Here is a 72,089-nt window from a genome sequence, read left to right as displayed (position 1 = left end):
GAACCGAATTAGTTCGGCACGGTCCGATTTTTCGGTTTACCGATTTTTATGCCCACCCCTAGTGGAGAGAAAAAGAAGAATGGCAGAGTAGAAAGCAAGAACTGGCGAAAAGCTTTACCAATTAGTAATGACCCACGATTTTTAGGAGTAAAATCATGGTCGAATCTTGCCGAGAAACTTGCTCCTAAAATCTTGGTGAGAGGGAGAGAAAAGGAAGAGAGAGAGAGAAAGATATTTCATGCCTCAATGGCAGAGAATAAAATAAATACCTATTTTGCTATAAAATATAATAGGTAGCTAATAATATTTTAAATTATTTTAGTTTATAATAAATAAGGTGTAATAGTTTGCCATAGGAGGTAAAATTTTCTTAGCTTTATTGTCTATCTCACTTGTGATGTCTTAGGTGCATTGTGAAAAAAAAAAACTAAATTCCCGTTTGGCCATAAAATTCGGGAATTTTTTTTCAAATTTTATTTTTAAATATCTGTTTATTTATAGATTTTAACTGTTTTTGGACAGATTTTGTAAACAAAATCTTCAAATCCCAAAAACACCTCTAGAGTAGTTTTTGAAGTTTTCTACTCACAAAATTTCAAATTCTTTTTAAGTAAATTGTATGTGTAGACAATAAATTTGCGTCAAGAAAATAATCGAGACCGAAAATATTGCAACAATCGTAGTATTTGATTTCGAGTAATTTGAGTGCTACAATCTCTATGATTCATATGATTCTACTTCTTCAATATAAATTAAAGGGGCTTTGGGCTTGATCTTGAATTTGAATTTGATTTATCCGTCGCGGACACTTTGATTGTTGCCACGAATTGTTTCACGAACAAGTAGCCTTGACCTTGAACGCCTTGTATTTAATTTTACTTCGTTCTTGATCTTGAATACTTGAAATTTATGTTGAAGTGCTTGAATGCTTGAACACTTGCAGTTTGTAGAGAATTATAGCCTTTGATCCACGAGCTCTCTTGTGTCTTCTTGTTATAACTTCTGGTCTCTTTTTCTGGGTTATGAAGACCCCTATTTATAGTTGTGGGGGGAAGAGTTGTGATGAGAACAAACTTTTTCCGACCAATCAGATTGAAGAGTAACAAGGCCCAATTTGATTGGTCAGAACATGCCACTTGCACACGTGGCGTGATTTTATTGGCATTTTAATTTGACTTGGCATACCTTGTCATTTTGACATGTGGCACGATCCTATTAGCTCTTCTGTTTGACATGGCGTGCCACGTCATTTGACACGTGATACCAAACGGGGCCTCTAGGAAGATGTCATCTTGGCCTTAATGAAGTGGGCTCATCACTTTAGCCCAATAAACTTGGACTAATTTATTAAGTCTATTTATATCGAACTTATATAATTATATTAGCTCAACAAAATTTATTTGGACTAATATATCTTGAATTTAAAATATAGTTTAAATTATTTTATTAAATTTAAATTTAATAAAATTTAAATGCTTACAAATGTCCCATACTTTAAGACTAGTTTGAGTATAGAGTTATTGGATTCCTGAGAGACTAGTTTTGAAGTACTGGCGGACATAATTTTGTTATTTAGTCCTTGTATACTTTGGTAGTATAGTCTAGAAGACATCATGTCTGAAACTTTAATATGATGTCTTTGCAAGCTTTTCTGCAAACTAAGATAGCAAGTAACTTCCAAATATGTTTAACTTTCCATTTTGGTGTTACTTCTTGTACTTTAAATTCAAAAGAGTTAAACCCGTAGGACTAGTAAATTCGTGGGATTTGCTCTTCTCTTTTGAGTTCAAGTAAGCTTCTGAAGTATTGCCAGGTAAGCTTTTTAACTAAGAATATACTTCCACTTTAGGAAAAATTCTTGCTTTTAGCAAAAGTTTCACCGCCACTACAAATTGAATCCTTCTCGGAGTCTGATTAGAGTATCATCCCACATCGGCAACTCACGTTTCAGCAGCCCCTTGGAGATCTATATAAACCGCCGCTCATATGTTTATTAAGCATCAATTGTAATTTTCAAACTTGCTCCAATTCGTATCTGACAGGTAAATTTTTTTCTTCTTCTTTTTTCTTTTTTGGCGTTTTTGTCTTTTTTTTTTTGGGTCAAACAAGAAGGATAATTTTACAACAACATATAGGAAGATAGATCCCTCGCAACATATAGACGGACAAATTCATATTGCCATATAAACAGATAAATTCATACCAACATATAGACGGATAAATCCCCATCACCATATAGACGGACAAATCCACATCATTATATAGACGGATAAATCTTCATCACCATATAGACGGACAAATTCACATTACCATATAGATGGGCAAATCCACATCACTATATAGACGGACAAATCCACATCGCTATATAGACGGATAAATCCATATCAATATATAGACAGATAAATCTATACCAACATATAGACGGATAAATCGCATCACTATATATACGGACAAATCTGTATCACCATATTGACGGACAAATTCACATCACCGTATAGATGGACAAATCCACATTACTATATAGACGGACAAATCTATATCACCATATAGACAGATAAATTCTCAAGGATCAACCCGCAACAGCTTATAGTGGGACAAACCCATGGCAACTTATAGAAAGGAAAAATTCTCAATAGCATATAAAAGGATCAAATCCGTGATGAGACCAGCTTAAGGTGCAAAGGGGCTTAAATGTCTACCTTAAGACTGAAAAATTATAGTTTCTTTTAAGGACAAACACGTGAAGAGACCAACTTAAGGTGCAAAGGAACTAACATGTCCACCTTAAGATTGAAAAATTATATAACATCAACTTAAAGACTTGGTAGATTTGTAGACTTTAACTTGAAGAACTGTCAAACTTGATGATTTGACGGACTTAAAGATTTGACGTACTTTGAAGAGAGGTGGACTTTAAACTTCAACTTGAAGAATTATCAAACTTGAAGACTTTAACTTAAAGACTTCAATTTAAAGACTTGGAAGGCTTAAACAACTCAACTTGAAGACCGATGGACTTGAAGACTTGAAGGGCTTGAATACATCAACTTGAAGAACGAATGACTTGCAAACTTCAACTTGAAGAATCGGGGAGCTTGAAAAGCTTCGTAACTTGAAGATTTAGCTCAAAGTTGAAGCACTTTGCAACTTGAAGCATAGCTCGAATTTGAAGAGTTTTGCAACTTGAAGTCTTCGCTCGACTTTGAATAGATTTGCAACTTGAACACTTTACTCGAATTTGAAGAGCTTTGCGATTTAAAAACTTTGCTCGAATTTGAAGAGCTTTGTGATTTAAAGACTTTGCTCGAATTTGAAGAGTTTTGCGACTCGAACACTTTCCTCGAATTTGAAGAGCTTTGTCATTTAATGTCTTTGCTCGAATTTGAAGAGCTTTATGTCTTGAAGATTTAGTTCAAATTTGTGGAGTTTCGTGATATACAGTATGGGTTCATGTACCAAGAAGTATTATAACTTGCATTTTAGACTCGTGCGTTGAGGAGCATTACAACTTACATAGACTATTCAGTTTCATCTTCAGATGAATACTTGCCCCCATTCTCAACATCCTCTGCTTCTATTTCATCATGAGGCTCAAAGCCAGAAAACCTTTGATCTCCACTTGTAGTCATACTCAATTCCATGTCATGTGCACGAGTTGCTAGTTTTTAAATTTTTTAGGCTTTATGTCTTGTAAGATATAGCGAAGACCCCAATATATGACTTGAATACACATTTCGATGCCAGAAGTATCGCTAAGGCGATCTTTGCATTTGAGGCGTAAGCTCCTCCAGCGGTTGATGAAGTCAATAACTGGCACAACCTTTCGTTAACGAGCATTTGTAAATCCGATCATGCTTATGATGCGTATGCATTTTGTGCTATAGAAATGATTGAGAAACTCATTCTCTATCTGCTCCCAACTATCGATGGAACCATATTCAAGATCTCTGTACCAATCGAATGCATTACCTTTAGGAGATCGAACAAACTGTTTGACAAGAAAATCACCCTATGTTCCAGCGTTGTTGCATGTCTAGGCGAAATGCGCCACATGTTGCTTAGGATTTCCTTTCCATCAAATTGTTAAAGCTTTGGAGGTTGATATCCAGTAAGCATCTTCAAGTTACCAATCCATTGTGTGTATGACTTTGCATATGCGAGGGAAGATTTAATCGGAGGATCAATTTTATCTTCAATTGTCCCCATGATGAAGTCCTTCAATTGATCAACATGAATTAGACCTTCTGAAGAAACTAGGATCTCTTTGACCACGATCGTTTGCCTCGTTGCGGATTCTCCCTCTTCTTTATCTTCGAAAAGCTCCACATATGCTTGAATTGATTTCGCTTCTGCTAAGCTCTCGATCTCACTTGCTAACTTTTTGAGGCGAGTATCTCGATCCTCCATATACTTGGTCAATTTCTCAAGTGTTTTGGTCAAATTTATAAGTTATTTTTCCATGGTCGAATTGTTAGATCTTATTCTTAAACTTGGAAAAGAATAGATGAGAGGTAGAGATCTTCCCACTGGGCGTGCCAGAATTTGTAGACAATAAATTTGCGTCAAGAAAATAATCGAGACCGAAAATATTGCAACAATCGTAGTATTTGATTTCGAGTAATTTGAGTGTTACAATCTCTATGATTCCTCTGATTCTACTTTTTCAATATAAATTCAAGGGCCTTTGACCTTGATCTTGAATTTGAATTTGATTTATCCGTCGTGAACACTTTGAGTGTTGCCATGAATTGTTTCACGAACAAGTAGCCTTGACCTTGAACGCCTTGTATTTAATTTGACTTCGTTCTTAATCTTGAATACTTGAAATTTGTGTTGAAGTACTTGAATGCTTGAACACTTGTAGTTTGTAGAGAATTGTGGCCTTTGATCCACGAGCTCCCTTGTGTCTTCTTGTTATAACTTATGGTCCCTTTTTCTAGGTTATGAAGACCCTTATTTATAGTTGTGGGAGAGAAGAGTTGTGATGAGAACAAACTCTTTCCGACCAATCAGATTGAAGAGTAATAAGGCCCCATTTGATTGGTCAGAACATGTCACTTGCACACGTGGCGTAATTTCATTCGCCTTTTAATTTGACTTGGTATGCCTTGTCATTTTGACATGTGGCACGATCCTATTAGCTATTATGTTTGACCTGGCGTGCAACGTCATTTGACACGTGGAACCAAACTGGGCCTCTAGGAAGATGTCATGCTGGGCTTAATGAAGTGGGCTCATCACTTTAGCCCAATGAACTTGGACTAATTTATTAAGTCCATCTATATCGGACTTATATAATTATATTAGCCCAACAAAATTTATTTGGACTAATATATCTTGAATTTTAAATATAGTCCAAATTATTTTATTGAATTTAAATGCTTACAGTATTGTATACGGTTAAAATCGGACCCACCCGATTTTACTATTTGACCGAGATTGGGAGATTCCATCGAAGTACGGCCTCGTAACGAAACAGACTAATCACAAGGACTAGGTACCAAGTTCATAACTGAGGTACCTATCGAGATCGAGGCTAGTAGCGATCAAAGCCAAACAATATAGACATCGAGTAAGATCGAAGATAGCACAATAACAGAAAGACGAGATATCCGTGACTGGTCGAGGATCACGGCGTAAACCTCGGTGACTGGTCGAGGATCATGGCGTAAATCTCGGACGGATCAAATCAGAAATGGTTAATTAGCTAATCATGGGATTTTCTTATGTAATTAGAGTTATACCATAAGTAAAACTCCTCTACTATATAAAGGGGAGTATTAACCATTTTTAAGACACATTGTTCTCAAGTAAAAAAGCCAATATAACGCTCTCTCTTTAGCGTATACTCTCTTGTTCATCAACTTGCTTTATTTTTAACTATTTTGATATCAATCAGTTCGAGGGAACCCTAGCTCGAGGGTTGAATTCCGTTTCAATACTGGTTCGCTTTATTTTATAGTTCATTTATGTTATTAATCTTCATATTTGTCTATCGGTATTAAGTGAAATCGCGTATCCTTAGAACCTCATTATAAGTTTAATTGTTATTCAAATTTAAGGGTAAACAGTTTGGCGTCCACTGTCGGGCTAAGGATAATAGTGATTGCTTAATACTAATTTTGATAATACACACTACTTTATACTTGTTCTCGTAAGAATCTTTGTTTTCAAGAAAAACATGTCAAACTCACAAGTAGCACCTACACATGGTGACAATAGTCTCGGATTTCACGAGGAAAACGACAACATAGCCGTCCCAGGAATCGAGGTGCCTCAGGCCGACCTCGAGGGAGCACCAATTGTAAATCCCATCGATGTCAGTTCACATGTCGCCCTAAATGCAAATTTGGGCGTTGAGCCCGAAGATAGTATATGCAGGGAAGTTCGATCAGGTGGTCGAGGTACGTAGGGTGGAGAAGATGGTGGAGTTAGCCTCCAATTGATATTCGAAATGTTACAGGCTCAACAAGCCGCTATAGCACAACTACAAAATCAACATCGAACACCGAGTAAGATCGAACCAGAAGTCGTTCAAAGGACCGAACCTGTGCCGGAAAGGTCGAATGACAACGAATCGGGGACTGACCCTGCCATTATGAAAATGTTCGAGAAGCTCACTAAACGGATTGAATCAGGAGAAAAGAAAATCGAGGCAAATGACAAGAAAGTAGAGACATACAACTCTCGGGTTGACCAAATACCGGGGGCACCGCCGATTCTAAAGGGTATGGATTCAAAGAAATTTGTACATAAGCCTTTCCCTCCAAGTGTGACACCGAAACCCATTCCGAAGAAATTCTGAATGCCAGAAATTCCTAAGTACAATGGGACCACTAACCCTAATGAGCATGTCACTTCTTATACATGCGCAATAAAAGGGAATGACTTGGAAGACGATGAGATTGAATCTGTTTTACTGAAAATATTTGAAGAAACCTTGTCGAAAGGAACAATGATATGGTACCACAATTTGCCGCCTAATTCCATCGATTCCTTCGCCATACTTGCAGGCTCCTTTGTAAAAGCACATGTAGGAGCGATAAAGGTTGCAACTAGGAAGTAGGACCTTTTCAAGGTGAAACAAAAAGACAACGAAATGTTGAGGGAATTCGTATCTCGGTTCCAGATGGAACGCATGGAACTACCACCGGTCACAGATGATTGAGTTGTTCAACCCTTTACTCAGGGTTTGAACGAACACAGTTCGGTGGCATCACGACATCTAAAATAGAATTTAATTGAATATACAGTGGTAACCTGGGCCGATGTACAAAATCGGTACCAGTCAAAGATCAGGATCGAGGATGATCAGTTGGGGACCCCTTCCGGTTCCGTTTATCCAAACAGGCCCATCGGCAGAACTCAAAAGGATATCGATAGAGAACCCTAGTCGAACAGAGATCGGTATCAACCATATAACGCAGATCATAGAAACATTGGCCCAGGACGCAATCCCATCCGAAATGATCGAAGGAACGATCGAGGACAGAGCTCTCGAGGGCTCATGAGCAAAAGTGGCTTCGATAAACATGCCGATCCCACAGAAGAACCACGATTATCAGATTACAACTTCACATCGATGTATCAGGTATTGTGTCACCAATTGGGAGAATCAAAGATACTAGATGGCCTAGACCTCTAAAAACTGATCCATCACAAAGAAATCCCAATCACATATGCAAATACCATGGTACACATAGTCATAGAACCGAAGACTACAGACAACTAAGGGAGGAGATGGCCCGTCTATTCAACGAGGGTCACCTTCGAGAATTCTTGAGTGATCGAGCTAAGAACCACAACACGTGATTCACATAATCACGTGATTCACATAATCGTTGGCGGGGGTCAATATTCCACAAGGGCCCGTGTTCAAATGCACTAAAGTATCAATCACCAGGGAAAAACGAACTCGAGACTATGTGCCAGAAGGCACTTTATCATTCAATGATGAGGAAGCAGAAAGGATCTCACAACCCCACAATGATGCTTTGGTAATCTCTATCCTTATGAATAAAATTCAGGTTAAACATGTTTTAATTGATCTAGGAAGCTCGGCCAATATTATTCGATCGAGGGTCGTGGAGCAGCTCGGCCTACAAGATCAGATCGTACCCGCAGCTCGGATTCTCAATGGATTCAACATAGCGAGTGAAACAACTAAAGGTTAAATCACCCTACCAGTAAATGTAGCCGAGACTATTCAAGGAATAAAGTTCCATGTGATCGAGGGCGATATGAGATACAACGCACTGCTCGGAAGACCCTGGATTCATAACATGAGGGCGGTCCCTTCAACCCTTCACCAAATACTGAAGTTCCCAACACCGTATGGAGTAAAAATGGTGTGTGGGGAACAACAAACTGCAAAAGAGATGTTCGCGATCGACGAAGTAATACCGGTATCAGCGCTTTCGTTAATAAAGGGATCGGAGTCCAAAGGAAAACATGAAGCTAAATAGCAACCACAACCACCAGCCTTGACTTAGTCGGAGAAGCAGGGAACGGGAGAGGACGATAACTACTGGATCCCTCGATCCTTCATAATCCCCGAGGATTCTAACGCCACCAAATCAACTGTCGAGGAACTGGAGCAAGTCATATTGATCGAGCATCTACCCGATCGAAAGGTATACCTGGGTACAGGGTTAACCCCCAAGCTCAGGGAAAAATTCATTAGATTTCTTATCGATAATATGGATTGTTTTGCTTGGTCCCACCTAGATATGACAGGGATCCATCCGAAGATCACTACACATCGACTGAGCTTGGACCCGAAGTTCCGCCCGGTAAAACAAAAGAGAAGGCCTCAGTCCGAGGTAAAACATGCATTCATCAAGGACGGGGTAACCAAACTTCTCAAAATAGGATCCATTCAGGAGGTAAAATATCCCGAATGGTTAGCAAACGTAGTCGTAGTCCCTAAAAAGGGAAATAAACTTAGAATGTGCGTAGACTATAAAGATTTAAACAAAGCATGTCCTAAAGACTCTTTTCCTCTACCGAATATCGATCGCATGATCAATGCCACGACCGGCCACAAGATCCTTAGTTTTCTCGATGCCTACTCTGGGTACAATCAAATACAAATGAACCCGGAGGATCAGGAAAAGACTTCGTTCATCACTAAGTACGGTACCTATTGTTATAATGTAATGCCGTTTGGACTAAAAAATACTGGTGCCACTTATCAACGCTTAGTAAATCGAATGTTCGAAGAATAAATAGGTAAATCAATGGAGGTTTATATTGACGATATGCTAGTTAAGTCCCTGCGAGCAGAGGACTATTTGACACATTTGCAGGAGACCTTCGATATACTAAGGAAATACAATATGAAGCTCAACCGGGAGAAATGTGCATTCAGGGTCAGCTCGGGCAAGTTCCTCGGCTTTATGGCATCAAATCGGGGAATCAAAATCAACCCCGATAAGATCAAGGCAATTGAAGACATCACGGTCGCGGACAATGTTAAGCCCGTACAAAGATTAACATGGTGCATAGCCGCCCTAGGACGATCCATCTCGAGATCTTCAGATATAAGTCACCGGTTCTTCTCACTGCTAAAAAAGAAGAATAGTTTTGCATGGACCCCGGAATGCCAACAAGTATTGGAAGAATTAAAGCGGTACCTCTCGAACCCGCCACTCCTTCATACCCCGAATGCAGACGAGTGACTCTACTTGTACTTAGCAGTCTCGAAAATCATGGTAAGTGGGGTCCTAGTTCGAGAAGAGCAAGGTACGTAATTTCCTGTTTACTATGTTAGTCGAACTTTAGGTGAGGCCGACACTCGGTACCCACACTTAGAAAATTTAGCGCTTGCCCTAATAAGCGCCTCTAGGAAATTAAAACCATATTTTCAGTATCACCCGACCTGCATGGTGACTACTTATCCTCTTCGCAATATTTTGCATAAGCCCGAACTTTTGGGCCGATTGGCCAAATGGGTCATCGAGATCAGTGGGTACGATATCGAGTATCGACCCCGAACGTCCATCAAGTCTCAAATTTTAGGGGACTTCGTGGCCGACTTTACGCCAACCCTCGTACCCGAGATCGAAAAGGAACTATTAATAAAGTCAGGTATATCATCAGGGGTGTGGACCCTCTTTACAGACGGTGCTTCAAATATGAAGGGGTTCGGGTTAGGCCTCGTTTTGAAGCTACCCACGGGTAATACAATTAGACAAGCTATCAAAACTGCCAAGTTAACTAACAATGAGACCGAGTATGAGGCCATGATTGCAGGTCTCGATCTAGATAAAGGTTTGGGAACATAAGTCATCGAGGCCAAATGTGTCTCTTTGCTTGTGGTAAACCAAGTCAACAGAACCTTCGAGGTTCGAGAAGATCGAATACAGAGATACTTGGACAAACTACAAGTGACTCTACATCGGTTTAAAGAATGGACTCTACAGCATGTGCCTCGAGAACAACAAAGCGAGGCTGATGCCCTCAAAAATTTGGGGTCATCAGTCGAAGACGACGAGATTAGCTCGGGGACTGTCGTACAACTTTCAAGGTCAGTAATCGAAGAAGGCCATGCCGAAATCAACTCCATAAGTCTGACCTGGGATTGGAGGAACAAATATATCGAATACCTAAAGAACGGGAAGCTTCCATCGGACCCTAGGAAATCGAGGACTCTACGTACGAAGGTCGCACGATTCACATTGGCCGAAGACGGAACATTGTATTGAAAGATGTTCGATGGACCATTGGCAATATGTTTGGGACCAGGAGATACCGACTACGTCTTACGAGAAATCCATGAGGGCACATGTGGAAATCATTCTAGTGCCGAATCATTGGTTCACAAAGTCATCAGAGCAGGATACTATTGGGCCGATATGGAAAAAGATTCAAAAGAGTTTGTTCGAAAGTGCGACAAATGTCAAAGTTATGCACCGATGATTCACCAACCCGGAGAGCAACTCCACTCAGTCTTATCCACATGGCCATTCATGAAATGGGGAATGGATATCGTCGGCCCTCTACCATCGGCCCCAGGTAAAGCTAAATTTATTTTGTGTATGACTGACTATTTCTCTAAGTGGGTTGAAGCGCAGGCTCTCGAGAATATTAGAGAGAAAGAAGTCATAGATTTCATCTGGGACCACATTATATGTTGATTCGGGATGCCTACCGAGATCGTATGCGACAATGGAAAGCAATTTGTCAGCAACAAAGTGACAGTTTCTCGAAAATCACAAAATAAAGAGGATCCTGTCAATGCCATATCATCCTAGTGGGAACGGACATGCCGAATCGACAAACAAAATCATCATTCAAAATCTAAAAAAAAGATTGAACGACGCTAAAGGAAAATGGAGAGAAATATTGCCCGAAGTCCTTTGGGCGTATTGAACAACGTTAAAATTTAGTACAGGGGCAACACCGTTCTCTTTAGTATATGGCGCCGAAGCTCTGATCCCGGTTGAAGTCGGGGAACCTAGCATCAGGTTTCGATATGCAACAGAAAAGTCAAATCATGAGGCTATGAATACAAGCCTCGAATTGCTAGATGAAAAATGGGAAGCCGCCTTCGTTCGGATGGTCTCAAAGAAATAACGGATCGAAAGGTACTACAATCGAAGAGCCAATCTTCGACACTTTAAAATCAGGGACTTAGTTCTGAGGAAGGTCACCCTTAGTACTCGAGACCCAAACGAAGGAAAACTTGGCCCGAACTGGGAGGGACCGTATCAGGTCCTCGATATCATCGAAAAAGGATCCTACAAACTTGGCATGATGAACGACGAACAGTTACCAAACAATTGGAATATATCACTCCTTAAACGATATTACTGCTAAGGTACGACCTTCTCCATTTTTATTTATATTTCATACTAACCATTTGCAGGTGTTTAATCGAAGACATCGAAGGATTCTTCAAACACAGTCCTTAGGTCTGAAAGCACGCGTTGCACTCTTTTTCCCTTAGACCGATTTTTGTCCCAAATGGGTTTTTCCGGTGAGGTTTTTAACGAGGCAACCATTGTTCGTGCTAACTTAGAGCAATTCAACAGTATCCTAGGCTTCTTTACAATCAACCTCAAATACTGGGGGGGCATAACCCTCGGATAGGAAAATACTTCGTGCCGACAGGGTCTCGATAGGCAAATTTTGTAAGGGTCGAATGGTTGAACGAACCATGCCCATGTAGATTAATCGAGCCCTAATGGCAAACATATACGCATGTTAATCTATTGATAAAAGTATTTTTCCTTGCCAGATATTTCATGCCTTAAAGAAATTTTTACTTTACAATGTCATGCTTGTGATATGTTGTGGAAACTGACTTAAGGGCCGGTCACTCGGGGACTGCCATCCAAAAAATTGACATGATCAAATTACTAAAATATCGAGATCGTAAGACCTTAAAAAAGGCAACCCTCGTTCTTATAGGCCACAGCCACCCCACTCGGGGACTGATACTTCGAACAAGTTCGAAGTATAATAGGGGAACAAGCCCTAAAGGCAAACCCCAAGATTAAGGCTATGACCAAATTAACACGCTTCAGATACGTCCGATTTTCATTATAAAACAGGCCTTCAAATATTTTCATAAACCGGTTAAAAAGGCTACCCTCGGCTGAATTACTAAGGGTCTTGATAATATCAACCCTTGAAAACCCTAATGGGTACAAAGTCGTTCGAACCCGAACAAATTCTTTATTTCATGCTAAGATACAATATATTTTATATGATTAAACAATAAACTTTTCAAGGCGAAAAGGAGGAGAAAGTCATTCTTTTTACTTTGGTCGTATCGGCTTAATTCAAGAGCCTAAAGGGCTATTTTATTTTTGAGTTCGAGAAATCATCCTCACTCAATTAAAACCTAAGGGTCACTCAATTAAAACCTAACGCTCCAGCATCGGCTTCATGCTCTCTAGCCTTTATTATCTCGTCAGTAAGATCGAAACCTCGAGCGTGGATCTCCTAGAGGGTTTCCCTCCGAGATTGACATTTGGCGAGTTTAACAATCCAATATGCTCGAGTTTGAGCGGTCTCGACTGCCTCTTTCGCTTGGACTTGAGCGGCTTCAGCATCAGCCCGGTAGACGGCCACGATTGCACCTGCCTCGGCATTAGCCTTTTTAGCTTCAGATTTGGCCTTTACAAGTTCGGAAGCCAACCGAGCTTCGAGATCCCCTATTTTCTTTTCCTGAGCTGAGATTTTCTCCTTCATGCCTCGAAGCTGACTTTCGGCCGATGACAATTGGGATAAAGTAGTCTCTTTTTCTGCAGCGAAGCGGTCCATGCCTTCTTTCCACCCCAAGGTCTCCGCCTTCATCATATTGACCTCCTCGCGGAGCTGCTCGATCCTTTCGACTTTCTGCTGCAGCTGTGAGATTGAAATATTAGCCACCGTTCCCGAATTGAGCCCATGAGCTTTTAAGATTTTTATTACATGCTCGATCAGGTCGGTCTGATCTTGGTGAGCCTTGGCCTCCTCTTATTTTTGCCCACAGAGAAGTCTAAGGGCATTTCTCTCCTCTGTGAGCCCTCGGAAGTCGGCCTTATACCGACTCAGCTCAGCTCGAGACTGAGAAAATACTTCCCGATGAAGCATTGAAGCCTACGCAGAAAGAAGAAAAGAAGTTAGACAGGAAGAGAAAAATGAACACAAGTATAATACCAACAAGGGAAGTTAAGGCTTACCCGATTCAAAGCTTGCTGCGCTTCATTGAAAAGGCTCGATGCCTCACCCAAGTCCTTCCTCGAGACACCCAAGTCGCTCAGGCCGGTAGCATTTTCGACCCCAGTAAAGTAATCTCGGAAGGGATCTTCCCTTCCGTGGGCTCCTTCGATGGAGAGGGTCTTCAAGGCCCGAGCCTCTTGAATCATCTCCTCGGAAAATGAGGGGAGCAGCGGGGAGCCTCTAATTTCTATTGCCCAAGTGGATCACTTGGGGCGTTCTCTCCATCTCAAGGGTCCTCGAGACTAGCCCCTACAGCCGTACCCACTGTTGGCTCATTATGATGGGAGGCATCTTCAATCCTCGATGACTCGGGGACTTCGCCCAAGTCTCTTCTCGAGACCCCCTCATCTCGAGACGGAGTCTCTGAAGTCTTCACCTATTCAGTGGCTTTTGGGGCCTCGATGCTAATTCCTAATCGGGCCACTAGCCGGGAGTCATCTTCTTCCTCTTCTTCATCTTCATCCCTTAGACGCCGAACAAAGTCTTCAGTCAGGAGGATGATGTTCTTCCTCGGCTTACGGGCTTTCTTCTTCTTAGGTTCTGGATCCTTGGAGGTTGAGATCTTTTTCCTCTTTTTGTCCTTCGCCAGTTTCGGTGCCGGGATCAAAGTCTCCTTCTCACCAGATAAGGGTCTCATGACATCATCTTTGCCAAGGCCTGTATGAAAAGAAATTAAGAGACGTTTTAACAAAATCATCGAAGACGTGGAAAAGGAGCTTACCATGAGTTTTGGCCTCCTATCGGCCCTTTGATAAATCGCGCCATGAGCGCTCGGCATACGTAGAGGTCGAAGCCAGGTCCCGAACCCAGCTCTTGAGGTTAGGAATTGCACCGGGCATCCAAGCGACCGCTACATCACGAAAAATGATATCAATGAGAAGAAGCAAAGGAGCAAAACAATAAATAGAAGCTAACAATGGGATTGTACTTACGCTTCATATTCCATTTCTCGGGAAATGGCATCTTCTCGGCCGGGATTAGGTCGGAAGTCCTCACTCGAACGAACCGACCCATCCAGCCTCAGTCCTTTTCCTCGTCTATGCTCGAGGAGAACAGCACTTTGGTAGCCCAGCGTTGGAGTTTTTTAACCCGCCTCGATAGAGGTGGGGGCTGTATAACCTGATGAGGTGGTCGAGGGTGAAAGGCATCCCCTCAACTTTGCTCACGAAGAATCGAAGCAGAATAACAATTCACCAAAAGGAAGGATGGATTTGGCCTAGGGTTATTTGGTATTGACGGCAAAAATCAATGACGACGGGGTCGAGGGGGCCCAACGTGAAAGGGTAAGTGTAAACACTTAGAAACCCTTCCACATGAGTGGTGATATCCTCTTCGGGGGTCAGGATCACCACCTCTTTGCCCTCCCAGTTGCAGTCTTTCTTTATCTTCTTAAGGCATCCTTCGGTTATCGAGCATATATACCTCGACACTGGCTCGCATCGACCATGAATCGACGAGGCTTTACCAGTTTAAAAGTCGGAAGTGAGAACGCACCCCTCGGGAACACACTCCTCAGGGCGCGACTCCACCGGTGTTTTGTCGCTAGCCGGCCGCGATGAAGAAGTGTTTTCCTTTTGAGGAACAGTTTTTGACGTTTTCGCCATTTGAATTTGAAGTTAAAAATAGATGAAGACTATAAGATTTGATTTTCTAAGAAGAGGTTAGCAGTGAGAATCGTAGATTTACAGATGAAGAACTTAGAAGATGTAAAAAGCTTTGGAGATTGGAAATTTGAAAGTAAAAGTTTGAAATGGTGAAGGAAGGAGCTATTTATAGATTTCACAATGACAGTTTAAAATAGGCAGTAGCTGACCATCGACTGACGAGCATTTAATGCCTTGGTAACTGAACAGACGGGACGTTTCGGTCACTTCCGTCGCTTACGTCACGAGGATGACGTCATGACAGGTCGAGGTAGAAAAATTGAAGGCTCAATTCGTTTCTTGTCATTACATTCCAAAAAAATGAGGGGACTATCTGTATACGGTTAAAATCGGTCCCACTCGATTTTACTATTTGACCGAGACCGGGAGATTGTAACGAAGGACGGCCTCGTAACAGAACAAACTAAATCACGAGGACTAGGTACCAAGTTCAAAATCGAAGTACCTGTCAAGATCGAGGATAGTAGCGATCGAAGCCAAACAAGACAGACATCGAGCAAAATCGAAGATAGCACAATAACAGAAAGACGCGATATCTGTGACTGGTCGAGGATCACGGCATAAACCTCGGTGACTGGTCGAGGATCATGGCATAAATCTCGGAACGGATCAAATCAGAAACGGTTAATTAGCTAATCATGGGATTTCCTTATGTAATTAGAGTTATACCATAAGTAGAACTCCTCTACTTTATAAATGGGAGTATTAACCATTTGTAAGACACATTGTTCTCACGTAAAAAAGCCAATATAACGCTCTCTCTTTAGCGTATACTCTCTTGTTCATCAGCTTGCTTTATTTTTAACTATTTTGGTATCAATCAGTTCGAGGGCACCCTAGCTCGAGGGTTGAATTTCGTTTCAATACTGTTTTGCTTTATTTTATAGTTCATTTCTGTTATTAATCTTCATATTTGGACAAGGTGGGTTGCTCTGATGGTAAGCACCCTCCACTTCCAACCAAGAGGTTGTGAGTTCGAGTCACCCCAAGAGCAAAGGTGGGGAGTTCTTGGAGGGAAGGATGCCGAGGGTCATTTGGAAACAGCCTCTCTACCCCAGGGAGGGGTAAGCTCTGCGTACACACCACCCTCCCTAGTTCACTTTATTTTATAGTTCATTTCTGTTATTAATCTTCATATTTGTCTATCGGTATTAAGTGAAATCGCGTATCCTTAGAACCTCATTATAAGTTTAATTGTTATCCAATTTCAAGGGTAAACAAGTATGTCCAAATACAATTTCAACTTCAAAAATCATTTTACATCTTATCTTGAGAAACTAATTTTTTCAAGTTTCAACAAAATATATGTCCAAAAGCTAGCTAAGATGTCATTACATGCCATTCCAGATGGCAGTTTTACAGAATTTGATATTTTACGGAAGCTAAAAGTGCTAAAATTTAACGCCTTTAAATGTTTAATATACGCAGATTATATTGCAGGAAGGAAAATAGACATGTCCCAAACTAAGGTGCCATTTGGGTTAAATTTTCTGCGATGATTGAATAATTTCTACACTTAAATAACTTGTATAAGTCATCCTCAATCGAGAAGTCCTCAAGTCGGGAGTTCTCAATATACATATAAAGCTTTACCGTCCTGTAGAAAAAGAGGTCTTATGTTTAAAACTTATACGTATCTCTTTAGTCCACTAAAATCTTACAACTCATTTTTAAATTGTTACTTGTTTTTTCAGCCGGGAATTCGTTAGGATAGTTACACACTTACACACATCTTGCATTCAAAATAAAGGCTGGGTAAAAAGTAAGTCACAAGGCAAAAACTCACTGAGAATTCACATTGCCAATCCCCACTTATCTGGGATTAGCATAGACACAAAACTGAAACTTTACATATAGTTAAACAATATTTTAAAGAACCTATCAGATTGTTACTTAGCGAATAATGATGCATTATACAAAAATATTCATCGCAAAGCGAGGAGGATCAAAATTTTACAGTAAGATGGACACGGGACAGAAGTGCCGATTCGGTACCCACAGACCACGTCTTCAGAGCTCTCCCGACAGTATTAGAAAGAATGGCTTTTCAATTTGGAAAAGAAAAACAGTTGAGCAACTTATAACTCATCCGTCAAGCAGGAAGTAATGAAGAAAAATTTTAAACCGCCTATACAAGTGAATCACATTATTCTCTCTCCAACAGTTTGAATGTTTGTGTACGGGTGCGGTATAGATATACGCATCCGAAACCAGTCGAGATGAAGACAGAGTAGACCAGCTGGCCCTCACCATTGAGCTTGCCTCTGATAATAATCAGCAGCGTTAGCTCCTTTTTCTATCTTGTGCTCTCAAGGGGGTCAAATTTATCAACTTAACGTTGCCTCCTTTTCACTCTGCCCATAACAAGAGAGAGGGGCATGTCATCCGCTACTTCAGCCCCCGATATCTGATTGGAACTGGTGCATTCTTGGGTCATTGTCTTTTCCACTCCATCATGACCACCAGATATACAAGATCTGCTAGAGTGATCTTCTGCCACACCCGTACTTTGAGCTATGTCTGGACGCAACTTGGCAACCTTAGCAGAAGACAATGAACGTCTCTTCGCACGCGATTTAAGGATAAAGGAAGCAAGGGTCATGCAGTCATCTGCTGTTTCACGCAGATTATTTACGGAAAACCTACCATCGCTCTTCAACTGATTGCATTTATTTAGCTTGTGACAGCCAGAAGCTTTTAACTGTCTTGCATTTTCATCAGTGCACACAACAGCATTCTTTTGAAAATATAATGAGGCTTCCTGGGGCCCTATTGTAGAAGCATTTTCCCAAACACGGTTCTCACCAACATCGAGATCAGCTGTCCCTTTATCCAAGTGCGGACAGGACAATGGAGGACCCTCAGAGTTAACACAGGAATCATCATATCCACTTGTGGAATGACATTTATCCATAACATTCATGGTCTTCCCGCTGTCTTGAACATGTGAATCAACCTCTTCAACAACTGTCATTGATGAAGACAGATTTGGCAAAGATGATGAACTTTCTTGTGAGGCAATAGTTTTCTTTTTCTTCACTAGCGAACTGGTTCTCCTCCTATTCTTGCAGATATTGTTAACTGCAGTAGTAGACTCAACCTTACTCGAAGCAGAAGCCTCGGGAACCATATCATTTGGTGCTAATTTTTTAGTCCTTCTAGGATGCAGCTTAGAAGGTCTTTTATTCTTTGTTGAATCATGATAACCCTGTTCAAACGCCTCTTCACCATCTGAAATCCTCTCAATCTCCTGGTCTCTAGAAGATAATGAACTGTTGTTTAGAAGATCAGAAGACTCTGGACCTTCACTCTCCTCCAAATGTCGCCTCTCCAATTCACATAATGCATCACACCTAGGAGCCGAATCATCCCTAGCCGCTCTGGGTCTACAAACAGAAACTAAATCAATCAGTAAATGCAACAAGCAGCTAAAAACACATTCCTTCCATCCAAAGCTGTGTGTCGAAGACCAGACAAAACTATCTCTGTGCTGTGATATAGCAGTTCATTTAAGAATTAGTATGTAATTTGATTGGTGATCACAAAATATTGCTTGTACCAGCGTTTCAGTAGATCCAAGAAGGTCAAATGGTAGACCAAATAAGTTGCAATAACATCTAAGATAAAAAAAAATCATTATCCATCATCCCTCCCCCACCCCACCCCACCCCCACCCAAAAAAAAAAAAAAAAAACACCTCATTTTAGCAGACAAGGAGCAACATCTATAGCCCACACAAACTAATTTGGGATTGAGATGTAGTTGCTTGATTGACCGATAGGGGAGCTATGAGTAAAGCACCAAATGAGGCATCAGCCACTTCCAGAAATGTTTCCTATATTAATACGGATTAACACTGAATTAAATAATCACAATTTTCACAACACATGTAGCAAAAAATTGTTGAATGCATACCTTAGTTTCCTTTTTTTATTCGCAGAAGCAGTTTCACATCCAGCTCTATAACTAAGTTTGTGAGTTGGAACTATGTCATTGGGTCTAAGGGCAGGTCTCTCCTCCTCCCTGTCAACGAAGTTGGAAATAAAAGCTTCTCTTCGTATCTTTTTAGCTTCTTGCAGCATGGGAACTTCATCTGGAAATAGAACCTTCCATCTCCTGTACATAGAACAATTGAATAAGAAACAAATCTGGATAGCACCTAGCATATCTTCTAATATCATGCAAAACTAATGAGAAATAATATTGACCTCACATCCCCTACAGGACAAAGCCACAAATAAGACAACATCCTCGCACCAACGAAAAGATTACACAAGCAACACCCATTCAACCATAACTATAAACGTCCATACCTCCGGCATTGGTTATCAGTGCGTGGAGGAACGCAAGCAGCAACCTTGGACCAGGAATATCCATGTTCATCTATGGCTGATTTTAACTTCAAATCCTCCTCTTCTGTCCACTTATCCAAATTCAAAGAAGGATCTAAGCTATTGACCCATCTGAAACAATAGCAGAAATAAAACTCAAACGATAAGAATGATAACAGCTTTTTCCACCTTAATTGTCCCGAATCAGACAGATAGTAAATACCTTTCTCTACATTGTACATGAGTCCTCCCTGGTACATATTGAGTTATCTTCTTCCAAATTGGAGCTCGACAAGGCACAGATTGACCTATATTCCTCCAAGATTTAGGGTGAAAGAGCATCACAGCAACTTTCAATCGTTTGTCTTCATCAGCACTCCATTTACCACACCTTTTCCTTGTTGGATGAAGTGATTTAATCCACCTGGGAGTTTCAAATAAATTCACCAGCTTAACTCAGAGATACATCAGGGAGAACCATATCGCAAATTGCTTCTAAAACATTGAATAGAAGAAATATGTAAAAAGCAAACTGAAACATGAATAACATTTGGGATTCAGAAGCCTCAGATTTAACTATGCCTTCCCTTCTAATTCTCCTACTCTGAAGATCCTTTGGATGAGATACAGTACAACATAAGTATTAGTAATATACAAAACATTGAAGTGTTCGCTTTACTCCAACCAATAAAACCTTACCTAAAGGTACCTACATAGTCACAGAAGGAATTGTTGTCAATCATTGATGAAACAGCAGAAGACAAATTCAGTTACATATTCTCAGAAGGAAATGTTGTCGCTCATTGATGAAATAACATAAGGCAAATAGTGCATGTTTAATTTGTCATGACGCACTTTTAAAGCCAAAGAGAAGCAGTAAATTTATAGATCCTACTCTAGAATCTAGATACTGGACCTACGTAAAAGAAGGTGGCCAATCACAAAACACCAACTTCAAAGTTTTACAAAAGTAGTACCGAATACAGAATTATGAAGAAATTATCACTTCTACAGAAGTAGTGTGTATGATGATATAATACATTATGAGAACCATTGAAGTAGCTAGGAAAAGAAGGAATGATACGAAACCACTACGAGGAGAAGACTGACCTATTGGAGCACTGTGGACCTGTCCGGCCCTCAATTACAGAAGCAACAAGCTGCCAGTTACTCTCACCAAAAGTCTCCACAGCAGCACAGAGTTTAATATCCTCCTCCTCTGTCCATTCCCGCCTAAGGATTGAAGCATTCAGACTCCTCTGATAATGTGATAAGCACTGAAACGGAGTCCTACATACTCCTAATGATGCAGAAATATCAACCCAGTTACTCATTTCATTCCGCTGGACAGCATGCAAAAGGGCCTTTTCCTCTAATATAGCCCACTCTTCATGTTTAATTAAGGGGTCTTCCCAGTTCAACCACCTGAAGGGATGTAAGAAAGAGGATAAGTGACCATTCAACTAATGATAGCAGAAAAATCAAATTCAAAGCACCTTAAACACTTAACTAATGATAACAGAAGCACCACTAAGAAGGCGATTTGGTATCCCCATTAATGCATCAATCATAGGACTTGCAGCAGCTAAAACTTTGTTACTGGAAGGAGGAGACCACGCAGGATCTTCTTAGGTACTTAAGATCGGATTTTAGAATCAGTAAAAGTGCAATAACGTTTAAGTGTATGTGGTTATTTCTGTTCATTATATGCTCATGAGATTCATGGCATATACGTTATATACAATACTTAGACTTCCCAAAGGTAATAAATAAACCAAACTTCTCAATGTTTCTGGATCGCAAGACTACATATTAGGGTAGTAAACATCTGACTGTAGTATTGAATATTTAAGATCATTCCGAGACAGTAACGATGTTAAATTAATAGTATATGTATGTTCATGTTTATTGGTCTATTCGTACGGCTTGTCACATATCCCTTAAATGTTTAACAAAGCTTATATTCTCATTAAATTAGCAAACCTAACTTGCGATCCTATTCGATCCTTGATCCCATCATTTTTAGGCTCTACTAATCCTGAACTTGGATGATAGACAATTAGGCATGCAGTTCCGACAGCTTGGCTAGTCATAATTCAGCAAATGTTCTCCATAACTTATCATAGGTCAAAAGGACATGATTCCCGATACTCATATTACAATTAATAGGAACAGCAAAAATCAAATTTTTAATATAATTTTCCATATACAAGAATGCATAGAACTGGACAAATACCCAGCAGCAATATTCTGATTCAAGTATGAAACGCTTTCTATGCGAAGAAGGTATATAACTATTTTATAAAGGGAAAAAAGGTACTTTAAATCTACCTCGATTGACATTCAGCACCAGAACGACCAGGAATATACATGGAAGCTACTTGATCCCAATTGACCTTGGGTAGAAATAACCTCATGGTCTCAGGGGTAATCACAACGTCCCTGATTGAGGCAATAAGGCCATCAAGATCACCAGATTCTCCAGAACGTCCATCCTCATTACTGCAAAAAAGTTTGATAAGACTAAATGGTCCCATAAGAGCAAATTGGTAGCAAACATGGCGCATTTTCCAGAAACAAGTTAAATAAGAACAATCAGTCAAGTTCCAAATCTCAAACTTTTCAAAAGAAATTCCACTTGTTAGGGTATGTTCATTTCTCCGGACACTTTCTAGTTTCCAGTTATTCTGTTATTGATGAGAGTATTTCAATATTTTGAATAGATCTTATTGATAAAACCAGTCATAACCAAATGCCCTCATGTTCCAACGCCCAAACTTCAACTTCAAATCTAATGGTATATAATGAAGGGTGGGGAAAAAGTAGAAGAGATAACTGAGTAAGAATTAGGTCCAACATCAATGAATATTCTTCAAACCAAACCAAACTGCATACCATTTTCAATTAACTAAGAATGATAATCCCCAATCACCATAGCATTTTTTATCTCCATACAGGAAGCCCAGTTGGTAGTGAAATAAGAGAACAACACAAAGAGAAAGGATGGAGATGAAGGGCTCGGAGTGGCAGAACAACACTCTCTGACTGGGGAGAAGAGAGTGAAAGTCAAACATTTGACAACATTAAGCTCTACTGGTTGAGTTGAAGAAACCTCAGACAATACTCTAGAACGGTACAAAAGAAAATTAAGTTTCAAAAGTATTAACTTCACTTCTTGGACACATGATTTTCTAATCCTGCAACATAGACACTTTCAGTATAACATCACCTTCAAAACACTACTTTATTTGAAAAGCATTTGCACATGTAAATTTCTTTATAAAAATCTGATAATCTCATGCTGTCAAACAGCCAATCCTACTATTCAGATTTTAATCTAAAGGTGTAAAATTAAAGAACTGACATTATCTCTTCTCACGCAAAAAATCAAAATATATAGCTAGAAAAGGACCACAAATTATTGCATTGGTGCTGGCACCAACAATTAGATATATCCACTTCAAACTTAAAAGACAGAGATATAAGGCATCCAGTCTCTTTATAGTTACCGCCCAATAAGGACCACCAAGATAAACATCAACAATAATACTAAAGATATCAACTTTTATAAGAGTGCTATCACCCCCTACACTCGCTCAAAGTTGTTGAAAGTTAATAAGAAATCTCCTTTTTTTTTACAACCAATTCAACAAGAGTTTTCTCTCTTCTATTTTCAGTTTTCACAAAATTGCAAGTAAAAAAGGAAATTGAAATTGGAAATTTAGGTGAAAGAAAGGATTAGAATTACATATTATTGGGGTAACATATGATACTCGTATAAAGGCTGGAAAAGAATAATTGTGAATAAGTTGGAATCACATATTCCAATCCATACAAATAAGGAAAGTCATATATTTGCATACTATGATTAGTCAATCATCTTTAATCTTATCGGCTTGATGAATAAAAAGTTTGCTAATACATATAAGCATCGTCCAAAAGCATGGAGAAAACAGGAAATCTCGGAGAGACAAGGTCTATATGAAGTTGACAGCAGTGTTTGGAACTCGCCCCGGGGCGGGGCACTATCAAAACGCCTTGAGGCTCATGTGTGTGGCTTAGTTCTGTGAGGCTTATGCCCCTAAGCGCCCGACTGTGCGCCCTAAATACGCCTAACGCTCAACGCTCAAGACTCGCCCAATATGAAAAATCATGTGTTAAATTCACTAATTAGCATCGTTGACTCTCAAACTTCTTTAATAAATGAATGATTAAAGTTCCATTTTATCTATAGGAATATGAAAATTGTGAATAACTCAAATAATGAACCATAGTATTGCATATTTACTAATTGAGAACATCGTGAAGGTAAATATCATTTGAATATTTCTTCTGAAAAAGATAACCAACATTTATATCTTTACTTGATAGATCTTCATGTCTTAATTCTATGTCTCTCAAAATTATCATACATTTATTATTTTACTATTTAACTAATTTATATTACTCATGAAGAAATAATATTTTAAATTACAGTGTTGATAAAATTTATTGAGTATTTACTTTTAAGGAAGTAAAATATACAATTTGATAATATTTTATAAGAAATTATGATTTTTAACTGTTTGAAAGTTAAAACGTTATAGTTAATTTATATTTCATAGTAATTTTAACAGTATTGAATATTTATACTAATGCTAGATATTTTATTTTATATGAGTTTCTTTAGTTTTTTTTTTTTTTAATTTCTTGAACTTTTAATGTATCTTTTATATTTTTTTGTGTTATAATGCTATATTATTAATTCATAAATTTAAAAAATTAAAGATATGTGGGGCTTACGCCCCATGTCTCGAGGCTTTCGCCTCGCCCCGTATTAAGTAAAACGCCTCATGCCCTCGCCTTTTAAAACACTGGTTGACAGTATTAGAACTCAGGGTTGTTGCTCATTTTTGTCCCTGTGAAAGATCATGGATATGTGCATACAAGTGCTGTATGAGCAAGAATCTAATTAGAAAGAAGTGTTTCCTCATTAACATATCAACTGCAACTGCAGGGAGAAATGTACCTTAGTAGATCCACTGAGCGTTGAAGCAGCATCTCTTGAAATTGTTGTTTCACTCCTTTTGCAAGATTCTCTCTCTCTTCTTTGGACCACTCCTTACGACTCAATGAGACAGCAAAATGTGTCAATGCCTCCCTAACGCTAGCAACATGAGAATTCTCGGGAGGTCCATAATGCATTGCAGATAACTTCTTTCCCTGGAGCTGTAAGAACAAATTTAGGAACAGAATGCATCCCATACAATTATTTTTTAGAAGTACAACTTGTATCACATATAATAACACCATCGCTTGTGATTGAGGCGTTATTATTATTGCTGTTTTAATGGAAAATTTCAAGCTTTCAGAAGATGCAATCCATTTTTGTACATATTACACAAGATACAATACTGATATACCAATAAAAAAACAGATAAAATATTCATATAAAAGAACTTTAAAATAAGTTATACAAGATACGATCAATCAGCTAGAATGAGAAAACAAAGGAAGGTAAGGCTGTCAGTGTTCAACAAGCGATTAATTACCACAGAGAAGTTGAAGAAACAGGAAAGCCACATATGTCAATTGATGACATATTTGGTACCATGTCACCAGAAAAACAAAATTTGACAATGAAAATGCTGCTCAACTGTGTCAATAGTCATCAATTAGAGCCATGGAAACAGACTCTATGCAACATAGACAAGGTTGCAAACGTCCAATCCCCAAGTGGGTAGACAACAGACATATTAAATCACAGTACAGTTAATTTTCATATTTTTTTCTTGAAGGCATTGCACAAAAATCAGTAGCACTTTCTCTCTCCTTGAGAAGATACGACTAAAATAACCTAATACTTAAACAAATAAGATTAACAAACACTGAAATCTCCAGAACATATCAACATCCATTTTTACATGCCATAGTCTTAAAATACACTAGACATAAAGTAACAGGTTTCAACAATACAAATTACATCGCGCCTTTCTCGTATATATCATAAATAATTTATATTAAGCTGTTCAGATTAGACCATTAAGTAAAATTTCGCCCATCAATCCAAATCTATTCGAGATAAAAGCAATTAATTGATGTTTTCACTTTTTACAGCACTTAACACGTCAAATTACTCTTCCATTCTTGTATATTCATGTTGTCCCATGTAAAGTAATCTTTTGACAACAACTTAAGAACCTCGTACAGTTTTGTTTTTATATTCTCTGGCCTAAAAGAATGAGAAAATAAGAAAAAAACAAACTGACACGATAAGACACGTAAATGAACCCGGCATCTCATGTGCTCATGTGTTCCTTATCCTAAATTAGTCCATTCAGGTAGCAACATGAGGTGGAACTAAACGAAGTAATAATTAATCAAGCTTGCAATTAATTGGCAGATTGTAATGCTGACCTTTGAACTGCACTTTTGTTTTGGCAAAGAAATTAACTGGACACGTGCATCTCTTTTCTGTGACAAGGCCCGCCCCATTCTCTTTCTGCTAGCGATCTGAAAGCCTTTAAGGATCTTGACCCGTTCCTTCAATTTTTTCAACTCTTCTATTCTTGCTTCAATCTGCATCATTTTATCCCGGATAATTTTCTGACAAGACCTATTCTTCTTGATGGCCTCAACAAATGCCTGTGCTGATTTTGGGAAGCAAAAAGAATTAACTGACACTGCTGTGTTTTCAGCACCGGAATCATGCCACTCAATGAGATTCTGAGAACTAGCAATTTCATTACTGCATCCATCAGAAATCTGTGTGGTTCCATCTACACAAGCGGGAAACCCTTCCCCAGCATTAGTTCTCTCTACAAAGAAATTATTGGAAGATTCCTTTTCCGAGGTAATGTTAGTGACACCAACCTGCTCAAAGTTATCCAAAGGACTCTCCTTTCTTCCCTTTCCAGAATCTGTATAAATTATACGATAGTAACCAAAAAAAAAGATAATACTTAGTAGCAAATAAGAAATACATAAGTTGTATGCACCATTTTAACCACATTACCAATTAATGCTTATCAATAGATTTACCTATACTTACCTAATAAGTGACCTAATTGTGCAAAATACTTTTCTTTTTACACAGTCAGTGCAAACATTCTTGATACCCAACAGACGAATAAAAAAATCATCTTTTGCAATGTAGACACTACTCATGACAAAATACTTTAACACTAGTTCGGTTCATATTAAATAGGAGTACTAGCAACGAGTATAGACTTATAGTTATAATTCTACGCAAACGAATGAGGGCAGAAAATCTAAATCAACAAACAGAAATAATCTACCGTCATCGTAGGCCGCAAAGCGACGCTGAATAGCACGTAGGGTTTCGAAATCATCGTCACCATCATCACCCTCCGAGCCAGGTGGAGGAAGCGAGCACAACGGTTTTAGAGTTAGAGGCTCACGAAGCTCTGTCGATAGGGCGAATCGCTCTTGTATGCTACGAACTAACTCGATGTCATCGTCTACGTCATCAGCGTCTGTACCGGAGGGGGTTACGTCGTCCGAACCGGTGACGTGGCCACCGCCGATATCGCCGGTGGAACATGAAGGTTGGAGGTCGTCAGTTTCCTTGCCGGCGAGAAGGCAAGCTTTCTTAAGGGCTTCCATGTCCTCTTTAAAGCCGTCATCGGAATCGCTGCCGGAGAAATCTTCATCGTCGTCGAAAGCCATTAGGAATTAGGGATTCAGGCAATCCGAGGGATTGGGAATGTAGTGTTAGGGCTTTAAATTCAAGAATTGTTCAGTTGAATGCAGATGGCGGTAACAACTACTGTTCGGAATGTTGGAGACTAAATGGACCCCAAATGAGTGTCAAAATTTGGGCTCAATATCAGAGAGCCCACAATCTTCCTTAAATAGAATCTAGAGAAAATGGCACCAGGTGACAAAATTGGCAATTGTTTAGCCTTATATTAGGTTTGGCAAAGATAGCCCCAAATAATTATCATTATATAGCCAAATCCTAAAAAAACTACTCTCTTATATATTCTTCTCTCAAACAATTAGCCCCAAACCGTCTGCTCCTCCCCCCCTCCCCCTTCGCCGCTCACTTATCTTCTTGTTCACTGCTTCCCTCCCCCTTTCTCTCATTGTATTTCTTCTTCTATCTTTTCTCTTTAGTATCTCATAGTTTAGCAAAAATTCTTACAAATTATACAAAAAAATCAGTGGGATGAAAAGGTAAGGTTGATCTCACATCAGAGAAAATCAGAAGTAAAAATTAAGAGAGAAAAAATACATTTCAACTTTGTTTTTCTTCTCTCTTCTTTTTTTGATTGGATTGAACGAGTGAGTGTGATTGAAATTGGTTGAAAAAAAACTTAAACGAGGCTATATACAAAATTTGAGCTAGATTAGAAGTGATTTAGACTGGTTTCAGGTAAAAGATCAGACCTAAAAATCCAACTGCGACATGTGTATATCACATTGTATATCGTGTACATTAGTGTATATCACACACAGGTTTTTAAGGACGTCTGTGTATATCACTTTGTATATCGTGTATACAATATAATTTTTGTATGGACGCCCGTGTATATCACATTGTATATTAGATATATAGCACAAATTTTCATGGATATACACAGATACACATGATATACATGAGATATCACTGATGTACATAGAGATATACATGGGATACAATAGAGGATACACATGTGGAGTCATCTTGAACTTGAGTTTTCAATCTGAAATATGTTATACAAAGAAGGAAAATAAAATTTTAATATACTTTTTTGATATATACGTTGTGATATACAAATAATATAATTATTATTGTGTTATATATTTGAATATACAGATAAAAAATTAGAATAATAATTAAAAATATTTGGGAGTTTTTTCGGATACTACTGAAAGAAATGTAACCTAATTTCTAGGATGATGGTTATTATGAGAGATGAGAGAGAGGGTTTTAAATATGTTTTACTATTTTTAAGAAAAATAATTTTGATGGGGCTTATTTTTAGGATGGTGGCTGAACCATTAGAGGAGAGAGTAACTTTAGGCTACCATATGTCAAATCCTAAAATATTAGCATTTTTATGCCAATTGTTGGACCTAGTCGTCATGCCATGCCAAATCCCCTAGAATCTATCCGAGAAGTGAGCCTACAATCTTGAAACCTCAGCCATGTAATCGATATATGAAGTGGGTTTAGAGTAACTTCGGCAATCTCTTTATTTATTGGGTCATAGGATTCGTAGTCAAAAAATTTGTAATGTAATGAGTATATAAATCCCTACATATTTTTTCTTTTTTCCTTTGGATGATAGAAATTCTAATTGTCAAATTGCGCGCTAAGAGATTTCGTCATGGTTCTTGAATATCACGGTTCTTGAATATCACTCAATCTCAAAATCTAATTCACAAAGTGAGAATTGTCCAAAATAAAAAGACATTGATTTATTCCTTCAACTAGCGTAAAAAAGTATGACTCTAATATCATTTTAAGAAAAATAAATTATAATACCAACTCAATCTAAGAAACTAACCCATGAGATAAAAGTTGTCTAATATTATCAGGAGAGAACGACACATTCTCTCAATTAATGTTGATCACTCCAACAAAGCCAAGGTCGTCACCATATCAAATGCCTAACACCTTCTAATTGATGGATAAATCGTATAATTTACATTCCATGGCGAAGAACCACAAATTAATTTGAGTAATGTCTTTACATTAAGATAAATGTTCCCGTAAATTTATACAAATAGTATTGAAAAATTTATTAAATTTATAAGAATATTTAGCTTGAAACCCAGTCCGTTCATCCAATTAGTATTGTATATTAACTCGAGATTTTTCTAGGAACCCATAAACCTAAAAATCCTGGATCCGTGATAATATGCTAGAATTACATGTAATTGGATATGTTTTACCTCTACTTTGATGTGTTTTTAGATGTTTTGAATATTGAAAGATGACCAATATAGCTTAATTATTGAGGTTTGTTATGTAGGAAGTCAAGAGTGAAAAATAAAGGTGATTTGAGCAAAAATAAAGCTAAAAGGCAATTTTTGAAGAAAAGAAAAATTGGACCAAGCAGTGAAGTAACTTTGAAAAGCACAGGGAAAGTACAGAAAAATCTGAAAAACACAACCAGGCCCTGTGCGAAGCACAGCTATAGCACAAGGGCAAATTTGCCTGCGTTTTATCTTGAGGGGCAACTTAGTCAATTGACTTAGGGACGTGATATAAAAGTTTTTAACCCTAATTGCAGCCACACACTTGACCTGAGAAGGCAAGAAACACCATTGTTGAAGCAAAGTTGAGCCCGAAAGATCCTCAAGTTCATTCAAGAAGATGAATCAAAGAGTTTCTCTCTACTTTTCTATCTTTATTTCTATCAATATTGGTTTGATAATGGTTTATGTATTTTTGAGTAGTGTTATGAGTAGCTAAAATCTTTAATCTAAGGTTTGATGGAACCTATTGGAGGATGATTTTCTACTGTATTTAAAATAGATTTGCCTTTGATTTTCTCTACTTGTTCAACTATATTTTCATTGTTGTTAATTGAAGAGCTCTCAATTAACTGTGCCTATTTAGTGTGTATATTGCTTGAGAGAGAGTACATATTTAGGCAGTTGTTGAACAACACCACTCCTAATATAGTTGAGAGATCGATACGGAGGGTTTAAAGGCGGAATTAGAGATAACGAAGCCTTAGTACGATCGTTATGAGCGGTAAATTAGTACCAACTAGCGTAGTTCGAGAGAATACATCTAGTAAATTATAGTAGTTGCTCGAGAGAGAGCTACGACACTTAAAGTACTCACGATCGATAGAGAATATTTAGGCGAATTTATATGAAATATAGCAGGGAAGATTCCGACAATAGGGAAAATCATAACCTTAGATTTTTTCAAATCTTGTCTGCAATATTTGTTTTATTAGTTATAAATTACTGTATTTTTACTTACTTTGATCTTAGTTAGTAAACTCTCAAATTGTTATATAATATTTCTTAAGGTTGATTACTTGAATTCGTGCAAAACTATTAATTGTAATTAGCATGTTATTTTCCTGTGGGATTCGACTCCGGACCTGTAAATCGAATTATATTTGCAACGACCGCTAGACCTCTTAGGAGGTATAGTTGGGCGTGATCAAATTTTGGCATCGTACCGGGGAAAGCAATAGTGTTACTAATTACAACTATAAGAATTGTTAGGATTCTTAGTTTAGTCAATTTTCTACATTTTTATTCATTAAATTGAAATTCTAACGTTTGTGGTCTTGTGTGTTATAGGTGTATGCCTAGAAACTCTTCAAGAACTGGTGAATTGTTTGAAGCATTACCGAATCCTGAAAAAACTTTCAAGGCATTAAATTGTGCAAACAAGAAGGACAAACAACAATATCACCCAAGAGAACAAATTGAACCGGACATGGGTGACGCTTTGGATAATCAAAACAATCGAAACAATATGAATGACCCGAACAATCAGGGTATGGCACCTTTTGTGCCAGAAGCAGCTTTGTATGATTGGGCACAACCCATCGCTGAAAATTTAGCAACTGCAAAAGTGGGCACAACCCACCCCCCTCAGATACAAGCGGAGTCATTTCAAATCACAAACAACATGCTATATCTGCTGCAGAACAAGGGACTGTTCTCCGGGTCTTACATTGAAGATCCACAACAGCATCTGAAAAATTTTCTGTCAATTTGTGTCACACAAAGGCAACCAAGTGTGACACCGGAAGCAATAAGACTGTTGTTGTTTCCCTTCTCAATGACAGGAGAAGCCCAGATTTGACTTAATTCGCTTCCCATAAATTCCATCACTACTTGGGAGGAATTAGTCAAGCAATTTTTAAATAAGTTCTACCCACCCAATAAGACTGTGAGCAACTAATTTTTGACCACATCTAAATTCTATACTATTTTAGTGTAAATATTTTCTTTAGGTATATATATATATATATATATATATACGATCTTTTTTAATTAGAATTTTAATAAATAAGCTATGTATTTTTCTTAGTATTATTTAAATTATATATAAATAGTTAGATTTCTTATATTTTTTTTAGTAAACTTTTTTTGTGTTAATATTTTAATTGAAATTTACTTCTAAAAGAAAACATACAAAAAAATATATATAGTTAAATTTCCGTAACTTTCAAAAAATTTAGTAAACTTTATCATTAAAACAATGTCACATATCCCATGACTCTTAAAAAAAGAAGAAGAAAAAAAGAGAGATAAAAATAGTAACAATCCCTAACTTCCCCATTCTCTCACGTCTCCTCTCCCCACAAATCCTAACTCCCTCACGTCCCTTTCCCCACTTCCCCCACTCCCTCGCATCAAAATCCTAACGACCACATCCTGGAGAATCCTTTATAGATTCTTTGGCACATGAGGAGAGGGGGAGGGGGATTTTCGCAGTAAAAAAAATAGTTTTATTTTGAAAGAGCTATTCTTTAATTTTCTTTTTTAGAATTCCTTTATCTTTTCCATAATCTTTTCTCTCTTGAATTGTTAAAACAAGTTGAAGAAGTTTTGACGTCGAGGTTTTCGTTCGAGGTTGCTAAAGAGTTAGCATATTTTAACTCTGAAATCAGTTGATTGTAGCTGTTATCTTGTTGATCTTCACAAAAGGTTCCTTCCCGTTTCTTTAATATTTGGCTTATATATATATATTGCTAGATATGATACTGTTATCTTTTGAAACATTTTTATGGTATAAGAATTTGAGAAGTTCTAGTCGTGTTAACGTTTAGTTTCGGTGTTCTTTATATTGTTTATTATAAGTAAAGGTTTGAAAGAAGAGTCATTAAAAGAGATAGAGTATTCTGATAAATATGGTTGATGTCCTTGTCTTCCTTTATTTTTCTTTAGCAAAATTTTTGGAGTATAAACGACTTTATTTGGATCTCCATTTCTTTATCACAGTTGGTATTTAGTAATTGTCTTATGCCACACCTCTTGTACTTCACCTTTGATTCAAACATAAACTGAGATCTAACATAAAGTTGGTGTGATATAAAAAGAAATATATTTCTTTTTATTTTTCAGTAAATTATGCTTATGGGTTCAAATAAAAAAAATATATTTCAACTCAAAGAGTGAATGCCAATCTTAAGTCTCTGTCGAAAAATCCTTCATCCTTGTTATAAGCTTAAATTGCTTCTGTAACTTACTAGTTTGGCTAGTTGTTTGGTCTTGAAAAATAAAGAAGTATGGCTGGAGTTATTTTAAATCTTTAGGTAAGATTGTTAATTATATTTGATATTTAGGCAAGTAAGTTGACTTAAGGTATTGTCATAGGTGACTAGAAGTAGATGGAAATTTTTTTTCCCTGAAAGTTTAACGTCCTCCCCTCCATATCTAGAAAATTATTCTAGTGCTTTAAATGAGTTCCTAATATAACTTGAAATAATTTTAGGTGAATGTTTTTATTTGAAATAGCTTCGAGAGCTAGATTGATTTGCTGCATCCTACTTTAAAGTTAAGAAATGGTGTCATAAATGTAATTAGTTAAATGTCTCTCTTTTAAAACTTTGACTCATTTTTTTGCAATTAATTGCTTACAGTTGTCACAACTGATTTTTGGCCGAGTTGTTACTCGCATCTATGCGTCCATTTTAACGAAGGGGGTTATGAGGATTTAGAACTGATTTGGGTCGTTAGGACTATATTGAGTTTATAAGGATTTACGCTAAAATAAATAGAGTCCATAAGTTTAAAACGTTCCTCTCCTATTTCTATAATGAATATTTCCGAATAATATCATACCACTTCTTCCCTAATTCTATATCAATAAATCATGGCCTTCACAGTAATCTCAAACTTAGGAAAGAAATAAATCATGAATGCGCTAGAATGCTTTAGGCGCACTTTTAATTAATTGAATCATCATAATTATGTATATGTTCGCGTGACATAATTATGATTTTCGAAATTAAAGGCAAAGTATACGTTCGCGCAACTTTGACAGAACAATCTTAAAAATAATAAAGTGTTATTAATTGTGTACATGTACGCGTGACATGATTCATGACACACCAAACAAAACGAATACACGTACGCGAGATTCGTTTCAAGATAATTCTATAATTACAAATAATCAAGCAATTAAAAGCGGTTTAAGATAAAAGTGCACAAAGTTCCCTAGAACCTAAAATATCCAGATTTGGTTAAGCCAGGTATAATTATTAAAAGCGACCGTGCTAAAACCACGGAATCCAAGAGTGCCTCACACCTTCTTCTGGATTAACAGAATTCCTTACCCAGTCTTCTGTGTTCGCAGACCATAATTCAGAGTCAAAACTTCCTCGATTTGGGATTTCAAATAAACCGGTGACTTGGGACACCATAATAATTATCCCAAGTGGCGACTCTGATTAAATAAATAATCTCATTTCGAATAATGTCACTTAAATTGAAAAAACTCATTTCTTTCCTTTCCCGTATCCCCTCGGAGAAAAAGGAGGTGTGACAGCTCTGGCGACTCTGCTGGGGACTCGAACCCAGAATCTCTGGTTCAGGGTTCAGAATTCGAGCTTCTAATGTGATATATACTTGGCTTTATTGATTTGATGTTATTACTGTGTTTTTGGGCCTAATGTGCTAATTACCGCTTTGATATTATTTGAACTGTATTAAATTATCTTCTTACGCCTCCCTTCTGAGTCTTCTGAATTTATGGTGCACACGTGCACGTGACCCACTTTTCTGTTAGAAGTCATACCAATTAGAACGAGGTTGGGTTAGTAACTAGGCCGGATAGACTTTCGTGCTTCCGGTACATTGCTCCCACCTCGGCTCGAGTTGTGCGCTTGGGTAAGCCATGTCTAGAATACACCCCCAGGTTTAAACCTAGAATAACATAGCCTTATGCCGGATCCCTAGTAGGAACGTTTATTTGTATCATGTGCATTTGACTTTGGGGACTCAACACAGGGGTTGGGTCCGTCTAGGACAGGTGTACCTGAGAATTACATGACCATCTTGATGCATCTTATGTGCTACTTGTGCATTATGTTTGATTTGGTTTGTGCATGTTGACCGGTTTCTAAAATAAAAATAAAAATATAAAAATATTGAGGGAAAACCAGAAAGAAGAAAATATGAGGGAGAAAATTTACCCGGTTTTCAAAAATCTCAGTATTTACCCCAAAAAATATAAGCCTGAATTTTTCAAAAACAAGTGTCATCCTATTCCTGAAATATTTACGAACTACGCGGGTCTGATTCTCACCGGATGTGAGATACGTAGGCAACCTTCATAGGGTTCGGCCCCATTTTTATAAAAGATTACAACTCTCCAGAAGGGGTGGAAGCCTGGATATCCCACCTAAGATCTTTAAATGCAAGTCAAATTGAGTGGACTTTGGGATGACTTCCGGTAAGAGAGGTGATACACATGTCGGCCCTAAAAAGTTATTTGTTGTTGTTAGGTTTGAGAAGTGTCCGGCTGTATGCGCCACACAGAGTTCTAAGACAGCTAGGAAGGTACCAAGTAGTACCTAAGGATGAAGATTTGAGTGTGCAAGTGATTGAGCTACACCCCGAAGCCCCACTCCCCGAAGCTTTAATCCAGCAAATTTGGAATGGTTGTCGCTACTTGAAAGATGATACTCAGGTGCCAGATCCTGCGAGAGGTGAGGTAGATCCGGGTTATGCTATATGGTTTGGGAAGAGGTCTCGCGTGGATGATGTGCCAGAGCCCAAAAGGCCCACAAAAAGGCCGCATGTTCAAGCCTTTGATGATAAAATCCAAGAACAGTTGGCCTGGGGTGAACGGGAAAAGGGATAGAAAACAACTATTCATGCCTTAGAAGAAAGGCTGAGAAACCTCAATTTTGAGAAAGACTTGTAAGAACAAGAAGCCGAAGGGGAAAAGAAGAGTCTGATCCGCAAAAATGAAGCCCTTCGTGCTCAACTTCAACAGATGAAGAAAGCCTCTGAAGTGCCAGTGAGAAGTTGGAAAGATCAGAGAACCATTGCCAATCTGATGGAAAAGGTGCAAGATTATGATTCCCTCTTGGCAAAGACTGAAAAGGCGTTGGACAAAGCCAAGGAAAAGATCGTACAGCTAAATGAGAAGGCCGAATCAAGTAAGGATCGCCAAGTAACAAAATTTGAAGAAGAGAGGGCTCAATTCGAGAGAGAGAAGGCCCATTGGGTACGTTCAGAAGCTTAGCTCTATGCACAGTTGGAAGAAATGAGAAGGTACAATAGAGAATACTAGCATGCAGATTTTGATGGGGAGATGGCTTAGGCGACACTCGAGCAGGCTAGACTTAGGGCTCAATTGGAGTCAGCCTTAGATCGTGAGGGCCACATAAGGGAGATAGCCACCGCTCGCCAGCAGCAGTTACAAGATCGAGACCAGAATTTCCAGTACTTCAAAGAGCAAGTCCGTAATTTGGCTGTTTATACCGCTCAAAGTTATGTGAACTGCCAAGGGATGGATTATGAGAAGTTTTTGGAGCATGCACCTACTTTTGCCCGTCATCTTGCAGCAGAGTTAGAAAGGATGTACCGTACATTAGAGGGTCAACCAGGGCAAGCCCCACCATGAGCAGATGTTCCAGTGTTTGAAAGCAAGAAGATTGTAGAGTTGAAATATAGTCGTAGTTGTTAGAACTTTTCATATAGTAGTTATGTTTTAGTTTGAGTCATTGTTGAATCTTTAAAATCGTTGTCTTTTAGTCTTGTCAGAGTCTGGTAAGTCATTTTTAATGTAATGTCCTTTCTGTTATTGTATTATTTCGTTTTGTTAAAAAAACAAATATTATTGTTTTTCCCTGAACTACGTAATTGTCTGATTTATGCGGCGTTATGATACGTAGGCAATCCTCATCGGATGCGATCATAACCATAATTAATCTTACAAAAAATGAAAAAAGGCGTTAAATTCAAGATGAAAATAAACCAATAAATCAATAAGCCGGGATGAAGCATGAAGCCTTCCAAGATCATTTTAGAAATGAAAATGGAATTAGGTGCATGATATATAATGTGTGATTAATATCTACAAAATGCCTAACTCTAACACGTTTGTTATTTGTCATTTTAAAAGATAAAGTAAAACAGAGGTGGTTGGTTTGTGGTTTAAACTGGCGACTCACCCTTACAACAAGAGATCAAAAGGAAAAAGTAGAATGGCAAACAACAGTGAGAATGAGTCAGATAATAATGATGTCCATGGAAAATTGGTGGAACAAGGTTCAAGACTGGTTGAGAAGTAAGAGTGTTGAAGCAACAATTGGCAGAGATGTACCAAGCCTGGGTGAATGGACAAGCACCGCCCTCACTACCCATAGGGCCTTCGGATAATCTTTATAATGTGTCAGTTGCCACTCAAGTGCCTATCTCCATAACAAGTAACCCATTGTACCAACCTGGATTCAGTCCGAGCTTTAACCTTTCCACTATCCCCAGTACCTCTATTCCACGTCCTCCAATCGCACCCCTCAGAAATGACCCACCTACTATACCCATTGTCCATACTTTCACTGTCCCTCAACCGACTCTTGCTCAAAAGTCCAATAATGATCCACAACTGGATGCTCATGATGCCCAATATTACTCTCCAGAACTGACTTTCAAGGTTCTAGATTCATACAAGCATACTCCTAATAACGTGTTCCCAATTGAGATCGAAAAGCCCGAAAAGAATATGGAACAAGAGGAAATGACCAGAAAAATGAAAAGCTTGGAACAAACCATGAGAAACATACAGGGTTTGGGGGGCCACAAGAGTGTTTTGTTTAACGATCTACGCATGTTTCCCCATGTTCATTTGCCACCCGGCTTCAAGACCCCCAAGTTTGACAGGTATGTGGGCATGGTGATCCCGTTGCCCATTTGAAGAGGTATTGTAACCAATTAAGGGGAGCGGGAGGCAAAGAAGAATTGCTCATGGCTTATTTTGGGGAAAGTTTGACAGGAATTGCTTCAGAGTGGTTCATAGATCAAGACATCTCTCACTGGCACGTTTGGAATGACATGGCTCAAGATTTTGTCCAACAGTTTCAGTACAATATTGATATAGTGCCAGACCGCTCCTCTCTCGTCAACATAAAGAAGAAACCAACAGAAAGCTTCAGAGAATATGCAATCAAGTGGAAAGAGCAGGCTGCTAGGGTCAAACCACCAATGAAAGAGGCAGAAATGATTGACTATTTTCTCCAAGCTCAGGATCCTGATTACCTCCATTACATGTTGGCCGCCATTGGTAAACCTTTCGCTGAGGCGATTAAGATTGGTGAAATAGTTGAGAATGGCATGAAGTCAGGCAAAATTGTGAGTCAGGCAGCCCTTAAGGCGACCATACAAGCAATTCAAAGCGGGTCAGGCAGTTTCGAAAATCGGAAAAAGAAGGAGGAAGGATCCATGATGGCATCTGGGTTCGGGGGAGTTCAAAGAGGAATAGCTCCTTCTTACGTGCAATTCCACCAAGGACAATCCAATTCTCCTCAATATTATTGCCCGCCTCAAGGTCCCCGATACTCAGTTCCCCTGCAATAATACACAGTGTTTAATGCTCATGCTTATGCTAGCCCTCCCAATCACCAACAATGGCGGACACCGATTCCACAAGGCTCCCATCAACTGCGGCCGAATTTTTAGGCACCATATAATCCTCATCCCCGACAAGAATATGTGAGAGAACAAGAGCCAAAAAAAGAGTTCACCCCAATTGGAGAATCGTATACAAGCCTATTTCGAAAGTTGATGCAGTTGAAGTTAATTGAACCTATTATGCCGCGTTATGTGAATCCAAATTCAAAAGGTTTTGACTCAAATGCAAGATGTGAGTACCACTCTAACACCCAAGGGCATAGTACCAAAAATTATTGGACATTAAAGAAAGCCATTGAAAATTTGATTGAAGCAAAGGCAATTGTGGTAACAAACAATGAGGATACTCCTAATATCACAAACAATCCGCTCCCAACTCATGATAATACACATTTTATTGGGATGATTTATGATGATCGGGATTATAAGCAGTCTGGCAAGACAGAGATGGTTGTTAGAACCATAGGGCCAGAACCAAAAGTGATAGTGAGCCCGCCGCAATTTTCACCGTTGATTGTGAAAGGTGCGAGTTCTAGTTTGAACTTGGCAGGTTCTGAAAAAATGATTCTCTATGTTCCTGGAAGCACAAAAAAGGTTGAGGTTCAATTGGGTGGGCCAAAACTTTACATCCCCGGGGGCATTCAAAAGATCATTCCGAATAATAGTTTGAGGAATATAACAGAGCCAGCCGTGATCTGACCTATTGCCCAACTCCTAGTGACAAACACAAAAGCTATTCCCTGGAATTATAACAAGACTGTCATGTCATACAAAGGAAAAGAGATAGTTGAAGAAACAGGTGAAATGGGGGGCTTGACCCGCTCTGGAAGGTGTTATTCACCAGAGGAATTGAGAAAAGCTAAGCAAGCCAGGGAAAGTCACTTGCTAGTGAAAGAACTTGTTGCAGAAAAAGAAGCGGAGGAATTCCTTAAGAAGATGAAAATGCAAGACTACTCAATCATTGACCAACTAAGGAAAACTCCTGCTCAGATATCTTTGTTATCTCTGCTTTTGCATTCAGAAGAGTATCATCGTGTGTTGATCAAAACTCTGAACAAGGCATATGTCTCAGAAAAGACAACGGTGAATCAGCTAAAAAAAAAGGATGAAAGATTCTTTGAAGTAAATAGAATTACTTTCAACAATGATGATTTGCCTGAGGAAGGGGCTGGCCACAATAGAGCTTTGCATCTTATGGTCAAATGTGAAGGGCACTACGTAAAAGGAATCATGATTGACGGAGGCTCAAGTGTAGATGTGTGTCCTCTTTCTACTCTACAATAGCTGAACATTGACACTAACAGAATTCGAACCAGTAATGTCAGCATCAGAGCTTTTGATGGTTCAAAAAGAGACACTATTGGGGAAATCGAACTCACCATGACAATTGGCCCGATTGATTTTAACATTGTCTTTCAAGTGTTAGATATGGAAACTTCCTATAATTTTCTTTTGGGAAGGCCGTAGATCCATATGGCCAGAGCTATACCATCCACCCTAAATCAAATAGTCAAATTCGAGTGTGACGGGAAATAAATTATTGTTCATGTGGAGGACGACTCATCCGTTTATAAAGACCCGTCCATTCCATATATCGAGGCCAAGGAAGGATGTGAATCCATCATATATCAAGTATTTGAGGTGATTGAGGTGGACCAAGTGGAGGAAGGAAAACCAATTCTGCATCCCCGTCTTTCAGCCACATCTATGATGGTAGCTTCGTTGATGTTGAGGAACTGCTATGAACCAGGAAAAGGTTTGGGATCCTCTCTGCAAGGAATTGTGAACCCCATTTCTCCCTTTTCTAAGAAAGATACCTTTGGCTTGGGCTTTAAACCAACATCAGCTGACATAGACAGAGCCAAGGCCCGCAAAAAGAATGGTTGGAATCTGTCCAAACCAATCCCTCACATTGCCTACTCTTTTGTCAAGCCGCAATTTGAAGAAGTCCAAAATCCTTCTACTCAGAATGACATTGATGGATTTTGCCAGGGTCTCAAGGAGATATTCTATGAGATCAATATGGTTCAAGTTGGGGAGGGCCCTAGCCGTGCAAGTGTTCAGCTGATTGGTCCAGATAACTCGCTCAGCAACTGGGAAGCAACTCCTCTTCCCATCGGGAAGGAGTCTTGGTAGCCTGTTTTTTTTTTTTTGGGATTCTTTTAAGGGTTGTAATCCACATATTTTAGTTTAATTGCTTTGTTGTGATGTTAACCCTTCTATCCTTTCAAATTCAATAAAATGAAGTTCCATTTTCGTAGTAAAATTCTATCTTTTTATTTTCCTAATTTTTGTTAATTTCTTATCATTTTCAGTTTCGATAATGCTGGCTTTAAAAACATAACATGCACGCGAAATTCATGCCCAAATCTTAAAAAACTGTCTAATCTCGAAATAATAAATCAAGAAGTTGAGTATGACGAAGATGAGGCTTTTAGAGAAATAAAAAGGGAATTGGATCAATTTGAGAATAAGCCTAAGCCTAACTTAAATGAAATTGAGGCAATTAACCTGGGAAGTCCTGAAGAAACCAGAGAAACAAAAATAAGCATTCATACTAAACAAAAGACGAGAGATGCCATAATTCAAGTTTTGTTCGAGTACAGAGATGTATTTGCTTGGTCGTATGATGACATGCCGGGTTTGAAAGCCGATCTAGTGGTCCATAAGCTTCCCACACATCCTAATTTTCCACCAATCCAGCAAAAACAAAGGAAGTTTAAGATAGACATGAGTGATAAGATTAAAGAAGAAATCACGAAGCAACTAAGTACAAATGTGATCTGGGTCGTCCGATACCCTACATGGTTAGCAAATGTTGTGCCAGTGCCAAAGAAGGATGGGAAAATCAGAGTTTGTGTTGACTATAGGGATTTAAACAAAGCAAGTCCAAAGGACAACTTTCCCTTACCCAATATTCATATCCTTGTTGATAATTGTGCTAAACATGAAATCCAATCTTTTGTGGATTGTTATGCCGGATATCACCAAATTCTGTCACAACTCCATGGGGAACTTATTGTTATAGGGTCATGTCATTCGGTTTGAAGAATGCAGGGGCAACTTACATGAGAGCCATGAATACCATATTCCATGACATGATGCATAAAGAGATTGAAGTGTACGTTGATGATGTGATCATTAAGTCGAGAACACAAGCTTACCATGTGCAAGACTTGAAAAAGTTCTTTGAAAGGCTACGAAGGTACAATCTCAAACTCAATCCAGCCAAATGTGCATTTGGAGTTTCTTCTGGGAAGCTTTTGGGTTTTATAGTTAGTCGAAGAGGCATTGAGTTAGATCCCTCCAAGATAAAGTCCATTCAAGAGCTGCCTCCCCCGAAGAACAAAACAGAAGTCATGAGTTTACTCGGGAAGTTGAATTACATTAGCAGGTTCATCTCGCAGCTTACAACCATATGTGAGCCTATTTTAAGTTATTGAAAAAGAATGCCGCTATCAAGTGGACAGATGAGTGCTAAGAAGCTTTTGATAAGATCAAGGAATATTTGTTAAATCCCCCTGTTTTGGTCCCGTCGGAACCTGATAGGCCTCTATTTTTATATCTGTCAGTAATGGATAGTTCCTTTGGTTGTGTTCTGGGTCAACATGATGCCACAGGCAAAAGGGAACAAGCAATATATTATTTGAGCAAAAAGTTCACCACTTATGAGGCCAAATACACTCTTTTGGAAAGGACATGTTGCGCCTTAACCTGGGTCGCCCAGAAGCTTAGGCATTATCTTTTGGCCTATACAACTTACCTCATATCCCGAATGGATCCCCTGAAGTACATCTTTCAGAAGCCGATGCCAACAGGCAAATTGGCAAAGTGGCAAATCTTGCTCACAGAGTTTGATATTGTTTATGTCACTCGCACTGCCATGAAGGCACAAGCTTTGGCTGATCATCTGGCAGAAAACCCGGTTGATGATGAGTATGAATCTTTGAACACATATTTCCCAGATGAAGAGGTTAATTTAGTTGAAGAAGTAGTCCAAGATGACAGTCAAATTTGGAAACTATACTTTGATGGGGCTGTCAACATCAAAGGCGTAGGGATTGGGACAATTCTGGTATCACCTACTGGGCAACATTACCCTGCTACGGCGCGACTTCGTTTTTTCTGTACAAACAACACAGCAAAATATGAAGCTTGCATCATGGGTATGAACATGGCAATAAATCTAAATGTGCATGAACTGTTGGTGATGGGAGATTCAGATTTGCTTATTCGGCAGGCTCAAGGTGATTGAGAGACTCGAGACATCAAGCTCATTCCATATAGACAATGTGTGGAGAATCTTAGCAAAAGGTTCAAGTCCATCGAATTCAGGTACATTCCCAGGTTTCACAATGAATTAGCTGATACCTTGGCCACCCTAGCCTCAATGCTTCCATATCCGGGTAATACTCACATTGACCCATTAGAAATTCAAATTCGGTATCAACATGGTTATTGCAATACAATTGAAGCAGAACCAAATGGTGAACCATGGTATCATGATATTAAATAGTTTTTGAAAACAATAGAATATCCGGAACATGCTAATAGGGATCAAAAGAGAACTATTAGGCGACTCTCTAATGGTATCTTTTTGAGTGGGGAAATCCTATACAAAAGAACTCTGGATTTGAATTTGTTGAGATGAGTGGATGCCAAAGAAGCTGAAGTGATTATGAATGAGGTGCATTCGGGAGTTTGTGGTCCGCACATGAATGGATATGTTCTAGCAAAGAAAATCCTTCGGGCAAGATATTATTGCCTTACTATGGAACAGATTGCTTTCGTTTTGTTCGCAAGTGCCACCAGTGTCAGATTCACAGTGATTTGATTCACTCGCCACCTTTAGAGTTGTATCCTATGTCGGCTCATTGGCCTTTTGTTGCTTGGGGAATGGATGTCATTAGCCCAATCGAGCCAAAAGCTTCAAATGGGCACAGATTCATCTTGGTTGCAATTGATTACTTCACCAAATGGGTGGAAGCTATTATATTGAAAGCAGTTACCAAGAAAGCAGTAGTAGACTTTGTTCACTCTAACATCATCTGTCGTTTCGGTATTCCAAAAACCATTATTACAGATAATGCTGCTAATTTGAATAGTCATCTGGTGAAGGAGGTATGTGAATAATTTAAAATTGAGCATCGCAATTCTACTCCTTACCGTCCCAAAGCTAATGGAGCTGTTGAAGCTGCGAATAAGAACATCAAAAAGATTCTTAGGAAGATGATCCAAGGGTCTAGACAATGGCACGAGAAACTGCCTTTTGCTCTTTTGGGATACCGGACAACTGTCCGCACATCAGTTGGCGCAACACCCTACTTATTGGTTAATGGAACTGAAGCGGTCATACCTGCTGATATTGAGATTCCCTCTCTCCGAATCATTGTTGAAGCAGGGATTGAGGACACTGAATGGGTTAAGTCCCGATTGGAACAGTTGAATTTGATTGCTAAAAAGCGTTTGGCGGCAGTTTGTTTTGGTCAGTTATACCAACAAAGAATGGCACGCGCTTACAATAAGAAAGTGCGCCCAAGACAATTCGAGGTAGGACAACTTGTTTTGAAATGTATCTTTCCGCACCAGTAAGAAGCAAAAAGAAAGTTCGCCCCAAATTGGCAAGGTCCTTACCTCATCAAGAAAGTATTGTCAAAAGGAGCTCTACACTTGGCAGATATAGAAGGAAAGGTGACTGAAATATCCGTCAACGCAGATGCGATCAAGAGATACTATGTATGACATGGCTCTGTTGGGTATTTCCCCAATATTCAAAGAAACCGGGGCATGGTTTTATTTTATTTTCGATGGTTGGTCCATCAAAATGGTTCCAAAAGTTGCAATTCAGTTGAATAGTTCTTTTTACCTTTCCCTGCTAAGACCTTCTGATCAACTTTAGAGAATGCTAAGTCAGTATACTACGGGTGATTCCTCAGCCATTGTAAAGAGAGAAAGATAAATGAGAGAGTCTTATTGGTGAAAACCTCACGGGCACTATAAGGCAATGATGAGTTGAGAGAGGCAAATGAGAGAGGTCAGTTGGAGAAAATCCACAAAGGGCATCATTAATCGATTTAGGTCTTCATATATCCTGGCACAACCATGGTTAAGACAAAGAACTCAGTTTCAAAGTGAAGTTTATAATTAGATTTCGAGAATTAGACGGTTCAAACGGATCAGACATCCAGTCCAAAGTGCATGTCATGTTCATTGAAGTCAGCTTATTCCTCCAGATAAGTCCTTTCTTATTTTTTTTCTTTTCCCCTGAAAGGGACACTTCTTGATTAAGTTGTAATACCTGTTAGTTCACTTTCTTGTTTTCTTTTGCATTACTTTCTTGAGTCCCTTTCAATCTAATTTTGTCAAAGCAAAGCAACGAAAAGGCCGCAAAATTGGTTACAGTTTCCCCGTTATATAAAGCAAAGATTGCTGGGCATAAACTGTATGGGCAAAGACATAAAGCCATCTGTAATTTTCCTTGGCGAGCAAAAGGCTTGAAGGACTGAACAATGCTTCAAGGTTCAACAAAAGTTACTCAGTTAAAAGTTATTTTGGGAGCAAGGTTGTTTGCATCATAAACACAAGTGGTGATAGGCACAAAATAGTCTGGTTTTGATGTTGAGAAAGAAGATTTCCAAAAAGTAAAGACAGAATCTCCCGAAGATTCGTACGACTATCGACAAAGTTAGTTTTTCTAACAAGTGTAATGGACGCAAGGTCAAGTCGCCCAAGAAATCAAGGCCACAAACTGACCACCATTTTAAAACTAACGAATTTTTCTTTGTTTAGAACAAGAACAAAATAATTTTAGGAAACAGTTCGTGAAAAGACGAACACCACCAAATGAAGTTCTCAAATCCTTAGTTTTCTTCCAATATACATGTAATCATGTTATTCTTAGTTTTATTATAGGGAATCAATACCCTATCTGCAACACAAAGTACCACATCCCCTGGTCACATTATTTTCTTCCAACATTGGGTACGACATTCCCTAGTAGCATCCTAGAGTGTCACGAGCCTCATCTTATTGCCAACACATGGGTACTACATCCCCTGGTTGCATTTTAGTGCCAACATAGGGTACGACATTCCCTAGTAGCATCCCAGAGTGCCCCGAGCCTCATCTTATTGCCAATACAGGGTACTACATTCCCTGGTTGCATTTCTTGTTGCAAACATAGGGTATGACATTCCCTAGTAGCATCCCAGAGTGCCAAGAGCCTCACCTTATTGCCAACACAGGGTACTACATCCCCTGGTTGCATTTCTTATTGCAAACATAGGGTACGACATTCCTTAGTAGCATCCCAGAGTGCCAAGAGCTTCACCTTATTCCCAACACAAGGTACTACATCCCCTGGTTGCATTTCTTGCTGCAAACATATGGTACGACATTCCCTAGTAGCACACCAGAGTGCCTCGAGCCTCATCTTATTGCCAACACAGGGTACTACATCCCCTTGTTGCAATTTTATTGCAAACATAGGGTACGACATTCCCTAGTAGCGTCCTATGAGTGCCTTGAGCCTCATCTTATTGTCAACACAGGGTACTACATCCCCTGGTCGCATTATTTTCTGCCTACATAAGGTACGACATTCCCTAGCAGTATCCTAGAGTGCCAAGAGCCTCACCTTATTGCCAACACAGGGTACTACATCCCCTGGTTGCATTTCTTATTGAAAACATAGGGTACGACATCCCCTATAATTCAAAAAAAAAGAAGAGAGAAACATGTGTCCTTTTCAATTCTTTATTCTGCAATAGCAAAGATAGTTTTATGTATTTTCAATAACTCACAAAACTTTCCTAGTGCAAACTAGGGTAGAAATTTTTTGTACGTTTTGTTTGTTTGTGATGACTTGTAGGTTTTTCTAAAAGCACGGATTGGATGTGCAAAAATAAGATTACATCTCTTGCCAGAGAAAGTGGAACGTTTGATCTTATTACCAGCCGCAACAAGCTTTGACATATTACATGCGGAGACATAGAGTCTCAAGATCCATCCTCTTATCATCTGATCAAGGAACAAGCTGTGAGAATATTTCATAGTCTGTTGCATCGAGAGGATCAAGTTTCAGTCTAAAGTCAATGGGAGAAGCAACTCAAGAATCAAGACTAGACTCCAGATGACTTTTAGATAGGAATTCTGTAACTCTTAGATTTTCAAGAGTATGTAATTTTCTTTTTATTTTTATTTTGATGTAATAGTAGGAACCGCGGATCGGAACCTCGACGGAACTTCACTCGACTCTCCCTCTAAGCATACTCCGTCACTCTTCTTTCACTTGAATTACACATGACCTGATTCCCTTATAACCCGAGATATGTAGGCTCCCTAAAACCAAGGCTCGGTCACATCTCTTTCTTTTATCTTCTTTTCCTTTTTAAATAATAGTGAGGTCAAAAATCAGTCACCTTGTTCATTTTCTTTGCCTGAAAACTCTTCATGTTTCCAAGCAAAGAGGGGCATGCTGTGAACAACTAATTTTTTGACCACATCCAAATTCTATATTATTTTAGTGTAAATAGTTTCTTAGGTATAATATATACACACACACACACACACACACACACACACACACACACATACACACATATATAAATAGTTATAGAACATATTTTATTTCTATTTGTAAAGAGAAAATGAAAATTTACAAAAATAAAATAATATATATATATATATATATATATATATATATATATATATATATATATATATATATATATACACGATCTCTTTTAATTAGAATTTTAATAAATAAGCTATGTATTTTTCTTAGTATTATTTAAATTATATATAAATAGTTAGATTTCTTATATATATATATATATATATATATATATATATATATATATATATATATGAGTAAACTTTTTTTGTGTTAATATTTTAATTGAAATTTACTTCTAAAAGAAAACATACAAAAAAATATATATAGTTAAATTTCCGTAACTTTCAAAAAATTTAGTAAACTTTATTATTAAAACAATGTCACATATCCCATGACTCTTACAAAAAAAAGAAAAAAAAAAAAAGAGAGACAAAAATAGTAACAATCCCTAACTTCCCCATTCCCTCACGTCTCCTCTCCCCACAAATCCTAACTCCCTCACGGCCCTTTCCCCACTTCCCCCACTCCCTCACGTCAAAATACCAATGACCACATCCTGGAGAATCCTTTATAGATTCTTTGGCACATGAGGAGAAGGGGAGGGAGATTTTCCGCAGTAAAAAAAATAGTTTTATTTTGAAAGAGCTATTCTTTAGTTTTCTTTTTTAGAATTCCTTTATCTTTTCCATAATCTTTTCTCTCTTGAATTGTTAAAACAAGTTGAAGAAGTTTTGACGTCGAGGTTTTCGTTCGAGGTTGCTGAAGAGTTAGCATATTTTAACTCTGAAATCAGTTAATTGTAACTGTTATCTTGTTGATTTTCACAAAAGGTTCCTTCCCGTTTCTTTAATATTTGGCTTATATATATTGCTAGATATGATACTATTATCTTTTGAAACATTTTTATGGTATAAGAATTTGAGAAGTTCTAGTCGTGTTAACGTTTAGTTTCGGTGTTCTTAATATTGTTTATTATAAGTAAAGGCTTGAAAGAAGAGCCATTAAAAGAGATAGAGTATTCTGATAAATATGGTTGATGTCCTTGTCTTCTTTGTTTTTCTTTAGCAAAATTTCTGGAGTATAAACGACTTTATTTGGATCTCCATTTCTTTAACACAATTGGTATTTAGTAATTGTCTTATGTCACACCTCTTGTACTTCACCTTTGATTCAAACATAAACTGAGATCTAACATAAAGTTGGTGTGATATAAAAAGAAATACATTTTTCAGTAAATTATGCTTATGGGTTCAAATAAAAAAATGCATTTTAACTCAAAGAGTGAATGTCAATCTTAAGTCTCTGTCAAAAAATCCTTCATCCTTGTTATAAGCTTAAATTGCTTCTGTAACTTACTAGTTTGGCTAGTTGTCTGGTCTTGAAAAATAAAGAAGTATGGCTGGAGTTATTTTAAATATTTAGGTAAGATTGTTAATTATATTTGATATTTAGGCAAGTAAGTTGACTTAAGGTATTGTCATAGGTGACTAGAAGTAGATGGGAATTTTTTCTTTCCTGAAAGTTTAACGTCCTCCCCTCCATATCTAGAAAATTATTCTAGTGCTTTAAATGAGTTCCTAATATAACTTGAAATAATTTTAGGTGAATATTTTTATTTAAAATAGCTTCGAGAGCTAGATTGGTTTGCTGCATCCTACTTTAAAGTTAAGAAATGGTGTCATAAATGTAATTAGTTAAATGTCTCTCTTTTAAAACTTTGACTCATTTTTTTGCAATTAATTGCTTACAGTTGTCACAACTGATTTTTGGCCGAGTTGTTGCTCGCATCTATGCGTCCATTTTAACGAAGGGGGTTATGAGGATTTAGAACTGATTTGGGTCGTTGGGACTATATTGAGTTTAGAAGGATTTACGCTAAAATAAATAGAGTCCATAAGTTTAAAACGTTCCTCTCCTATTTCTATAATGAATATTTTCGAATAATTGAATCATACCACTTCTTCCCTAATTCTATATCAATAAATCATGGCCTTCACAGTAATCTCAAACTTAGGAAAGAAATAAATCATGAATGCGCTAGAATGCTTTAGGCGCACTTTTAATTAATTAAATCATCATGATTATGTATACGTTCGCGTGACATAATTATGATTTCCGAAATTAAAGGCAAAGTATACGTTCGTGCAACTTTGACAGAACAATCTTAAAAATAATAAAGTGTTATTAATTGTGTACATGTACGCGTGACATGATTCATGACACACCAAACAAAACGAATACACGTACGCGAGATTCGTTTCAAGATAATTCTATAATTACAAATAATCAAGCAATTAAAAGCGGTTTAAGATAAAAGTGCACAAAGTTCCCTAGAACCTAAAATATCCAGATTTGGTTAAGCCAGGTATAATTATTAAAAGCGACCGTGCTAAAACCACGGAATCCAAGAGTGCCTCACACCTTCTTCTGGATTAACAGAATTCCTTACCCAGTCTTCTGTGTTCGCAGACCATAATTCAGAGTCAAAACTTCCTCGATTTGGGATTTCAAATAAACCGGTGACTTGGGACACCATAATAATTATCCCAAGTGGCGACTCTGATTAAATAAATAATCTCATTTCGAATAATGTCACTTAAATTGAAAAAATTTTCTTTGGCACCTATTCATCGGAAAAAAGGAGGTGTGACACTAACAACTTCAATCACGTATGTTAAATATTATTTCCGAAGTAGCTAAACTTGCATAAACACTATAAGAAACGTGGGAGAGGTTCAAAGGTATGCTGGTTAAGTGTCCACATCATGGAATTCCAGATCAGATGTTGGGACAACGGTTTTACATGGGATTGGCCTATAGCTTGAAGGCCAATGTTGATGCTTCAACAGGTGGAGCATTTTTTAGCAAGTCATTTAGAGAGTGTAAGGTCCTTCTAGATAAAATGGCTCAAAACTCAGGATGGATGACAAGAGACTCCACAATTACCCCTATAGTTCACTCAGTAGCATTGGACTTGAACAATTCTATAGCAAAAAATATGTTCACTCTGACGACGCAAATGAGTATCCTCACCAAGAAGATTGATGAATTAGGCCAGAAGCAGGTACACATAGTTGACACGACTAATGGGGGATTATGTACACCATGTATTAACCAACCATACGTGTGTTCGTGGAGTGGTGAAAGTGACAACCAGAACTATCAAGAGAACATGAACTATGCAGGCAACTATAGAGGTCAGAGACAAGGTGGTCAGAATTGGGGCAGCAAAATTAGCAGTATAGACCAGCACAACAACAGTACAATAACACCAAGCAATTCTGGAGATATGCGACCACAGGGTCAAGTAGTACCTTACCAAAGGCAACAAGGATACAACCAGCAAAATCAGCAGCTAACTTATCAACAACCTCAACAACAACAGATAGTAAGGCATGATGATTGGTTATCTAAAATTTAAGGAATGTTGCAACAACTCATTGGGGCCAGCAGGAAAATGGAAGAAAAGGTCCACCAAATGCAAGAAAAGATAATGTCACACGACCCGGCTATCAAGGGCATTGAGATTCAACTAGGGCAATTATCCATGGCCCTTCACAATCGTCCTTAAGGGACGTTACCTACGGACACCCATGTCAATCCAAAAGAGTAGGGCCCAAAGCCTCTTATGGCGGTGAGCTTGAGAAATGGTAGAGATCTTGATTTAGAGCAAGAAATTGCTCATGAGTATCGGTTAACTAAAACACTTGTGTCAGTGCCAATTGAGTTAAATGAGTAAACTGGGCTAACAGAAGTAAGAGTGCAACCAACCCAAGAGGAAATAAACAATGAAAAAGAGGTTGCGGAGGAGACTGAGAAAGTGCAAGAGAAGGTTTTAGAAAAAGTGTCTGAGCAGGATCTAACTCAAGCTACAGGAAAGAAGCAACCTCCAGCACCCTTCCCGCAGAGGTTGGCCAAATATCAGAAGGATGAGTAGTATAAAAAGTTCATGGAAATGCTGAAGCAAATTCAGGTAAACATTCCTCTAATCGATGCTTTGAGGGAGATGCCCGGTTATGCAAAAATAATGAAAGACTTGATGTCTCGTAACTTCGACTTCCAAGACTTGGCAACTGTTACATTAACACAGACTTGTAGTGCTGTTGTGTCAAGACCTATAGTTGAGAAGTTATCCGACCCTGGAAGCTTCACAATTCCATGCACCATAGGTAGCTATGCATTTGCCAAAGCATTGTGTGATTTGGGAGCAAGTATAAATCTGATGCCATTGTCTATCTATAAAAAGTTAGGCATTGGAAGAGCAAGGCCCACATCCATGTTACTGTAACTAGCTGACCGAACGATGAAAAGGTCATCATGTATACTTGATGATGTACTTGTGCAAGTTGGAAAATTCGTGTTTTCAGCATATTTTTGTCATTCTGGACTGCAAGGTTGATGAGGAGATTCCCATAATTTTGGGAAGTTCGTTCTTGGCCACATGGAGAGCTCTGATTGATTGTGAAACAGGGGAGCTGAAGATGAGGTTAAATAATGAAGAAATAACATTTAATGTGCAAAAGTCTATGCGGCGACCCAGTGAGTTTGCAAATTGCTCTTTGTTAGACGCGGTGGATGTAATCATGGAGGAAGATGATGAGGCACTTAATGCAAAAGACCCTCTAACAACCTGCCTTATGAACTTAGAAGAAGTAATGGTGAGGACTTGGCGGAATGGGTGTTGGCTCTTCAAGGGCAAGAGTACTGGAAAAGAGAGCTCAAATTCGAGCCTTTACACTCTGAAGAAAGAAAGAACCCTCCAGCCAAGCCATTGATCGAAGCACCACCACAATTGGAGATGAAACCGCTACCATCTCACCTCATGTATGCTTTCTTGGGACTTAATTCGATTTTACCTGTTATTATCTCATCTGGTTTGTTAGATGTGCAGGTAGAACAACTTTTGTAGGTGTTGAAAGAGTGCAAGAATGCAATTGGTTGGATAATTGCAGACATTAAGGGTATCAGTCTGGCCTTCTGTATGCATAAAATTCTACTGGAAGATGGGCACAAACCTTCCAGAGAACATCAAAGAAAGCTGAACCCTAACATGAAGGAAGTTGTAAAGAAGGAAGTGATTAAGTGGTTAGATGCGGGAATTATTTTTCCCATCTCAGATAGCAACTGGGTTAGCCCAGTTCAGTGTGTGCCAAAGAAAGGTGGGATGACTGTTGTGCAAAATGAGAACAATGAATTAATCTCCACAAGAATAGTCAAGGGATGGCGAATTTGTATGGACTACAGAAAATTGAACAAGGCCACCCGAAAAGATCATTTTTCCTTGCCGTTCATTGATCAGATGCTAGATAGATTGGCAGGGAGGTCCCATTTTTTGCTTCTTGGATGGATACTGGGGGTACAATCAGATATCAATTGCCTCGGAGGATAGAAAGAAAACATCATTCACCTGTCCATATGGCATTTACGCTTTTCGAAGAATGCCATTTGGCCTAGGCAATGCACCCGCCACATTCCAAAGGTGCATGATGGCCATCTTCACAGATATGGTAGATGACATAATGGATGTTTACATGGATGATTTCTCAGTGGTGGGAAACTCTTTTGATGATTGCCTTAGAAATCTGAAAAGAGTACTGCAGAGATGTATGATTACTAATATGGTGCTAAATTAGGAAAAATGCCATTTTATGGTACAAGAAGGTATGGTCTTGGGACACCTAGTGTCAAGTAAGGGCATTGAGGTGGACCATGCCAAGATTGATGTAATAGAGAAGCTGCCATCACCCACTTCCATCAAGGCAATAAGAAGTTTCCTTGGTCGCACCGATTTTTACATGCGGTTCATAAAAGGTTTTTCCAAGATTTTTCCACCCTTTTGTGTTTTCTGATGATTGCAGGGTAGCTTTCGAAGGATTGAAGAAGAGGCTAGTGTCTGCACCAATCATAGTTGCACCCGACTGGGAGCAACCATTTGAGCTAATGTGTAATGCAAGTGACCATGCCGTGGGAGCAGTACTTGGACAGAGAAAAGATAAAATCATGCATCCAATCTACTATGCAAGTAGAACATTGAATGTCACTCAACTAAATTACACAATGACAGAAAAAGAGATGCTAGCAGTGGTGTTCGCATTTGACAAATTTCGGTCCTACTTGATAGGCTCGAAGGTAATTGTTTATACCGACCATGCTGCTCTCAGGTACCTAATTGATAAAAAGGAAGCAAAGTCACACCTGATTCGATGGGTTCTATTGCTTCAAGAGTTTGACTTGGAAATTCATGACCGAAAATGAACGGAAAACCAAGTTGCCGATCACTTGTCTAGGCTTGAAGGAGCTGAAACGAAGGTTAATGTGGAAGAGATCATGGAGAGTTTCCCAGACGAACATTTTTTGGCCACGAGCCTTGAGGTAGCACCATGATATGCAAATATTGCAAACTACCTGGCAAGCGGTATTGTTCCATATGACTTATCTTCTGTGCAGAAGAAAAAGTTCTTTCGTGGCTGTCGCATGTATTTCTGGGATGAACCATATTTGTTTCGGATTTGTAATGATAACATGATCCGGAGATGTATTCCTGAGTTAGACCAAGCTTCTATTTTGCAGGCATGCCATACTTTGCCTTATGGAGGTCATTTTGGAGGAGTAAGGACAGTTGCTAAAGTTTTGGAGTCGGGCTTCTATTGGCCGACGTTGTTTAAAGATGCACACTTTTGGGTAAAGAGTTGTGATGAATGTCAAAGGACGGGGAATATTTCCCGTCGACATGAGATGCCCATGAACCCAATTCAAGAAGTTGAAGTATTTGATGTATGGGTAATCGAATTTATGGGACTATTTGTTAGCTCATACAACAACAAGTATATACTCGTAGTAGTGGACTATGTCTCGAAATGGGTAGAAGCTATAGCACTCCCAACAAATGATGCAAATAGAGTTATTGGTTTTCTAAGAAAAAATATCTTCACCAGATTTAGAACTCCTAGAGCTATAATTAGTGATGGTGGAACTCATTTTTGCAATAAAGCTTTTGCAAGGCTACTAGAAAAGTATGGAGTTCGCCATAAGGTTGCCACGTCTTACCACCCGCAAATAAGCGGGCAAGTGGAAGTGTCCAAAAGTGTAACGACCCAACCGATCGTTTTGAGCATTTGCACTTCGCTTGGTAGTTTACGGGCATGAGTAGCTCCATATGATGTATTTCGACTTGTGTGAATCGTCGATTTTGGTTTTCAGGTATTTCGGAATCGAATTGGAATAATGGATTTCATTGTTGAAGCTTTAAATTCGGAGAGTTGACCAAGTTTGACTTTTGGTAAATTTGAACCTGAATCGGAGTTTCAATGGTTCCGGTAGGTCCGTTGGGTGATTTTGGACTTAGGAGTGTGTTCGGATTGTGATTTGGAGGTCCGTAGTAGAATTTGGCTTGAAATAGCGAAAGTTGGAATTTTGGAAAGTTTGACCATGAGTGGACTTTTGATATCGGGGTTGAATTTCAATTCCGGAAGTGGGAGTAGGTCCGTAATGTCAAATGTGACTTGTGTGCAAAATTTAAGGTTAATCAGACGTGATTTGATAGGTTTCGGCATTGGTTGTGGAAGTTGAAGTTTCAAAGTTAATTGAATCCGAATTGAGGGTGATTCGTCGTTCCGATGTTGTCAAGTGTTTTGAGGCCTCGAGTAGGTCTGTATTATGTTATGGGACTTGTTGGTATGTTTGGACGTGGTCCCGAGGGGCCCGGGTGAGTTTCGGACGGGTTCAGGCTATTTTTCCTTCATTCTTCACTGCTGGTTCTACTGATGTCTGGTACACCCAGTGTTCTTCGCGATCGCGTATTGAGGGATACGATCGCGTAAGGGAAAAATTGAGGGTGAGTGTTCCTTCACCGTGTTCGCGACTATGGGTCCGAGTTCGCATAGGTTACTGCAGATCGAGCATCACGTTCGCGTAGGTGTGCACGCGTTCGAATTGTAGAGCTGAGCTGGGCAGGTCTTCATGGCTTCTTCATCGCGTTCGCGAGCCTGGGGCTGCGTTCGCGTAGGTTCTTTTTTAGACTGAGCAGTTTATGCTTCACGAGTGCAAAGCTTATTATGCGATCGCGTAGTGTATTTTCAGGGGCAGTGCATTTTCTTCTTCGCGATCGCAAAGGTATTTCCGCGATCGCGATTCATTAATTCACTCAGTGATTATAAAGTACTCTATTTCGAGGGTTTCGACCATTTTTGCATTTTTGGGAGCTATGGAGCTCGGATTGAGGCGATTCTTGAAGCAATTTTGACCATATGAATTAAGGTAAGTATTTTCTACTCGATTTTGGTTATATTCCATGAATTTATCTTCGATTTTAGCTTTTGGTTGATGAATTTTAAAGAGGAAATTGTGGGTTTTGGCCTAAAGTTTCATAATATGAATTTTTAGTTTTGAACACCGATTTGGAGTCGGATTTGAGTGAAACTATTATGGTTGGACTCGTAATTGAATGTGTTATTGGATTTTGTAGGTTTTGTCGAGTTTCGAGGCATGGGCCCCGGTGTGATTTTTGGCCGGATTTGGGATTTGATGTAGAATTCGATCTTTATCATTTGTAATTGCTCCCTTGGGCTTTATTTGATGTATCTGAGTTGCTTTTGGCTATCTTTGAGCCGTTCGGAGGTCGCTATGCGTGTGATGGAATTTTTGGAGCATCGCTTGGCTTGCTCGGTGTTGGAATTGGCTTGTTCAAGTTAAGTAACTCTTCTAAACTTAGTGCTGAGGGTTTGAAACCCCAAATTACGTGTTGTGTGATTGGTATTGAGACCTGTAAATTGTGATTCCATTGTTTCCATGGCACTGTATAGTGGCCCTATTTTCGTTGATATCTGTGTTTTCACCATGTGATAAAGTAACTGAGGTGTCAATCATGCTAGATATCTTGTTTAGGCTTTATGCTGATATTGTTAGGACCTATAGAGGTCGTTGCTTGCTGTCATCTCACTGATTTTATTGATATTTCGTACTCGGTCATATTCATGCATTTATATCATATATCAGTCTTAGTTGTTACTTATTGATACATCATATCATTGTTCCGGGTCAGGTTTCATGACATTGTGAGCCCGTGGGTGAGACTGGAGAGATTGATGACTGAGTGAGGCCGAGAGCCTGATTATGAGTGACAGTTATGGGATCGGGCTGCACGCCATAGCGGTTATATTGATGATTATGATAGCGCTTGGGCTGCAGGAGCCCCTCCGGAGTCTGTAACACACCCCTAGTGAGCGCGGATGATACTATTGAGGGATGGATTTCCCTAGACATGGATTTGTCCGAAGTACTTACTACCTGGAGATGGATTTCTCCACAGGGTTGGATTGCCCTTTTTCCTCGGTACTGGGTGACTTATAGTCAGTATTGTATATGTTACGGGATGGATTTCCCTGGGCCGTATGGGTCATATACAGTACATAGTGGTTGAGCATGATGAGTGAAAAGTGAGAAGCTGTGAGATTGAGTACTCTGAGAGTGCGGGTACATGATTCACCTCTGAGATATATGCCATTGGCATGCACACATGACATACATGCATATAGACGCATTTTCCTCATGTTGTACGGTATCACGTCATTCATGACTTTTACACACATTAATATGTGAGCATAGAGAGGTATTTCACACTTGCTATCTGGAAAAGAAATGAAATATCTTACTTATTTTGGAAAGGATTTTTGGAAAAATTTATAGTTTTCAAACTATCTCATACTTTTCGACGATTTCGGTAAAGGATTTGGGTTTTCACTGTTATTCTTGAGAAGCAAAACTATTTTCGGGAAATTGTGATAAAGTTGAGCATTTTATTTCTGAATTGCTTCCTTATTTATATGCTCTACATTGTTATAAATAGTTGTTGGTTATTGGTGTTGGACCCGACCATATTCTAGCTCGTCACTACTTTCAACCTAAGGTTAGGTTTGTTACTTATTGAGTACATGGGATCGGTTATACTCATACTACACTTCTTGCACATTGCGTGCGGATTTCGGATGTCGATGTTATTGTGTTCGATGTGAGCTGGATTGGAAGATGTACCTGCGTCCCTGTTGTAGCTGCCTCTTGTTTATGGTAGCCTTAGATTTTAAAACTCTGTTTATGTACTTTTCAAATAGAAAGTATATTTAGTTCATATCAACTTTGTAAACTCTATACTTAGAAGCTCATGATTTGTACTACTAGTTCTTGGGGAATGTATAAAATTAATATATTTATTTACTTAAATTACTTTAATAATTATTATTGGAATTGTATAATTGAAAGTTGGCTTACCTAGCAGGTTGGGTTAGGTGCCATCACGACTAGTTGGATTTTGGGTCTTGACAGATTAGTATCAAAGCTCTAGGTTCATAGGTTCTACAAGTCATGATCAAGTGTCTAGTAGAGTCTTGCAGATCGGTATGATGACGTCCATACCTATCTTCGTGAGGTTATAGGACATTTAGGATATACTTCCCATCTTTTTTTCCTTATCGTGCGACATTGATTCAGCTTGAAGCATAACTCTTTGAATTCCTTCCATGCATTCGTATGCGCATGTGAGCACTCGGTATTAGCTGTGCATTCGCCGGCTTGTGATTCCATGGTTGAGGTGCGAGATGTGATTTTTGGCGTGCTGATGATGGGCAGTCTAGAGGACTTGAGGTTGGGTTTTGACTGTGACTTGAGCACAGAGATGTTAATTGTTTGAGCACGTGCTTTTGGATATATATGTCTGGTAGTGTCTCTATTAGTGGAATTTGTGGTTGGATGACACGTGACGAGTATGATGTGACTGTGAGATGTGTTCATATGGTTTGAATATGACAAGAAGAGTTTACTTGAGATGTAGCAAGAACTTTTGGGTGTTTGATTTTTGTCTTGATTTGGCGTGTGGCCTCGAGTTATGGGTGTGTTGAAGGACTTGTCATGTTGTTTAGTGGTGGAGTGCAGCAGGTCTCATGTCGTGTTATGAGTTCAGACTCAGGAAGATTAAGTGATTATGACTGTGGAATAGTATAAAAAGATGTCAGTTCGAGGTAGAGCAGACAGGTATCTCCTGCGAGGTTCCTGAGGTTGTGTGGTCCTTATGATGTTTGTAGAGAGTTCTCGTTTATGAGTGAATCATATATGCTGCAATTTGAGTTTGTATAGCTTGTGGAAGTTGGCTTGACTATTACAGGGGTGAATGCGAGATTTGCAAATGATGTGAAATATTAGATGGTTTGTGCTACAACAGCTCATGAAGGATTTGGTTGAATCTCACTGCGGTATCATGACAGTAATAGAGTATGGACATTGTAAGTTGTGTGTTTTGATTTATGGTTTCGAGCCAAGTGGGGGAGTCTGCTATCGTCGAGTTGATTGCACGGTTATGTGTTATATTGGATTCGGTTTGAGGTATACTGGTGAATCAGTTATGACTTGCAGAAGTTGAGATTGAGGATAACTCGAGTAAGGGAATTTCTGGATACAGGTTGTATTATACTCTATGGGTATATGGTAATCATAAAATAATTGAGTGGTTATTCGCAAAGGATGTAGTGTACATGGAGTAGAAATTTGCTCAGTTGCCTAGGAGTGTGGGTTGCTCTTTACTCCCTTGGGTGTTGGTGTGCTAATGGGGCACAGGACGTTCGGTCCGTTTGGTTAGTTTAATTGAGATTTGAGTAGAATGGATAACTCTCAAGAATGGTTCTAATGGATTCAAGATTTATATGTAGCTATTTGGAATTTTCAAGATTTATATATGGCTAAAAACTGGGAGTTGCATCGGATGGTGTCGAGACTTGTGGAATTTTATATCATTTATGGATTGTGCATTTCAATATCAAGAAGGTGAAAGAAACAATTTTAGTTTCATATAAGGTCTCTTTAGAGTGAGTGTCTCGGTTGTGGTGCCTTGGGGTGCTTAAGAGGGGAGTCAGCGACTTATGGGCCTTAGGGCATTGTGGTTTTATTCTAGGGTCTCTTGTGCGGAGAGTTTTAGTTAGGGATCGCGGTATTCTAGCAAGGAGAAGTATCAATTTGAAGGCAATTTGGAAAGGACTTGGAGAAATAAGGCAACTTGGTAGTAGGTTGGGTTAGCACAGTAATGGGTATGATCAGCTCTTTGGGTACTTATGACGTGGCTAGTCTCTACAGGTGTTTCATGGCAATGCTCTTGGGTCTTGAAAACATGTGTGGCTGGGTTGAGTTAGAGAGATTCGGTTCAAATAGCTTGGTTATGTGCAAATGGGTCTCGAAGAGTTCTCAATGGTTTTTACCAAGGTTCGAGAGGTATATTTCCTGCTGGCGTGAGGAGCATGTGGTGTATAGTGAATTTCTTCTGGATAAAATCAAATGGAAGGTCCTTGGCTAATTAAGTATGTAGTTGCTTGTGACTCGGAATGGACTATGAAGTTCTCGTATTTTTCATATGATGGCATGGTATATGCGGTGTGCTGTGTGGGATTGAGATTTATATGAGCGGGATCACAGTTCTGTTTGGAAGGGAAGGTCGTAGGCAGCATGGACGGTTTTAGATGACTAGGTAAATAATATTACTGTTTGGTATGGCTTGATGAGAGTATACATTTTAGGAGGGGCAATGTGTTTTGATGTATGGATACTTCATTAGTACTGCAGCACTCTTCTGGTTGATCGACTACTGATATTCAAATTTTGCCAGGTGGCACGAAAGAATTTTAAAGGTATTTCTCGTGGGATGATCGTGTATGAGAAATATGTTAGGCATTCAGGCGGTAGAGATGGAATCAGAAAAGGTAATTCGTGTATTCTATGGATTTGGAGACTGGATGTTCTCAGGAGCAGACTGTTTCATGGTTGTGGACTGTGAAGTCGTGGGCGAAGCTAGCCAGATGATAATATGTGTTATGATTCAGTCATTGTGGACTTTCAGAGGTTATTTATCTATATGTGGGTGACTAGAGCTGATTTGGGGGTCCATTGGTAGGCCCAATTAGGATGTGTATTCTACACCGAGCCAGATTGGTTGGCTCCATACTGCTATTGTGGAGGGATGTGCCATTCAGTTGTTGTGGAGCTTATTCGTATTCTGAAATGATATATGAGTTACTCTTCTTTGCTACGAGGAGTTGTGATTCGTTGATTATATGCATATATGGTGCGGTTCTATTGTGGCCTTATAGCAGAATTTGAGCGAGAAGAGTATTGGGTATTGCTTGGTTGATGGCGTATTGGTTATGTTCTTTCGGGTTTTGTGTAGCATGGTGTCATTTGCTTCTCCGTGGTTATGGTAATGCACTTTGAGTACTTGATGTCGAATTGCGCATGGTTATTGATGCTTGGCAGGGTGGCTTGAGGTGTTTCATATGGACCCAGTATTTGGATAGAGCCGCGTATTGCAACAGAGTTATGTGAAAATATGATCCTTTGTGTTAGATTCATGTGTTATGGTTTTGCGATGTGTGATGGGTTCTTAGCATTGCATCGGGGTGGTACCCGTCGAGCTTGCAGGATGGTTCTCTTGTTTGAGTCATTTTCCATGATTAAGTACATTTGGAATGTTGCTATTTGGTGCACGGATTGCACGTGTTATGGCTTTAGATTGTATTGATATGTCACATTACTAGAGTGGTCGTATTGAATAAGATGATGTCATTGGACCTAGAATGGATGCTATCGGATTTGATTGTGGTATATTTGGAAGGATAATATCGAAAGTCGGCTTAGAAATTGGCTATAGTTCGTGTAGAAGGAGAGGGAGCTCCATGACCGTTGATCTGATGAATGGTTATGAATTCTACATGTTTCTTTCACCATCGGCAGTGTACGAAGGTTTTAGAGCGAGGCTTTGTTTGATATGAGGTCTATTACCGGTATTGGGTTGTTTCGAGCAACTACTATGATTTGAAATTTTTGTTATGAGTATTTGAGTTATGTGATTACATCTTGGGTTATAGATATGGCTTGATACAGCTTGTTCAGACTTATACAGTATGTAGATACGAAATTCTGATCTTATAAGAAATTTCGAATGTTGAAAATTTGATTCGAAGGTTTGTGGGCTAGGTTGAATTGAGAAATTTTAGATATGTTGTGTTATCGGATCTGTATGGGATAGGGTGACGTGAGATCACCCCCGGGTATGTGCATGGTAAGGTTATACGGCGGTTTGATGGCTTTGAGAACACTCTGGACACGTTCAAGCACGGACGTATGTTTAAGTGGGGGAGGATATAACAACCCAACCGGTCATTTTGAGCATTTGCACTTCGCTCGGTAGTTTACAGGCGTGAATAGCTCCGTATGATGTATTTCGACTTGTGTGAATCGTCGGTTTTGGTTTTCAGGTATTTCGGAATCAAATTGGAAGAATGGATTTCATTGTTGAAGCTTTAAATTAGTAGAGTTGACCAAGTTTGAATTTTGGTGAATTTGAACCCGGATCGGAGTTTTGATGGTTTCAGTAGGTCCGTTGGGTAATTTTGGACTTAGGAGCGCGCTCTGATTGTGATTTGGAGGTTCGTAGTAGAATTTGACTTGAAATGACAAAAGTTGGAATTTTGGAAAGTTTGACCGGGAGTGAACTTTTGATATCGGGGTCAAATTTCGATTTCGGAAGTGGGAGTAGGTCCGTAATGTCAAATATGACTTGTGTGCAAAATTTGAGGTCAATTGGACGTGATTTGATAGGTTTCGGCATCAGTTATGGAAGTTGAAGTTTCAAAGTTCATTAAATCCGAATTGAGAGTGATTCGTCGTTCCAATATTGTTATGTGTGTTTTGAGGCCTCGAATAGGTCCGTGTTATGTTATGGGACTTGTTGGTATGTTTGAACGTGGTCCCGAGGGGCCCGGGTGAGTTTCAGACGGGTTCAAGCTATTTTTCCTTCATTCTTCACTGCTGGTTCTGCTGATGTCTGGTACACCCAGTGTTCTTTGCGATCGCGAACTGAGGGATGCGATCGAGTAAGGGAAAAATTGAGGCTGAGTGTTCTTTCACCGTGTTCGCGACTATGGGTCCGCGTTTATATAGATTACTGCAGATCGAGCATCGCGTTCGCGTAGGTGTGCACGTGTTTGCATTGTAGAGCTGAGCTGGGCAGGTCTTCATGGCTTCTTCATCGCGTTCGCGAGCCTGTGGTTGAGTTCACGTAAGTTCTTTTTGAGACTGAGCAGTTTGTGCTTCGCAATCGCAAAGCTTATTGCGCGATCGCGTAGTGTATTTTCAGGGGTAGTGCATTTTTTTCTTCGCGATCGCGAAGGTATTTCCGCGATCGCGATTCATTGATTCGCTCAGTGATTATAAAGTACTCTATTTCGAGGGTTTCGACCAATTTTGCATTTTTGGGAGCTATAGAGCTCGGATTGAGGCGATTTTTGAAGCAATTTTCACCATATGAATTGGGGTAAGTGTTTTATACTCGGTTTTGGTTATATTCCATGAATTTATCTTTGATTTTAGCTTTTGGTTGATGAATTTTAAAATGTAAATTGTGAGTTTTGGCCTAAAGTTTCATAATATGAATTTTTGCGTTTTGAACACCGATTTGGAGTCGGATTTGAGTGAAACTAGTATGGTTGGACTCGTAATTGAATGGGTTGTCGGATTTTGTGAGTTTTGTCGAGTTTCGAGGTGTGGGCCCTGGTGTGATTTTTGGCCGTATTTGGGATTTGATGTAGAATTCAATCTTTATCATTTGTAATTGCTCCCTTGGGCTTTATCTGATGTATCTAAGTTGCTTTTGGATAGCTTTGAGCCGTTCGGATGTCGTTACGCGTGTGATGGAAGTTTTGGAGCATCGCTTGGCTTGTTCGGTATTAGAATTGGCTTGTTCAAGATAAGTAACTCTTTTAAACTTAGTGCTGAGGGTATGAAACCCCAAATTACGTGTGTGTGATTGGTATTGAGGTGACACACATGTTAGGTGACGGGCGTGTGGGCGTGCACCCTGTGAATTGTGATTCCATTGTTTCCATGGCAATGTATAGTGGCCTTATTTTCGTTGATATCTGTGTCTTCACCATGTGATAAAGTAACTGAGCTGTCAATCATGCTAGATATCATGTTTAGGCTTTATGCTGATATTGTTAGGACCCATAGAGGTCGTTGCTTGCTGTCATCTCACTGATTTCATTGATATTTCGTACATAGTCATATTCATGCATTCATATCATATCTCACTCTTAGTTGTTACTTATTGATACATCATATCATTGTTCCGGGTCAGTTTTCATGACATTGTGAGCCCGTGGGTGAGACTGGAGAGATTGATGACTGAGTGAGGCCGAGAGCCTGATTATGAGTGACAGTTATGGGATCGGGCTGCACGCCATAGCGGTTATATTGATGATTATGATAGCGCTTGGGCTGCAGGAGCCCCTCCGGAGTCTGTAACACACCCCTAGTGAGCGCAGATGATACTATTGAGGGATGGATTTCCCTGGACATGGATTTGTCCGAAGTACTTACTACTTGGAGATGGATTTCTCCACAGGGTTGGATTGCCCTTTTTCCTCGGTACTGGGTGACTTATAGTCAGTATTGTATATGTTACGGGATGGATTTCCCTGGGCCGTATGGGTCATATACAGTACATAGTGGTTGAGCATGATGAGTGAAAAGTGAGAAGCTGTGAGATTGAGTACTCTGAGAGTGCGAGTACATGATTCATCTCTGAGATATATGGCATTGGCATGCACACATGACATACATATATAGAGATGCATTTTCCTCATGTTATACAGTATCACGCCATTCATGACTTTTACACACATTGATATGTGAGCATAAAGAGGTATTTCACACTTGCTATCTGGAAAGGAAATGAAACATCTTACTTATTTTGGAAAGGATTTTTGGAAAAGTTTACAGTTTTCAAACTATCTCATACTTTTCGATGATTTCGGTAAAGAATTTGGGTTTTCACTGTTATTCTTGAGAAGCGGAACTATTTTCGGGAAATTGTGATAAATTTGAGCATTTTATTTCTGAATTGCTTCCTTATTTATATGCTCTACATTGTTATAAATAGTTGTTGGCTATTGGTGTTGGACCCGACCATATTCTAGCTCGTCACTACTTCAACCTAAGGTTAGATTTATTATTTATTGAGTACATAGGGTCGGTTGTACTCATACTACACTTACATGCACATTGCGTGCGGATTTCGGATGTCGATATTATTGTGTTCGATGTGAGCTGGATTGGAAGATATACCTGCATCCCTGTTGTAGCTGCCTCTTGTTTATGGTAGCCTTAGATTTTAAAACTTTATTTATGTACTTTTCAGACAGAAAGTGTATTTAGTTCATATCAACTTTGTAAACTTTATTCTTAGAACTTCATGATTTGTACTACCAGTTCTTGGGGAATGTATAAAATTAAGATCTTTATTTACTTAAATTACTTTAATAATTGTTATTGGAGTTGGATAATTGAAAGTTGGCTTACCTAGCAGGTTGGGCTAGGTGCCATCACGACTAGTTGGATTTTGGATTGTGACAAACAAGGAAATCAAAAGTGTCCTGACCAAGACAGTGAATGCGACTTGGACTGATTGGGCAAGGAAGTTGGATGATGCATTATGGGCTTACCGCACAGCATTTAAAACTCCAATCGGTATGTCACCGTATAAATTGGTGTTCGAAAAGGCATGTCACTTACTCGTGGAGCTAGAGCATAGAGCTTTTTGGGCATTAAGGCAATTAAATCTTGACATGGAGGCCGCTGGTACGAGTAGAGCCACATAGTCTCATGAACTTGATGAGTTTCGTTACCATGCTTTTGAAAGCACCAGGCCGTATAAAAAAGGATGAAGATCATGCATGATAAGCACATTCTAGATAGGAACTTCAAACCCGGAGATCTGGTATTGTTATACCACTCGAGATTGAGATTATTTCTGGGTAAACTGAAATCTAGATGGTCGGGACCATTTAGAGTTGTGCAAGTGTTCCCAAGTGGAGCTGTAGAAATTGAGTCCGAAGGTAGAACTAACAGGTTTAAAGTAAATGGGCAAAGGTTGAAACACTACCTTGGAATGATTGAAGAAAAAGGAGAGAAAGATGTGATGTAGTTGAAAGAGCCCCAATGTGTGAGCGAAACAGAATCCTGAAAGCCTGCGTCGTGCCATGATGTTAAATAAGGCGCTGCGTGGGAGGCAATCCATGACTTTAAGTCACTATTAGTATTTTTTTATTTTTTTTATTTTTGTTAGGGTAAATTAATTTTAGTTGGTTAGTTTGTTTTGTAGGATTAATACACAACTGCAAAGTCCGTGGAGCAAATAAGGTCACCGAAGAAAGGATTAGCTCGAAAGCTTCACAAAATATTGTAACTGTTAAAAAAAAACTGCGTAACACTGTGCTGAGAGAATATAACACAGGGATAGCACAATAAGGCAAAATATTTTTTCCCTTAACAGTGTGCTAAGCGAGTATAGCATGGGGATAACATAGCAAGGCAAAATATTTTTTCCCTTAACAGTGTGCTAAGAGAGTATAACACAGGGATATCACAACAAAGCAAATTTTTTCCCCATTAATAGTGTGCTAAGAGAGTATGGCACATGGATAACACAATACGTCAAAATTTTTTCTTCCCTTAACAGTGTGCTAAGAGAGTATATCACAAGGATAGCACAACAAGTGATGTAGATGTGGAGGACGTCAGTGACTCTGATGCTGGCGACTCCGACTACACTACTTAGAGGGAGAATTTCTTCGTCCCTGTTTTTTATTTTGCTACATTGGGGACAGTGCAAATTCTTAAGTGTGGGGTGGGGGAATATCTTATGTGTAGTGTAGTTTAATTTTTTTTTAGCATAGTAATCTCATTAGGTTTTCTTGGACTTGGTTCTTTCCCAGTGAGTTTTTGTTTTGAACCAAGCATTTTTCTTTCTTTATTTCTGTTTGTAATATATATACATAAAAAAAAATAGAGAGAACTTGAAGCAAAGGGAATTCACTCCTTGAAAAGCTGTATTTTGTGAGAGTCACCTAAGTTGTTCTTGAACCTCCTTTCTGAGCTCATGTTTGTACATTGACGGTGAAACAGAGTGACTTGTAAATCCCATGTATATTGTGTGGGGAATTTTTGTTGTGCATTTTCGTGTATGCATGTTAGTCTAGAACTTGCCCTGCCTGTTATTTGAGGTGAAATCTTAGGAATTTTCGATCCTTAGAGTGATAGTAGGCATTCTTTGATATAAATCACTTGTGCCTAAATTAGCCTACCAAATGAATGAATATCCCTAGCGTCCTAATTTGCGCCTATTAACCTTTTCTTTGGCAACCCATGTTACAAGCCATGTCCATTTTGCATTAATCTCTCTTGTTAACCCATCTTCCCCTTAACTACTTTAGGTTGTGTGATTGGGCAGAAGTCGTGGTTATGAGAAAATATTATGTACTTGAAAACTCAAATTTGCACCAAAGAATGAAAGTTAAGTCCCTTGATACTCCCTTTTTGAATACCCATATTTAAAAAAGAAGAAGATATATTTGGGAAAAGTAAGAGGAAGACAAAAAAAAATAATAAGTTGGGACTTCGGTGCTTGAGCTACGGAAAAACAAAAAAATGTGGGAAGTATCTACAGAGAAAAGAGTAGGAAACGTAGAAGTTAGTAATGCTTAAAGTGTTTAGGGGAAGATTTAGTCACTATATAACCAAAAGTATCCATACCTTATCCCAAGCCAACATTACAAGCTTTGAAAAGTCTTACTTGACTGTGGATTGAGACTCCTACATTAGTGGATAATAACAGAATGGGCAAGCTTATGGTATTGTATGTGTTGCATGTGAAATTCCTTGATAAGTGCGAGTGTTTTGTTTTATATTCCCTAGTGCTTGTGAATTGTTACTATAGATGTGTGTTTTGGGGGCATTTCTTTCTTTGTGAGGTACAATGGGATTTGTAAGGAGTAAAGTTTCGAGTTTCAATAGATGAATCTGAGCAAAAGAAAGGTGTTCACTCTTGTGGTTGATATCTTTGAATAATTGCTTGACAGGGAGTTTGAATGAGCTTGACTGCGTCTTTGTGATTTGTCTGTGATATCATGTGTTTGCTCGAGGACAAGCAAAAGTCTAAGTGTGGGGTGGTGATAATATGCTAGAATTACATGTAATTGGATATGTTTTACCCCTACTTTGGTGTGTTTTTAGGTATTTTAAATGTTGAAAGATGACCAATCGAGCTTAATTGTTGAAGTTTGTTATGTAGGAAGCCAGGAGTGAAGAATAAAGGCGATTTGAGCAAAAATGAAGCTAAAAGGCAATTTTTGAAGAAAGAAAAAATCGGACCAGGCAGTGAAGTAATTTTGAAAAGCATAGGGAAAGCACAGAAAAATCTGGAAAATACAACCAGGCCCTGTGCGAAGCACATCTATAGCACAATGACAAATTTGGCTGCGTTTTATCTTGAGGGGCAACTTAGTCAATTGGCTTAGGGACGTGATATAAAAGTTTTCAACCCTAATTGCAGCCATACACTTGACCTGAGAAGGCAAGAATCACCATTGTTGAAGCAAAGTTGAGCCCGAAAGATCCTCAAGTTCATTTAAGAAGATGAATCGAAGAGTTTCTCTCTACTTTTCTATCTGTATTTCTATGAATATTGGTTTGACAATGGTTTATGTATTTTTGAGTAGTGTTATGAGTAGCTAAACTCTTTAATTTAAGGTTTGATGGAACCTATTGGAGAATGATTTTCTACTGCATTTAAAATAGATTTTCCTTTGATTTTCTCTACTTGTTCAACTATATTTTCATTGTTGTTAATCGAAGAGCTCTCAATTAACTATGCCTATTTAGTATGTATATTTCTCGAGAGAGAGAGTACATATTTAGGTAGTTGTTGAACAATACCACTCCTAATGTAGTTGAGAGATCAATACAGAGGATTTAAAGGTGGGATTAGAGATAACGAAACCTTGGTGCGATCGTCGTGAGCGGTAAATTAGTGCCAGCTAGCGTAGTTCGAGAGAATACGTCTAGTAAATTATAGTAGTTGCTCGAGAGAGAGCTACGACACTTAAAGTACTCACGATCGGTAGAGAATATTTAGGCGAATTTATAGGAAACGTAATAGGGAAGATTCCGACAATAGGGGAAATCATAACCTTAGATTTTTCCAAATCTTGTCTGCAATATTTGCTTTGTTAGTTATAAATTACTGCATTTTTACTTACTTTGATCTTAGTTAGTAAACTCTCAAATTGTTATATAATATTTCTGAAGGTTGGTTACTTGAATTCGTGCAAAATTATTAGTTGTAATTAGCACGTTATTTTTCTGTAGGATTCGACTCCGTACTTGAAAAAAGGATTATATTTGCAACGACCGCTAGACCTCTTAGGAGGCATAGTTGGGCGTGATCAATCTGCCTATGATTAAATATTTATACTGTATTTATCATTCGTAGCTATACTTGAATTTTATAGCAAATTTATGAAACAAAAGATTTATTATTTTGAACTGAAACAAGAGAGCAACAAGCTCTCGTAGCTCAGTTGGTTAGAGAGCCCGCTTAGTTAGCGGAGATCTTGAATTCGAATCTCATCAATAGCATTTTATTTTTCTGTATTTCTGTATTTCGTCTTAGTTGTATTCGTTGCACGAGCGAATACAGTCGATACATGTTGTATTCATTGTATACATCCTGTATACAGTCAATACAGGTTGTATTATTTGTATACACATTTGTATTTCGCCTTGGTTACAGTTGATACATGTTGTATTCATTACGCGAACGAATGAATACAATTGCGCGAACAAATACAGTTGATACATGTTGTATTTATTGTCCGAACAAATATAATTGACACAAGCTGTATTCATTGCGCGTTTGAATACAATATAAGCGATACAAACTAGTAACAATTGAACAATAACTACGAATAGTAATTAGGCAAACTATAGCTACTAGACTATAAACTATAGTGCTTTATGAAAATTACTCTAAATTTAATTAGATAAGTACTTGTCGCAGCTTGTGTTTTCAAATATTCAATTCATATGCATAAATTGCCCGCTTGGCCACATTGATGTAACTTTTCTGAGTTGTGATGCGTGAAACTTTAAATTGGTGTTTGGGTGAGAGGGGCAAGCAGGGCGAAGCAAAATATATTGCGGTAAATTTGTAGTTTTCTGACCTTGCGTTATGTGTTAAAGAATAAATTTAAGAATGATCACTCAATTTTTATTTTATTACATCAAATTACTAAATTTTTTAAGCAACAAAAAGTCACCCAACTTCCTCTAAGTACAATGAAAGTCATAAAAAAATTATAATAAAAAATCACACAACTTTGTCTAAGTATTATATAACATATCTCATTTGTTCCCTCTCATTGATTTCATAGGATATACTCTGACATAGTGACTTTTTTGTTAAAAATATTATTTGGCGACTGATGCGATACTTATATAAAAATTAAATAGTTTTTAAATTATATAAAATAGTTTGGATAGAATATTTACCGCTTTCGCTATATTTATGATATTTTAAATCTTGCATAACGGACATATCACTTCCAAGATTCTCAGAATCTTGCATGTTACGTAAATGTGTTTAAGTCGGGTGGTGGAAGTTGGAGATACACATGCAGCAGATATTGCTGGAAAGTAAATAAAGGGAGATAACAAGTGGAACTTTCTCCAAAAGAATTATTCTGTGGGCCTCTTTTGACGATTAAAAAAAGATTATGGGTTCCTCTGGAAGTTGCAAAATCTTACTTTTGGACCCTGCCGAGATCTTATCCATATTTATTAGTCCTACTCCATAACTATGGTTTGGCAGAGTATATAAGAATAATGCTAGGGCTGGTAATGAGGCGGTGTGGGGCGGTGCGGTATGGGTTTTAGCATATGCGGAGTGGTACGGGTTTAGACATATGCGGGTACGGTATGGTACGGTGCGGATCAAAATAATTTTTTTAAAATCTTTTGTGGGTGCGGTGCGGTGCGGGTTTTAACTTTTTGCAAAATTACAACGTTTCAACTATTTACAAAATTACAATGTTTCAACTATTGTTAATATTATTACAACCTGAAAATATTTACCTTTTTAGTTTTGAACTTGTGGTTCCTTTCTCCTATGCATTGATTATTTTAGTCTCAAACTAATTTGGTTTTTACGAGGCATGTATTTCATATTGGACATTTGTTTAGTTGACTGTAAATACACATTTTTCTGTTATTTGCATATCGGAAGAAAATATTATATTATATTATATTTTTTTATTATTTTAAAGTCGATCCCACTATAACTATACAGTTACTTTATTTGAGTCGAGTAGATAATTAGTTGACTCAATTTTCATGTATCTGATCTCATTACCTTGCACGATACATCTGAATCATTAGAAATGACATACTGATATATCAAACTGAATTCCAATACTACTACTACTATTACAACAACAACAACAACAACAACAATTCAGTAAAATCCCACTAATGGGGTCTGGGGAGGGTAGTGTGTACGCAAACTTTATCTCTACCCCGAATGAGTAGAGAGGCTGTTTTCGAAAGACCCTCGGCTCAAGAAAATAAAAAGATAAAATGAGACAATATTAGTATCACCACAGCAATCCTAAGAAAAATAGGAACACCATGAAATGCGGAAGAAAGATGCAAAGCAAAAGCGATAGCTAGTAAATAGGACATGCACTGAATTCCAATACTGATGCATGTAAAATCAGAAATTAGTATATTAAAAACTTTAAAACCGAACACTGTTAAAAGTTAAAACTGACAGCATTCGTTAGGATTTATAGTTATGAATATTCAAAATTGGACTTCTTTGGTTTGCAATTTGGATCCCAATAGGAACTTTTAGATTGGCAGTGCATAAATGAATATAATTGAAAATAAAATTAAATAAGATAAAAATATTACAAATTGACAGAAATAATAAAGGGAAAATTTTGCAGTGTGGGGCGGGGCGGTACGGGTGGATGCGTGTGTTGATGAGGGGCAGGTGGATGCGGGTGAAAATACTATGTGGGGCGGGGCGGGTTGAAATTTTATGGATTAAGGCAAAATCCGCCCCGCCCCATTGCCATCTCTAAATAATGCTGAATAAGCGGTATTAATAAAGTAGGGAGTAGTGATGCATAAGTTAGTAATGCAAAGATTATTTCTTATGCACTGTTTGGTGTGGTGTATTAAAATTAGAATGCATTGCATAATTTGTAAGAAAATTAGTTGTTTACAAAAATACCCTCCATATTCTTTAGCTTTAAGGATAATTTTATCTTTAACCATGCTAATGCATGCATAAATAACCTTGGTATTGCTAATACCATGTGTTTACCCGAAGAATCGGATAACGTTGAATTTATATATGGTTCTAAGGGCAAGTAGATTCCTTTGATCTGAGAATAACAATACACGTATTTATGGTGCAAAAATAGAAGATGATGAACAAAGATATTTAGTGAGCTTTAGAAGGATAAACATAATGAATTCTTAATCCCAGCCAAAAAGTGCCTTCTATTACAAACTATCTTTCCTTTTATAGCCAAGGATCACTACTTTATCTATAGCAACATGATGGAATAAATATTACTAGTGGAGGACCCATGATGGTGTGTCTCCTCCTTAATTCCCGTAGAGATTCTCTCCTTTGGTGCGGTTGTAACAGCTTTTTGTCTGTGAACTCGATACCGACTCGAGCTCGGTATCGGATCGGAACCTCGGCCTTGGTTTCGAGCTAGGTGATCACTTTTGGGCATCGATGTTCGGGACCTGTATCGGTCGATGTTACCTCGGTCGATTCGAACGCCCGAGCTCGACGCCCCCATCTCGGAATTCGTTCGGGGTCTCCATGAAGATACCCCTTGATTGAAATGTCATCCTCGATCGATCTTCATGACCGAGGATCGGTTTTAACCGTATACAGATAGCCCCCTCGTTTCTTGAAAAGGAGATGACGAGAAACGATGTGATTTCCCTAAGGTTCGACCGAATCGATAATGACGTTTCTATCGGCTTTGACTATGGCGTGCGTGATACCTGTCCCATCGATTTGGTTTTATCGAGGCATTTAATGTGTGTCAGTCGATGGTCGGCCACTGCTAGAAACGAATTGCCATGCCTTATAAATAGTTTTCACATATAATGTTTTCCACTTTTGTGCTTCCTCTTTTCCCAAATTCCCTTTGATTAGTTTCTCTTATTTCGTTGCTTTAGTGCCGCTTATACCAGAGTTACGGTGCTGTCCCCTCTTTCACCTTTCTTTGCAAGTTTTTCTTCTCATATTAATGGCGAAAACTT

General features: G+C 38.6%; 1 protein-coding gene across 3 annotated transcripts; it reads right to left on the bottom strand.

Moving 5' to 3' along the window:
* Positions 1–17,143: 17,143 nt before the first annotated feature.
* LOC107784678 (uncharacterized) lies at positions 17,144–27,532 on the bottom strand. 3 transcript variants are annotated; one of them, XM_075251433.1, is made up of 10 exons: positions 26,986–27,469; positions 26,561–26,607; positions 26,105–26,466; positions 24,717–24,916; positions 22,040–22,210; positions 20,819–21,133; positions 19,932–20,132; positions 19,691–19,840; positions 19,293–19,493; positions 17,144–18,763 (listed from the first exon to the last, which is right to left on the bottom strand). In XM_075251433.1, exons 3-10 carry the CDS (start codon positions 26,273–26,275, stop codon positions 17,710–17,712), a joined length of 2,463 nt encoding a protein of 820 aa, XP_075107534.1. In that variant the 5' UTR covers positions 26,276–26,466; positions 26,561–26,607; positions 26,986–27,469; the 3' UTR covers positions 17,144–17,709. The 3 variants fall into 3 exon arrangements, with proteins under 3 accessions (XP_075107534.1, XP_016461324.1, XP_016461325.1); XM_016605838.2 differs by having other exon boundaries at positions 26,105–26,607; positions 26,986–27,532; XM_016605839.2 differs by having other exon boundaries at positions 24,717–24,910; positions 26,105–26,607; positions 26,986–27,507.
* Between the last annotated feature and the right edge of the window lie 44,557 nt (positions 27,533–72,089).

The sequence above is a fragment of the Nicotiana tabacum genome, chromosome 4, assembly GCF_000715075.1.
Source record: "Nicotiana tabacum cultivar K326 chromosome 4, ASM71507v2, whole genome shotgun sequence".
Classification (NCBI taxonomy): Eukaryota; Viridiplantae; Streptophyta; class Magnoliopsida; order Solanales; family Solanaceae; genus Nicotiana; species Nicotiana tabacum.
The sequence above is the reverse complement of the archived record's forward strand: the minus strand, read 5'-3'. Positions and strand labels throughout refer to the sequence as shown.

Coding starts and splice junctions, on each gene's coding strand:
- LOC107784678 (XM_016605838.2), bottom strand. CDS start 27,376: ATGGCTTTCGACGACGATGAAGATTTCTCCGGCAGCGATTCCGATGAC. Junction 20,133..20,818: donor GGTCCACAGTGCTCCAATAG/GTCAGTCTTCTC, acceptor TGAAACTCCCAG/GTGGATTAAATCACTTCATC. Junction 18,764..19,292: donor AATAAAAAAAGGAAACTAAG/GTATGCATTCAA, acceptor TTCTGTTTGTAG/ACCCAGAGCGGCTAGGGATG.